The sequence below is a fragment of the Stomoxys calcitrans genome, chromosome 5 (genome assembly GCF_963082655.1).
Source record: "Stomoxys calcitrans chromosome 5, idStoCalc2.1, whole genome shotgun sequence".
In the NCBI taxonomy this organism is placed as follows: domain Eukaryota; kingdom Metazoa; phylum Arthropoda; class Insecta; order Diptera; family Muscidae; genus Stomoxys; species Stomoxys calcitrans.
Genome location: NC_081556.1, coordinates 158,197,691 through 158,269,779, shown reverse-complemented (window position 1 = coordinate 158,269,779; position 72,089 = coordinate 158,197,691). Strand labels below are relative to the sequence as shown.

The 72,089-nt window shown below is 37.9% G+C and overlaps 1 protein-coding gene across 1 annotated transcript; it reads left to right on the top strand.

Annotated features, from left to right (window-relative positions):
• The first annotated feature begins 35,345 nt into the window (after nt 1-35,345).
• Nucleotides 35,346-60,497, top strand: LOC106095940 (serine proteinase stubble). Its single transcript, XM_013263394.2, has 8 exons — nt 35,346-35,466; nt 49,285-49,442; nt 49,608-50,973; nt 51,023-51,595; nt 51,669-51,846; nt 53,777-53,929; nt 54,002-54,273; nt 59,439-60,497. The coding sequence occupies exons 1-8, from the start codon at nt 35,370-35,372 to the stop codon at nt 59,600-59,602; spliced, it is 2,961 nt and encodes a 986-aa protein (XP_013118848.1). The 5' UTR covers nt 35,346-35,369; the 3' UTR covers nt 59,603-60,497.
• Nucleotides 60,498-72,089: the final 11,592 nt, after the last annotated feature.

Sequence of the window (72,089 nt, the reverse complement as noted above, 5' to 3'; positions counted from 1 at the left end):
AAATAAAATAGCAGCCCCTCCTAGTACCCCACTAGCTACGCCAATGATTTTTAAATTGTTTTTACAGTTGAAAAGAAAAGAAAATATACAAACAAATTTCAATGTTTTAAAATTAAATTCTTGGTGACAGATCAAACCGTGACGCACGCTATAGGAAATAATTTGCTACAACCTCTTTTCTGTGTATTGTAAAATTTCTTTTTTTTATACCCACCACCGAAGGATGGGGTATATTAATTTTGTCATTCCGTTTGCAACACATCGAAATATCCATTTCCGACCCCATAAAGTATATATATATTCTTTATTCAGATCGGTCTTAATTTAGATATGGCTACCAAAAAGACCAATATTTTGTTTTACAAAATTGAACTATTTCTGAACCTATCCTTTTCGCGTCACAATATGAAAGCAATTTTATTTCTCAAATTTTTTTTTTTGAGGCTTCACATTTTCAACATCAATCGAATGTCCCATACCCCTGCAGTAGGGTGTAGCGTCTGGTTCACAACTCTTTTTAAATGCTTAACACGTTCGATTAATCTTATCAACACTACTGGTGGCAGAGCCTACTATGCTGACAGCGAAGTTTAGGACAAGTCAGTGCATGTTATGTCTGTTGTACGAGTGGAATACAACATGAATCAGAAGGGATATGCAACCAAATCATAAGGCGACTAGTCACAATATGTTTGTTCGGTAGTTGCTGAAGCAATCTTTCCTCTACACTCTATGCAAGAGAAAGGTAAATGTGTTTGGTGACACATGAGTTTTCATTTCCCTCTATTTTCTCAAAAAGGAAGAGACGTAGAACATGGGGCTAGACCAAAATAACGAAATGACGACTCCAAAGAGGTAGGTGGTTACCTTCTTCATATGATTTGCTGTAATTGACCAACGAACTTGTTGATATAACTTGTTTTCTCTTCCACACATTTGGCTCAGTCGAAAAGAAACGTCTTCAGTGTCAAGGTCTCAAGTTCATCACCGGCAGCGGGATGAAGTGAATGAAAAACAAACGAAAAAAAAAAAGAAAACAAAAGACGACGGGAAATATAAACACCAAGAACATCAACGTATCCATCCCTCCAAGCCAATATACCACCACCATCCATGTGAATGGTTAGTAAGTAAGTGAGTGAGTGTATGGTTAATACCAAGTTAGTATCCACAACTAAGAATCAAAAAAAAAAAAAAAAATAGTGAGACTCAAGAAGACTGCGAAGAAGAAGTTTTGTCTTTGGCCGCTGATGGCGGCCATGTGCAAAACATCCATTCTGCCAATCGTTCGTCTGCCTGCCCGAGTAGGCTTTGCGAGTATTGTCTAAAAATAGATTATGAATTTCATTACACGATAACTACCGATCATTAAAATAACTACAACCATTTAAATACCTCCAAGAAAGCAAACAAAAAATTCTGACTAAACGCTCATCGAACGGCAGCAAGTCTGCGAAACGCTTGCGCAAATAAGAGGCATGATTGAAGTGAAGTCAATAATTTCGGAGGTATTTTAATCTTCCGGGAGTGATTGGAAGTTTGTCCACATCGTCGCTGATGAGTGAAGCTCATGTCCAGCCGAATACAGATGCAAATGACTTTGTTTCTTGCACTCGGGGGCCTCCTTGGTCAAAGCCAGAACACACATTCGTGCAGTGGGACATAAAAAAGCTATTCGCAATTATAAGCAAACACGTTTTTTATGGCTTAATTGTTGGTGGCAATGTTTTGTGTACAACTCTCAGCGACACCAAGGGAGCAGAGGAGAGGCAAACACCAACAACATTGTCCAGAGAAAGTAGCAAAATGCACACTCTTTCATTCATGCTCTCACCTTTAATGCTGCTCACAAGCATTAGTAGCAGCTACGGCGATGGCAACGCAGGCTTGAGCGCAGATCGCGGCATGCGCATGCGCAAGTGCCAACATTTGGCGACTGCGGTTAATCAGCTGACCGTCCAGAAACGGGGCTTTACTTTTCATGAGAAAACGATTTGAATAAGTTCACTCACAGCTCACTGCTGTTTGGCGTTTGGCTTCTTTGTGGCTCCCTCTATGGGATGTGCTGGTGCACATACACAAATTCCCTCCCCTTAACACCTCCCACTGGAACACTAACACCTTGAATGAATGTTTGCAGGTTAGTTTGCGTGCGTCTGTGTGTGTGTGTGTGTGTGCAGTGAAGTGGAGAGTGTGTTGGCCTTAATGAGAACCGTTATGCGCGTAAGTCGTTGGCCATAAAACCGAATAAAAGTCTGTGTGAACAGCAGCGAAATAGCAACAACAACAACATGTGGCCAAAAGAAAAAGAAAACAGTGGAAAGAGATACCACAACACAACACACAACGACGGCAACGACAGACAATAAAGAAAGCAAACAGAAGAAGAACTCCAAATGGTAGGCTCCCCATTCACATGGGCAATGGGATAGGGGAACAGAATGAACGATGATCTTCACACAAATAAACAAAAACAAACGAAACCGTCAACGCGCCTCGTCGCACATGCGTTCTCTTCTTTGTGAAATTTCTTAAAAACGTTTTTGTACGACAGGCCACACAGTGGAACCACGCGTGAATAAATAGAGCTATCGAATAAATCATTCCGGTTATTAAAAAATATATAAATCGGTGTCAACTTCCTACTACTTCGGGTTGTATCATTTAATACAACCCGAAGTTTTCATAAAAGATACACTAGTACAAAGTTCTCGGAATTCTTTCACATTCTCGTTGCCATCAATTTTTTAAAGTGCGTTTTGGCAGTTGATCGAACGAAATGCCCAAACTGCTAAAAATACAATTGAAATGGTAAAAAACCAACCTTTGAAAAACTTCAACACTGTTGTGTGACTGTTTAATGTTATCAGTAATAAACGCATTAAATTCGGCTGGACCAAACATTGGATACTCAGCATGGATATATATAACATGGACTGCATTTATAATTGTCAGCTTTATCGAATAGTAGCCCGATTTGAACTAAATTGGTGGACGCTTCTAGGATTTTGATATGCTTCACTTTCTTGCGCCTTTTATGACCCAAGAAGTCTTTGCATTATATTGGTCTATTGTGGCTTAGACCATATTTTGCAAAAGTGTCAAGAAAGCAACGACAACTCTTTATACCTGCAAATGCAAATTTTGACCATAAACATTCCACTAAGGAACAGGGGCAAACTTCTCACATATCAACGAGTGCAGTCCGATTCAAGTTATTTAAGCTCAATAATAAGCGGCCTCCTTTTTATATCCGAGTCCGAACGGCGTGCCGCAGTGCGACACCTCTTTGGAGAGAAGTTTTACATGGCATAGTACCTCACAAATGTTACCAACATTAGGAGGGGAAACCAACGCTGACAATTTTTTCTGATGGGCTCGCCAGGATTCGAACCCAGGCGTTCAGCGTCATAGGCGGATATGCTGACCTCTGGGCTACGGTAGCCTCTTAATCTTTGTTAAATATTGTTAAAAATACGAAGACAAATTCGAAGATCGGCGTAGATGGCAACCGGTTCGATTTGAATCGTACTCTTATGTCTGTCGAGGGATCTCTTACAACTCGCATTTATACGATTTCAACGAATTATTAACAAAACACATTTTGTGGTCAGAAAAACTTCAATCAAAAGATCCGTCTTTGCGGCAGCCATAGACGTAGCTAGACATTTTTCCTAGGGGATGCTACAGCCAAACAAAAAAAAAACAACAACAACAAATTAAAAGAAGTAAAAGGGCATTAAGTTCGGCCGGGCCGAACTTCGGATACTTACCACCTCGGATAAACAACATTTCGCTCAAATCCGGTTTAAAAATTTAGTGCATGTTATACTCATTATGACAAGCCGAGTTATCGGCACCTTTAAATGACCAATGGCCATAATGTTCCCGAGGTGGCGAACAGTCCTATGGACTGGAACCGGCTCTTGATGGTAAAATTCAATTTATTCAATTCTGGTAAATGCACCATTATGAACCTACATCAGCTATATCAACATTTGTTCCGTACTGGACCAAACTCGTCACAAATCACTCTTCAAAATTTCAACAAAATCGTGTCATATTGGATTGGATTCAAGAAAGTTAATCGGGACATCCATGTATATGGCAGTTATTTCCAAATTTCAACCGATCAGCATTATCTTCAGAGAGGATTGATATAAAGGGTGAATTGTACTTAATTTTAGCAAAATCGGGTAATAAGTTCGCTATTTATGGGTGAAAGGCCTTCAATTGGGATATCGATCTTTATGGAGGCTATACCAAAAATGGTTCGTGAAATCGGGTAATAAATGCGGCTTTTATGGACTTGAGAACTTAAATCAGGAGATCGATGTATATGAGGGTTATTTAAGACAAATACCGATTTGCACCATATTCGGCACGGATATCGGGGATCTTAATTTCAGCCTAATCAGGTAATAAATTCAGATTTTATGCACTTAAGACCTTAAATCAGAAAAACGGTCTATATGGGTGCTATATCAAGTTATGGTTCCGATCATCGGCCAGAAGCCAGTCTGCAATTCGACTACGCCGGTGTGAGCATGAAATTAACCCTCCACTCGGTATTTACACTGCTCTCACACTTTGACTCGCAGAGCATGGGCAGACTAAATATAGAGTGGGAGCATTGCTACAATTGGGTCACGAAAACTTCAAATTCGTGTTCCATGAGTTTAACAAATGTGAACCATGTTGCATCAAAATAGAGGGTGCACCATGAACAGCGAGCTCTTCGCAAAAACTTTTAATATTACATTTGCACCTTTTGCAGAAAAACTCACTGTTTCAAATTTCAGCGAAATCGGCTAATAAATAAAGCTTTTATGGGCTTCAGTCCCCTTATCGGCAGATCGCTCTATATGACAGCTATATCTAAATATAGACCGATCAGAACCATATTTAGGTCGGATGTTGGGAGGTCCTAACCTACTCATTGTTTCAAATTTCAGCGAAATCGGGTGATAATTAAAGCTTTTATGGCCTTCAGACCCTTTATCGGGAGATCGGTCTATATGGCAGCTATATCTAAATATAGACCGATCTGAACCATATTTGGGTCAGTTATCGAGAAGCCTTAAACTACGTACTGTTTCAAATTTCAGCAAAATCGGATGAAAAATAAAGTTTTTTGGGCATTAGGCCCTTTTTAGGAAAATCGGACATCGTTTAATCGTCTTAGAATTTTACGACGATCCGAAATATATATACTTTGTAGGGTCGGAAATTGATATTTCGATGTGTTGCAAACGGAATGACTAAATGAATATACCCCTATCCTATATCACTTTTATAGCTCAGTTTCAAATTATTTGAGCTGAAGTTTCCAGTGTAAATTTGACTTAAATTCTCAAAAGTGGGCATCGACTTCAAACCAGATGCGTCCATAAATAGATAAAGGCCCATACACACCGATAACTTGATTTAATTTTTTAGCCGCAAACATTAATCTTCGATGCAATGAGCATAGCAACAAGCTTTAAAGTAATTCATTCCGTGTCCTTTCCGTTCGGTTTACCAAAGTTCCACTGTTTTTGTTCATTTGTATGAGTGTTAAGAGTTTTCCTTTATACTATGGTTCGTTATTTTTTTAGACAAAGTTTTGCTTTGGGTTTCTTTGGATACCGTCATCATCAGCAACAGTCTATGCTATCTTTTCGACGTTTACTTCAGAAATGTACGAATGTGTTCGTGTGTATGGGTGTGTGCAAGTTTGCCTCTTTGTCTTCGTTGGCTTAAAATAGAGCTTTAAATGTTCAAGGAAGACACACAAGCATTGACAGGTATTAAGCAACACAACATTTTCAGCCCACATTCACCCTACATGAAATACATTCTATATTGTCAAAGACTTGTAAGAAATTTCTAAATTTTCTATTAAGTTTTCAAGGTTTAAAATGTTTCTGATTAACTTTGGAATATGATAAAACTTTTCTCCAATGACGAATTATCCTAATTGATTAAGTTTTAGTTGTTAAAATTAATTTTTACAATTTTTGTTTGTTTCTCTTTCGAGACGAGCTCAATGATCGGAGATGCAAATGGAAAATGAAAGCCAAAGATAGCAACACACACCAACCACTATGGGACGCGTTTCGTCTTTGGCTAGAAGATTTTTCAACCATATTAGGTGTGATGGCTTCAAGTTCCGTGCGTTGGTATGTTGTATTTGAATCGTATTAATAGCGAAAACGCATCTATGATACAATTACCACATTAACTAAGCTCGACAACCCTGCTTATGAGCTGTACTTTTCCCAATGCATGTATTTTTGTGTAATGACAGACATTCTTTCTGTGACAAATTACACTTCTTCCGTACTACACATGATTTTGTTCATCTGATGGAAGTTGTATTGATGGCTTCGAACGCTAAGACAACGGCAATGGCTCTCGCTATAGCTCCGTGTGCCCAGGTTCGAATCCTGGCGGGGCTCTGCCGAATTTTTCATTTTTCAAGTTTTTTTGCCTAAAGTAAACCTAATATGGTTGGAAAGTCTTCTAACCAAAGACAAAACGCGTCCCATAGTGGTTGGTGTGCGTTGCTATCTTTTGCTTCCCTTTTCCATTCGCATCTCCGATTATTGAGCTCGTTTCGAAAGAGAAACAAACAAAAATTATAAAAATAAATTTTTCTTATTTAGATATTTTTTCTTGGGTTGGTGGTTGACTAATCTAGTCATTCCGTTTGTTAAAACTTGAAATATTGATATGTGAAAGTATAAAGTATTCATACTGTCTGTCTGTCCATGGTAATTTATGCAGATCGCAATTTACATCCCATCATTTCCAAATTCTGTACATACAACATTTTTTGGTCAAAAGCCGGAGGAAATCGATTCAGAATAAGATATAGCTTTCACATATACATTCCGCCGATCCAAACTAATATTGCAATAATGTGATCAATTTGCAACAGATCTTCACATAATTCGAAACAAAGGATTAGTTTTAGAATCTGGAGAATAATGATGAATTTCATAGAAACCGGTTCAAATTTGGATGAAGCCCCTATTTATATGTATCGCCCGATTTTCTGCTCTAGAGCCTTTGTATGTGCATCTTGTTTTGCATAATGTCTTCTCGTCTTTCTGCTATGTGTACAGATTTCGATAGAAATCGGTTCCGATTTAGTCTGATTTTAAGTAACATTGTCATAAATGTGGATATTTTTTAACTGATTCTCAAATTTGTCTTAAATAGGATTCATAGGATTCTATTACCACTCTTACATTACAACTGAATTTTCAGATTTTGATATCTCACAAGTATGAAATAACCGATTTTCATGTAGAGAACCGTACACACATAAAAAATAGTCTGATGAAAATAACAAACACTGTCTGCTGACTGTTAGTAGTTACTTTTGCTGCTATTACCCCAGTAGATCTGCTCTTACAGCAGTAGTTCTGCTATTACCCAGTAGTTCTGCTATTACCCAGTAGTTCTGCTATTACCCCAGTGGTTCTGCTCTTACAGCAATAGTTCTGCAATTCCAGAACAGCTGGCTTACTGCTGAAAAGTCTGTTTTTTGCTGAAATTACTGCTGCTTAATAATGAAGGGGATGTTAGAAGAAACAAATAAGAGCGTGCTAAGTTCGGCCGGACCGAATCTTATATACCCTCCACCATGGATCGCATTGGTCGAGTGCCTTGCGTGATATCTCTTTTTAGGCAAATAAAGAATAATGAATAAGAACTGTTATGCTAATGGAGCTATATGAAGTTATAGTCCGATTCGGACCATAAATGAATGCTGAACATTGTAGAAGTCATTGTGTAATATTTCAGTCAATTCGGATGAGAATTGGGCCCTGTGGGCTCCAGAAGCAAACTAGGGAGATCGGTTTCTTTGGGAGCTGTGTCAAGCTATAGATCGATTCAGACACGTATGTTGAAGGTCTTGGATGAGAATTGCGCCCTCTAGAGGCTCAAAAAGTCAAGATCCAAAATCGGTTTATATGGCAGCTATATCTGGTTATAAACGGATTTAAACCATACTTAGCACAGTTGTTGAAAACTATAATAAAACACCACGTGCAAAAATCAGCCAAATCGGATAAGAATTTCGCCCTCTAAAAGCTGAAGAAGTCAAGACCGAAAATCGGTTTGTATGCCAGCTGTATAAGATAATAGACCGATTTGAATCATACTTAACGCAATTGTTGGAAGTGATACCAAAATACTACGGGCAAAAATCAGGCAAATCGGATATGAATAGGGATCTCTAGAGGATCAAGAAGTCAAGACCCAAGATCAGTTTGTATGGCAGCTTTATACGATTATTGACCGATTTGAACCCTTCTTATCACAGTTCAGCTATATTGAAACATGGACCGATTTGGCCCATTTACAATCCCAACCGACCTACACTAATAAAAAGTATTTGTGCAAAATTTCAAGCGGCTAGCTTTACTCCTTCGAAAGTTAGGGTGCTATCGCCAGACAGATGGACGGACGGACATGGCTAGATCGACTTAAAATGTCATGACGATCAAGAATATATATACTTTATGGGGTCTTAGACGCATATTTCGATGTGTTACAAACAGAATGACGAAATTGGTACTCCCCCATCCTGTGGTGGAGGGTATAAAAATAAAACACATATGAAAATGTCAGTGGATGTTTATAATCACCACTAAATGTATACTTCCATAATTTCTTTTCTTTAAATTTAGCAATAAAAGGCCATGCCAGTCATGTACACATTAGTAGAGCAATAATAAAAAATGCGAGCCAGCTCAGCCCCAATTCGAAATGTATACCAATGGATGAGATGTCACGTGTGCAAGGAATCTGTTGATCAGGTAGCTTCTTTAAACTAATATTCCACAAAAAAAAATCATTTCTTACACAAATTTTTAAAAAAAAAGTTCTAAAATAATGCCTAAAGCGACTATAAAAATTAGCATACACGTTTTTTTTTTCAGAAAACTTGTGTATTCAGCAGATTTTGTTTGTTGACCGAAATGTTTGCTAATACAGCAGCCCTAGGTTTGCTGAAACAGCAGTAATGTCTACTTTCCCATTTTCAGTAGACAAAAACTGTTGTTTTAGCAAAAAATAGAGACCTACTTGTACCTACAAATGTTGTATACAATAACTTACGAGTATATGGGTGTGAGAATTCCTTACAATTCTACCATCTAAAAGCCAAAGAAGTATACGCCTTAGGCAAAATATATTCAATTTTATAGTTCAACGACAGCTCGGCATCAAAAATAAATCTAAGATCTTTTCTTTTTTGCCTGATAGGGCGAAGATTATTTTATTTCACAATTTTTCGTTCGTTTCTCTTTCAAGACGAGGTAATGATCGGAGATTTATTGCCATGGACATGGAAAGTCCGAGATCACAATATACCAACCATTATGGGTTAGAAGACTTTTCAACCTTAATAGGTGTGGAGGCTTCGAGGGTCATTCATAGTGGTAGGTTGTACTTATATTGAATATAATATGGAAACGTGTCTACTATGTAAGCTCAACAATAGCGCAAGCCTCCACACCTAACATAGTCGAAAAGTCTTCTAATCCAAGACGAAACGCGTGCCATAGTGGTTGGTGTGTTGTGATCTCTGCCCTTTCCATTGCAAAAAATCTCCGATCATTAGCATTTACCATTACATTGCAAAAGTAGTAATGAGTGTTTAACATGATAGTTACCCTTCCAAATTGAAAATGAACACGTTTAGAAATATTAAAAGTAAATTTATTTAAATGGCACCAATAAAGTAATCGATTAATATTAGCTTGCAACAACTCCGAATCACGAAAGCTAGAAATTTTTGAGAATAATTTGTTATCATCTGAACTTTGCAGTATAAGATATAGCGCCCATAGGATGACATACACAATGACACTGGCAAGGTTGGCTTAACTTTTGCCTTACTTTGCTTTTGCCTCTATCGCAAGAGGCGGAGAGACGTGCTGAATTTACCAATATTTACCAATATCACCAGAATGAAGGATTGTTTTTTATAGATGACCGAAAAAAATTTGTAGACAACAAATGAATTGTCATCGACAATTTCAGGCTTGTCGAGGATTAATCATCAGTACAAGTGTGTTCTTATCTGACCTGAGGTCTGTCGCGCCTACAATTTATAGCTCGTATATTAAGATGTGGCTACCGTATAGACTAATCTTGCAAACGCCTATTAAGCTCAAAGTTTTTATTATACATAAAGTTTTAAAATTCATGAATCGTCAAAATAGAGCACTTTAGGGCCGACCAGAACCGTCTATAGGAGAGTTCATTATCTTGCGATGTTTTTATTTTCGCTTTTTCTTTGTGTTTGTTGTGTAAGAACCAGCCACGAGCATACAAACACTTCTTTTGGAGGGGACTCATATGGTCTGCCACGGCATGACGTTGGGTTCTTTGCTAATCAGTGACGAGAGAGATTTTATTTGGTAAACAACACAGAAGCAAACAAGATCCCAGCTCTCAGATCCATGATGTGTATTTAAAGAAGACATTATCAAATGTTTCCGCTTGGGCCAATTAGAGATGGAAACATGTGTGTAGTTCTGGTGTATCCAACGGACAACAGCAACCACCTAGATTCTGGGGAGACTTTCGATGAATTCGTACCACTGTCTGGCACTGTTGTTGATGAGAGAGAAAGATGCCGTTGATGAGTATTCTTTGTAGTTGCTGACGAAAAGACAAACTCTACGACGACAACGATGGTTATGATGGTGATGGCAAACCAATAGTGAAGCTAACCACACTCAAAGTCACGGCGGGCTGCTACGCGACAGAGTGGCAGTAAACACCCCACAAGTAATGGTTAGCACGCGGACAGCGCAGTCGGCTTGCGTTGTGGCCTTCTCCAGACTTTGGCTAATCCTCTGCCCAGGCCCCACATAGTTTACATTCGTCAAGCCAACCTACCAGCCGTCGTCCAAAGCAAAGCGCAAATGTGTCTTAATGTTGGAGCTTATTACCTTCGAATCTTCAGTTGCTGTTTTACATTTGCCTTTGTCGGACAGGCTTTCTGGAATACGGCCGCAACCAATTCACCGTTAAATGTGAAAATGAAGTAACAGTGAAAATCAAAGGAAAACAAAGCACAAACAAACAAACCAAAAATCACAAATAAAATAAAAATAAATACACATATGCCGATTATAATTTAAACACGCTCGATTTAGTGAAAAAGTATAGTTTAATGTGTGGCTCTACAAATTTTGACCAAATAAATTTATAACGGTTACTAACCGCAAGGTTCACAAGATTCAGTTCGAAGTAAACAAAAATATAGTGTCTTCCCATATGCCACCAATCGATCATTCAATCTTTGAAATATCAAAGCGAGAGAGAGAGAGAGCGAAAAAAGTGTGAAAGAAAGCCAGTGAAGAAAATCACTTAAGAAGGCATAAAAAAAAAACAAAAAATAATCCATAAATATTCAGTGGTTTGCAAATTCAAAATAGAAACCAAGCAAAAAAAACGCAAGACTAAAAACTCACAATTGAAGGAAAACAACTACATTTTACCGTCATCATCATTATCATGATCGGCACCGTCATCCATCAACATTTTCAACTTCTGTGATCAATGCCGAGGCACTTGGTCCAATTCCCGTTGACTTTTGGCAGCGGCTATGCCAATTTGAATATGATTGTCGGTCGGATGACTATGCCCTCTACCCATTAACAAGAGCAGACTTTCTAAAGTTGTCAAGATTTATTACCACATCACTTACTCGCAGGCTCCTTTCTTCGCATTGAAAATAGTGATTCAGCTTCAATTCTATCCCAAGACCACATACACCACCACAAAGATACCATAGCTGTTCTTGTGTTGCAACTTTAGCAGGCTTATACGCACCAGCACACCTGAAACCAAACGGACGAGCTAAATCATTGTCTTCTTTGGCAAAAGGCTTTTGACATCAAATCAAGCCACCACCACCACCACCACCACCAACATCACTATTCACTCTGCCATACACGCAGATCTCCGTACGGCCGTTTGTCTGACAGTTCTGTTGGGTTGGTTCGTCGTGAGGCTAAACTTTTTGGTCCAAAAACCACAACATCTTCAGCCTTTGGCTTTGGCATTGGCTTCGGTATCATCATCGGCCGCATCATTATCTTGCGTTTTGTTGCCACGGCTGCAACGACAACAGGTTCTCATCTGCAATACCATCGGTAGATCGGTGAACAAAGAGGCGAATACCACCAGCGTATAACAGCATTCCTGCCACAAGAATCGGCGATACAAGAGCCATTGCATGTAGTAGGTACGTGTTTGCATTAGTCCCAGCCCCAGCAGCTTCTTCCTTCTTTGAGCCGCAGCTGCAGCTAAACATCGGAATCAGATTCCCCAAGAGCCAGGCGGCTGCAGCACTGCAAAGAGTAGCAGTGCTAGTAGTGGCACTTAACCACACTCACTTGCAGGAGAAGCAAATCGTCATCAGCCACAACATCAACATCCACGTCCAGCCCGAATCATTTGGCATTAACATATATCGCAGCATCCAGATCTACGCTGCTTTAACATAGGCCTACCCACTTTGCAAGAAGGAGTAAAGGTGGCTTCCACACCAAACCAGAGTCCAACAACGACTGGACCAACAGAAGGGCGAAGAGGAGTAGGAGGAAGAGGAATAGAACTTTTTGCTCTTTCAAAAGTCTTCAGCCATTATTAGCAATCAACATTGGTATTCCTTTTCTTCTTCGTTTTATGGTAAGTTCATTTTATTTCCTTCTCCAAAGCCAACTGACAACGAACACTTTTTTGAGATGGATCCTTTCGTTTCTCTTCTGGTTGTCACTCTCGACGTTCCTTATTCTGCATCGATTCATGTTAAAATTAAACTAAACGAGGCAATTAAAATCCAATTCATTTCCATCTGCCACTAAGCCTGCAATGTTCTTCGAGATTGTGACTAGGAAAAAACACATTTGAGCCATATCTATGATATGGCTTTGATGGTTTCGAACAATCGGTAGAGATTAATTCGTTTTTTCTTCTATGGGAGTGACAATTAAAATGTGATGCCCGCATGCTTAGGAAAATTATAGGTTCAGAACTGAGAGGAGTTGCCCAAAGTTAAGCATAATTTGTATAAATTTTACTAATTGTAGCAAAGATAAGCTTATTCACGCAATCTAACGTGCATGTGTCTTAAGTCTTTTGTTCTTTAATACTATAACACAACACTTGGTTTAAAATATTCCATTTGTTAGCTATACATATGTAGTAGAAACAGAAGATACAAATCGACTATATTACACTATGTAACAGAACTGCAACAAAAATATTTATTTCATATATACCCAAACACATACATGCTAGTTTTGTCATTGCGATCAAAGCACATTGAAATAATCATCTCTGAGATTACCCTGCAAATTTTTTTTTATAATTTTGGAGGATCGTTCGTCCCCATGATAATTAAAACAAACTTCGGGAAAATTTGCACGCAATTTATCTTCGATAGAAGTGGCGAAACACTCTTATAGGATATCATGTGGCAATACATTGCGTTATAATCATCGGAATAATCATCATCCGCGTTACACTCTTCTTGGATATCATTAGACAATCAATTGCGTGTGCTTCCTCAACTATTCGCGACGATTACGTTATATTCTTTATTTACGCTATAACCCTCCAGAAGATTTGATTTTTCACTTTTGCTTTTTTTTAAAATCTGGCACGTATAGGATTATGTTGTATTGAATTATGTTTTTTGATGTTTTGTTTTGAGTGAACAACTTTAACAACACAGAATTCTCACTTGGTTAATATGACAAAGTATCAATCGTATGAATATGACGAGGTCGAAGAATATGATGAGTAATACGAACTTTTTTTAGTTTTTACGTAGTTTTTACGTTTTCGCAGAACTAACTAATCTTGACATACATTTTTATAACTTCCAATTGCAAAACACTTATTTGTTACTCGTCCAGGCAAGCAATGCGCATCTCTTATAAATAAGCATCTTCAAAAAACATATAGTTCCTCGTCCATGCGATTCTTGGCCAGTTCTCAGATCTTCCAAGACTTTTCTGACTTACTCGTTAGAAACATATATAAAATAATTGCGGAACACTCTTCCAGAAAACTTATTTGAAGACACAACTTCTCAAGACAGGAATATCGTGTACGACTCTTGGATGAGCTCATCCGGGATTATAATCTTCATTTGGAAAATTCGCGTAAGATTATTTGGCAATCCAAAATGTTTGCATGGTATATGCATGTATCCGATTCTGCATGAATGTATGCCTGTCCGTCTGTTGTAATAACGATAAAAAGTATTACTAACAAACTTTGCACTGATACGAACGCTATGCATGCCCGCTTAGAGTAGTTTTTGGGGTAAATTTAGGAAATAGGGCGAACCTTCTTGTCTCTTTTCTCCTAGTTTTTGTATCAAAATCGTACGCTACTTCCAAATATCTTAAATTTAAACCCCATATGGATTGCTATATATATACCCTCAACTAAATTTAAATATTAGATTTGTATTTTTGGCTTATTATAAGGCTATAAATAAAAATCGGTGATATATCTCAAATACATCGCAAAATGTAACCGTCGAAGTTGTATTAAAAGAGCCCTAAAATAAAAGTTTGATCTGAGAAACCAAAATCCATTTAGTGATTTGTTCTACTTTCCTTGTGCTTTCATCTTAATTTGGTAACCAACGAACTTTATCCAGATCGAACTATATTAAGTCATAGCTGCCATACAGACCGATCTGCCGATTAAAAGTCTTAAACCCATAAAAGCCCCATTTGTTACCCAATTTCGCTGAAATTTGGAACAGTGCGTTACACTAGGTCTCTCGTTGTCCGACCTGAACATACTTCAGATCGGACAATATTTAGATGTAGCTGTCTTATAAAACGATCTGCCGCATTAGGGTTTTAAGCCCATAAAAGCCTCATTTGATACTCAATTTTGCTGAAATTTGGAACAGTGAGCTATACACCTCTCATTGTTCGAAATTTATATAGACTGACCTATTTTCCTATTTCGCTGAAATTTAGAGCAGTTAATTGGACAAAAAATCCGTTGTCTGGATCAAATTTGGTCCAGATTTGACCATACTTTGCTATAAATTTGGAACATGGAGTCGTACCTAGCCACCAGATATAAACTTCTAAGTACCTGAATAAAATATGATCCAAATTGGCCCATGTTTAGACTTTTATTAGACATAGTAGGTGATTAAATTGGGGGAGACGTCCAGCACGTATGGGGCCGTTCCAATGCGATGAGAGTTGTGGATGGTTTGGATGTTATCCAAGTTGTTCCATCAACTGGTTGTGGACTGTATTTGTGGGATCACAGACTCACAGTTCTCACTAGGAGACTAAGGTAAAAGAGTTTGCTCGTAGAGTGGAGTACAAAAAAGGAGGAAAAGTAAAAAACAAAGAGTTGGGGTGATTTTACCAATTTATTGCTGACTCGATTGCTGCTGCTGACGAAGTGGCCGAGCTTAGCGATTTAAGCCCGCCAAGAAGCCTTCGAGTATCGGCATTTGTATCTTTTTTTTAGTACATTTTCATGACATTTGTATTTTGTTACGTTAAATTCAGTGCCTTTCCAACCGTTACAATTCATGTGTGTTTTTTTTTTTGACTACGAATTCATGATTTTAAAACTAGTATTTCATAAGAATATAAAAAAATAAGTATAAACTTTGAGTTTATACATGGCGCCCGGCCTAGATGTTGGCATTGTTATGGTCAGGGTTATGGACAGCGCAGAGAACAGAAGCCAAAGATCGAATCGCATCTGACAATATGTGTTGGTTAATAGATGGTGATGCAGTGTTGTTGAATGATGGCCTTTGACCTCGCACATCGTCTGAAGATGGAGTTGCTTGATTAGCTTTTCCTTTCTTTTTCTGCCGTCTTGGGTTGGTGCACGACTGGACTCTTTTATCCGAATTTTGTTGTTGGACAACTTTTCTATTTTTGGCATGCGAGTATACAACGTTGTTTTGTGGGTGTAGCAAGGTATGGTGACAGTTACGGCACTTCCGACATTTGTTTTTGGACGTGCAGTCTGATACCATATGGCTTTTAGCCAAGCAGTTGATACAGTACTTGTGCTGCCTTACCGTGCGGCTTCTATCTAGTGGCGTCATTTTTATGAACCTGCGACATAACCGAATGCTATGGTAGCCTTTGCATAACACACACCGATACACATTTGAACCAGGTTTGTTGCTAACAGGTCTGTAAATATATAAATTCAGAGATTGGTTAATTTGGAATTGATTTCCACATATATGGAAAACGTTCAATTCGAAGATGACAAAATTGAGATTAAGATTTTAGTTTTGCTGATCAGTGGATTGTCCGCTCAGGTAAGGTAAGTGGCATAATTTTACTATAGGCCGTGTAATCAAGCCAGTCGCAGTGCGAACATCCACTATACGAATTTGGCCATCGTGGCCTGGGTGAGTTTCCTCGATACGTCCTAATCGCCATTCGTTCGGTGGAAGTAGGTCGTCTATTACTACCACTAAGTCGCCTACCTTTACCCCCGGACTTGGTTCCTTCCACTTATACCGCTTTTGTAGTGACTTCAGATAGTCCTCTTTCCATTGAACAGAGAACTGATGATGCAAAGCCTTAAGTTTGACCCATCTATTCAGGACTGGCATGTCTTGTGAAAGAGGTTCCGGCAGTGCCAGCATGGGGGCACCCCTCAGAAAGTGGCCAGGAGTTAGTGCAGTGAGATCAGAGGGATCCTCTGATATTGCACAAATGGGTCGGGAGTTAAGGACTCCCTCTATTCGAGCCAATACCGTGGCGAATTGCTCATATGTAAATTTGTGCGACCCAGCGACCCTCTTAAAATGATGTTTAAAACTTTTAACGGCGGCCTCCCAGAGACCGCCCATATGAGGTGCATGAGGAGGAATGAAGCTCCATTCAAAGCCGTGAGTAATGTATTTATCCGCTATGTCCCTTGAAGTGCCTTTAATAAATTTAGAGAATTCTCTTAATAGAATCCTACTAGCCCCTACAAAATTCCGTCCATTATCAGATACTACCCTCTTGGGTAGTCCTCGCCTACCAACAAATCTAGCGAAAGTAGCCTCAAATGCTGCGGATGACAAATCCGAACATGGCTCCAAGTGAAGTGCCTTCGTAGAGAAGCACACAAACACCGATACGTACCCCTTCACTAGTGGTGCCTTTCGCAAATGGGAAGTTTTCAGCTCAAAAGGACCCGCGAAATCGGCTGGACGGTTCGTCATCTCTCTGTTCAAATGGTTGGCAGCATTCCATTAATTGCGGCAAAATATACTTTAAATATTACATATTACTAAAGAATATTTCTTCCACACCACGCCGTTGTGCGACCCGAACACAAGACAACCAAAGTCAGAATCGTTTTTAATGCATCCAGAAAATCGAAATCAGGATTTTCTTTAAACGATGTCCTTCTGACCGGGCCCACCCTTCAAACCGATTTGATATCAACGGTCTTGAATTGGAGAAGATACAAATATGTCTTTAGTGGAGACATTCAAAAAATGTACAGACAAATTCTTGTACATCCCAAAGATCGCCCATTCCAAAGAGTTCTGTATCAGAGAACGCCAAATGATCCCGTGAAGGACTATCAACTCAACACCGTTACGTTTGGCATAAACTGTGCCCCTTTTCTTGCGATTCGCACATTAATACAATTGGCGTCAGACTCAGAATCTCATTCCCCAAAAGTGGCATCTATCTTAAGAAGGGAGACCTACGTAGATGACATCCTCTCCGGTGGATATTCAATAGATGAAACCAGAGACGTCCAAATCCAACTTATGAACACCCTTTCATCTGCAGGCTTCCCACTTAAGAAAATGACGGCCAATGACTCCCAACTTTTGGATTATTTATCTCCCGACGATCTTTACGATTTAGACTTTTTACGACTCGATGAGACGAGCTCAACGAAAACCCTAGGCATTAAGTGGAATGCATTGTCTGATTCCTTTTCATATGCTTTTAACCCGGTACAGACGTGCATAAACCCTACAAAGAGAAAAGTACTATCGACTGTAGCGCAACTCTTTGACCCAGCTGGATGGATAACACCCATTATTGTAAAGGCGAAGATTTTAATGCAACATCTCTGGCTTGAGGGTTCTGGTTGGGACGACACAATAAGTGATGACTCCCGCCATTCGTGGGAGCAATTGCTCTTGGACTTTTCCGACATTAATTCCATTCGAGTTCCTCGTTGGATTAGATGCATGCCGTCCGATCACATTCAAATTCATGGGTTTTCAGACGCATCAAAGGCGGCGTATTGCGCTTGTGTATATGTCAAGGTGCGGTCTTCTGACAATGCCTCACATTCCAGCCTATTGGTGGCCAAAAGTAAGGTGGCCCCGCTACAGACAATAAGTTTGCCAAGACTAGAACTCAATGGTGCGAAATTGCTCGCAAGACTTGTTAACTACGTAATGTCTTTGTTTGATTTCAAGACCACGGACATAATTTTGTGGACAGATTCGTCAATTGTTCTCGGATGGCTTTCTAGACCCCCATGGTGTTGGGAGACCTACGTCGCTAATCGTACATCTGAGATACACGCATTGGTTCCCCAAGGGCAATGGCGACACGTGCCCTCTCCGGAAAATCCGGCTGACTTGGGTACCAGGGGTTGTAGATCACAAGACCTTCGACATAACGTCATGTGGTGGAACGGACCACCGTGGCTTACAAAGGAGACCTCTGCATGGCCAAAGATGATTCCTGTGTCACCACCGGAACCCGTCAAGAGACTCCATTCTCTTCATTCCGCTTTGGCACAATGGGATGTGTTGGACAGGTTCTCGTCATACCCCAGGGCTTTAAGGGTATTATCGTATGTCTTCCGGTTTTTTCATAGCATTCATCGCACGTCTACTGAGGCTGTGAGGTATTCATCTGTTTATATTTCCTATCGCGAAATTCTTTTCGTAAAAACCCGCTTGATTTACTTATGTCAAAGGCATTTCTTTAAGGAAGAGTACGATTCGCTTTTGAATGGGAATCCTGTATCTAGGGACAGCTCCCTGAAAACCGTCAACCCCTTTATAGATCAAGAGGGAATTATAAGAGTTAATGGCCGATTGGCTCACTCGTCACTTCCGTATAATGAAAGCCACCCCATTGTTCTCCCCGGTAACTCTCGCCTTTCTGCTTTATACCTATCTCACCTTCATACGTTTTTGGCCCATGCGGATTGTATTCTGATGTGTAGGATGGTGCAGACCGAGTTTTATATATCCCGCCTTAAACCAAGAGTGAAGGCCATCATTCGTAAATGTAAAGTTTGCACAGTTTTTAAGGGGAGATCATGTTCCCAGATCATGGCACCACTGCCAGAAGACAGGTGTACAATTACACCACCATTTCATGTAACTGGACTCGATTTCTGCTGCTGACGAAGTGGCCGAGCTTAGCGATTTAAGCCCGCCAAGAAGCCTTCGAGTATCGGCATTTGTATCTTTTTTTTAGTACATTTTCATGACATTTGTATTTTGTTACGTTAAATTCAGTGCCTTTCCAACCGTTACAATTCATGTGTGTTTTTTTTTTGACTACGAATTCATGATTTTAAAACTAGTATTTCATAAGAATATAAAAAAATAAGTATAAACTTTGAGTTTATACAGTAGGTTTATAATAATATTTGTAAATTTTGCCCATGAACATTCCACTAAGGAGCCGAGTCCGAATGGCGTGACACCCCTTTGGAGAGAAGTTTTACATGGCATAGTTCCTCACAAATGTTGCCAGCATTAGGAGGGGCAAACCACCGCTGAACATTTTTTCTGATGGTCTCGCCAGGATTCGAACCCAGGCGTTCAGCGTCATAGGCGGACATGCTAACCCTTGCTCTACGGTGGTCTCCAATATAATAATATAGATTAATAAATATATCCTTAGTGGTGGGTATGATGATTCAGACCATATTTGGCATGGATTTTGGAGGTTATGGGAGAAATCACAATGCAACATTTCAGTCAAATCAAATAATAATTGCGCCCTTAAGAAATAAAATCGGGATGTCGGAGTATAAGGCAGTTGTAGGTCGTAGGGGAAATTTTGCAAAATTTCACCCAAATCGGATTACATTTACGCTCCCTAGGGGATCAAGAAATATTTAGAATTTATTTATTGACCGATTGAGTTCAGTTGAGCTAAAAAAATTGCAAAGCGTAGCGAGGAGTGGGTTGGAAAACTTCTTGACGGAATGGGAGCGGAGCGGAAAAAAGGAACTCGCTCCGGATCCCTGGTTTAAACGCTATCGTGATTATGATAGATTAAGACACACATGACTTAATTGATTTAAATGTCAAAACAATAAAAATAAACATACTTTATCTTGAATTATATACTAGCTGGACAGGGCCCGCTCCGCTGCGCCTTCTTTAACTCTCTAATATCTATGTAGGGTGGGGACACTTCGCCCTGAATGTGAATATCGTGCTACTGTAGCCTATTCCCACCTATGACGCTGAACGCCTGCGTTCGAATCCAAAATTTTAAGCGGTGGTTTTCCCCTCTTAATGCTGGTGACATTTGCGAGGCACCGTACCATGCATGGTCATGTAATAAATTCTCCCCAAAGAGGTGTCGCACTGCGGCACACCGTACGGACTTGGCTATAAAAAAGGCCCCTTATCGTTGATAAACTCACTTTGAATCAGAAAACACTCATTGATGTATGAAAAGTTTGCCCCTGCTAGGTTCCTGGGCAAATTTTTACTCTACTCCCAATTGCCTTTCTTTTGAGCCCCATATTGCTGTATTGGTAAATTTTTCGGGCTTAAGGGGTATTTCGGGGATGGTAACTTGGCCATCAAAGTAAATATAAGGTTTGTACTCTACTTTCAGAAACATTTCGTGGCATAATCGATAAATAAGTTGTGTTTGAAGGTGGAGTGGACCCCAGGGTCTTTGTCCCGAAAATGAATATAAATTTCGCGAAAATCAATAAATTTCCACCCCAAATAGCTTTTATATAATAAGGAGGTGTTTTGGGGTGGGGGGGACTTCCCAAACACATGGCTCTATATTGTCGTGATTGGTCTATATATCCATTTGGCGGGTTTTTAGAAACCATGTTTTTTTGTGATTGTTCGAGTGCAAAAAATTTCGAACTAATCGCATTACCAATCTCCAATATCTGGTATTTTTAAAATTGGGGTAATGAGAACTGCTTTTTAGGGGAGACATTTGGACTCAATTATGGATATCAAATTCATGTCCACTCCCAAATCCCTTTACTGTGAACCCCATTTTGTCATGGTGGGTAAGTATGAACCGTTTATAGGGTGTTTCAGGGCTGGGAAGGCCACCGGCACCTGAAAATACATATCAAATTCGTTCTTTACTCCCAAATACCGTTGATTTAAGCTCCATATTGCTATAATCGGAAATGAAGTTCAGTTTAAGGGGTGATTTAAGCGTACCCCCAAATATCTTTCATTTGAATCCTATATAGCCATGGTCGGCTGATATGCCCATTTGGGGGTATTTGGGGGTGCGGCGACCTCCCATTACTTGGACCTAATTTTTATGCCATATTTGTAATCTACTGCCGAATACCTTTCATTTGAGTCCCATATTGATAGAAACGTCGAATATTTCTGTTTAGAGGAGTTTTTGGGTTGGGTACTTGCACTCAAAATTTAATATGACATTCATTTTCTAGTCTCCAATACCTTTCATTTGATAACCATATTGTGCCCATCAGTTCTCTTTTGGTTTTGGGTGGAATTTTTGGTCTAAGGGGGAGGGTCAGCCACCATCCGATATCTAAAAATTATATAACCTATGTTTCCTCCTTGGATTCTACGGAACAAACAAACAAACCGAGTCTCACATAGTCATGATGGGACATATGCCCATTTGGGGAGTTTTTAGGGGGGCGGGGTGATCCCCTACACTTCGATCTGATTTTGTATGCCAGATTCGTAATCTTCTCCCAAATACCTTTCATTTAAGCCCCCTATTGATATAGATGACCAATTTTTCTGTTTTTAGACATTTTGGGGTTAGGGCGACTTCCCGGGTACTTGGCCCCAATTTTTAATGCCAAATTCGTATTCTACTCTTCAGTACCTTTTATTTGATATCCATATTGTCTTTATCGGTCCACTTGTGATTTTGGGTGGTATTTTTGGGGTAACGAGGAGGGTCCGCCCCCTTCCAATGTCAATAAATTATAAAGCCTATTACTTCTTCCTGACTATATTCGTAATCTATACCTTACATGTGAGTTCCATATTGTCATGCTCGTCCAATGAACCTATTTTTGGGTGTTAAGAGGTTCGGGCGGCCCCTCAATTACTTGAACCCAATTTTTATTATAAAATTCGAACTCGACACTTGAATACCTTTCATTTGAATCCCATATTGTCCGGATCGGTCCACTTTTATTTTTTTGTAGTACTTTTAGTGTAAGGGGGAGGGTCCGCCTCCCTCCCGATATCAAAAAATTATATAGCCTATGTTTCCTTCCAGACCAACCTACACAATCTGTGAAAGTTTAAAGATAATCGGTTTAGCCGTTTTTGAGTCTATAAGGAAAAAACAAACACAAATTCATTTTTATATATAAGAAGAAGATATGCCAATAGTTCCATGCACAGCTCTCTACATCAGTCTTACAGTTTATTCTCTTTTCTTGCGGTACATTTATGATGCGAAGCATTTCTAAAGTCTAACACTTGTTACACTTGCCTTCTCCTTGCAATATCTCTGCATTATCAAAGTTAGGTGTGTGTTTTCTTTCCACACAGTGGTTTGGTGTTTCACCAATACTGTTTTCTGAGTTGAATTTTTATTTCGCCTGGGATAACTCAAACTCATTTTTATACCCTCCACCATAAGATGGGGGGTATACTAATTTCGTCATTCTGTTTGTAACTACTCGAAATATTCGTCTGAGACCCCATAAAGTATATATATTCTTGATCGTCGTGACATTTTATGTCGATCTAGCCATGTCCGTCCGTCTGTCCGTCCGTCCGTCCGTCCGTCCGTCCGTCCGTCCGTCCGTCCGTCCGTCTGTCTGTCGAAAGCACGCTAACTTCCGAAGGAGTAAAGCTAGCCGCTTGAAATTTTGCACAAATACTTCTTATTAGTGTAGGTCGGTTGGTATTGTAAATGGGCCATATCGGTTCATGTTTTGATATAGCTGCCATATAAACCGATCTTGGGTCTTGACTTCTTGAGCCTGTAGAGTGCGCAATTCTTATCCGATTGGAACGAAATTTTGCATGACGTGTTTTGCTATGATATCCAACAACTGTGCCAAGTATGGTTCAAATCGGTCCATAACCTGATATAGCTGCCATATAAACCGATCTTGGGTCTTGACTTCTTGAGCCTCTAGCGTGCGCAATTCTTATCCGATCAGAATGAAATTTTGCACAACGTGTTTTGTTATGATATCCAACAACTGTGCCAAGTATGGTTCAAATCGGTCCATAACCTGATATAGCTGCCATATAAACCGGTCTTGGGTCTTGACTTCTTGAGCCTCTAGCGTGCGCAATTCTTATCCGATTGGAACGAAATTTGGCATGACGTGTTTTGCTATGATATCCAACAACTGTGCCATGTATGGTTCAAATCGGTCCATAACCTGATATAGCTACCATATAAACCGATCTTGGGTCTTGACTTCTTGACCCTCTAGAGGGCACAATTCTTATCCGATTTGAATGAATTTTTGCACGAAGTATTTCGTTATGATATCCAACAACTGTGCCAAGTATTGTTCAAATCGGTTCATAAACTGATATAGCTGTCATATAAACAGATCTGGGGATTTGATTTCTTGAGCTTCTAGAGGCCGCAATTCCTATCCGATTTGGCTGAAATTTTGCATGACGTATTTTATTTTTACTTTCAACAACTGGGTCAAATAAGGTTCAAATCGGTTCATAACCTGATATAGCTGCCATATAAACCGATCTGGGATCTTGACTTCTTGACCCCTAGAGGTCGCAATTATTATCCGATATGCCTGAAATTTTGTACGATGGATCATCTCATGACCATCAACAAACGTGTTTATTATGGTCTGAATCGGTCTATAGCCCGATACAGATCCCATATAAATCGTTCTCTCTATTTTACTTCGTGAGCCCCAATGGGCGCAATTCTTAAACGAATTGGCTGAAATTTTACATAGGCCTCCAACATATAATTTAATTGTGGTCCGAACCGGACCATATCTTGATATCGTTTTAATAGCAGAGTAACTCTTTTCTTATATCCTTTTTTGCCTAAGAAGAGATGCCGGGAAAAGAGCTTGACAAATGCGATCCATGGTGGAGGGTATATAAGATTCGGCCCGGCCGAACTTAGCACGCTTTTACTTGTTACTTCTTGTTGTTTCTGAGTATTCGTGCAAAATAAGACAATGGATGTTGAGGGGCCCAATACCGTTAGAACGGGTCTCACTGTTTCAAATTTCAGAGAAGAAGTTGGCAAGTTCTTATATTGACTAGAACTGATCCGAGTACGGCAGCTACATACAAATATGGTCACACTAGCTTCATATTCAGATGTCGAGGGGTTCATGCAATTTACTTTTACGGTGAAAATGGATAGTAATTGAGCATTTATGAGCTCATTTAGTCTATCCGAATTTGGCACGGTAGTTCCTTGAAATCGGGGCAAAATATGATTTTTATTAACTTAAAATTTTGGGAGAACGGTATTAAGAGAGTTATGTCAGTTATGTCCAGATATGCATAGGTCATCTTTGAACTATAGATTGTAGAGTGACTTTCACAGACAGACATACATTAGATATTCGACAATATAGTATGTAAATATTTTCTGTAGGATTGAAAATGGAGAATTTATTATGTTGCAAATGGAATGACAAAGTGGTCAACGCTACGGAAGTGGGTATAAAAACATGCACCCCTTTTTTATAGGTTTTGGTCGGGTTTTTAGGATCTTGCTTAAATTTTGGTAGGAAATAATTTTCTTGAGTGGCAACACTGGTTCTTGCATAGCTTTGGTGGCAGCTATCCGTTTTATTTCCCGTGCTGTTAATTTTGTAGATACGTAAAATTTTTTTAATTTTGTCAATTTTAATTTTTGTATTTGGGAATAAAAACTTAAAGGTACAAAAATGGAAAACAAACAACATTGACTGCGAACTTCTGTATTCATCACAAAGTTTTCTCACTATGCGATGTAGGTACAAGTTGAATTCCTACAGAAATGGTGATCAAAAATTTCCTGGTGCATAGTGTATATCTTAAAATTGGCCTTGGAATAGATTTGAATTTTCCTTGGGTTGAAGTCACACATGTCATTTTACCATTAAGCAATATTAAATAATATAATTACCTTAGCTTAAATGTAATTGTGCAATGTTTGGCTTGTCAAGAGCCGTATTTTAGACACCGCAGCTCGTGTCGATGATATTTCCCATCTCTTATTGAGGGCTAATTGTTTTCCACTTTATGAAGCCATTTTGATAACTTTGACAATCGATTTCAACTCTTTGTTGGAAAAAGTGAAATTCTCAAAAGTTAGGTAATCGTCTCACACATCAACATGAATTGTCAAAAAAAACAAAATCATCAACCCATTTGGTCATCGTTGACATAATAAATTATGAAATCTATTAAAAAGAAAATATTACACTCATATCTAATGTACTCGGGGTATTATTTCGTTGTTAACAAAACCAAGCACAATCACACATATGTAGGTGCCGGGCCACACCAACCATTTCTTCTTTCACCATTCATCGCATTTCTATCACTTTGTTGCCATTCTTCGGCTTCACAAAATGTGAGCTACCTATGTTGTAATGCCTGACCAAAAACACCTTCTTCACCTGTGTGCATTTGTGAGTGAGTGTGTGTGTGAGCTCAAGTAAAAGTTGTTAAAACCAAAATTATGTCGTTGTGATTTTGGTGAAGAAGCTACAGCGAAAAACCACAAAAAAAGAAACTTTTTTGAGACCATTCTTCTGTTTTGTAAATTTGTTTCAATAATGGCGCTATAAACATGCCAAAATAAAACATAACAGCGATCAAAGAAATTTGAACGAAAAACACACACACACACTCAAACAAAGGAAGCAACAAACAAACAAATTGTTATGTATCACTCATTTTTGGACATTATCATAATGCGTGGATGCGGCGTGTAGATGTGTCGCATCTTCCCGCAGCAGATTCTTTTTGCTTACCTCGCGGTGATGTCGCGAACGCCACTAATGTTGCTTTTCACTTTTATTTGTCAAAAAAAAAAAAAAAACACAAAATATGACAGACCAAAAAGGCCAAAGTGTGGGTAAAAGCAGCCATTTATGGTTGGCCCTCTGAAGTCTGAATAAAAAACTTTCGCTTTTTTAACATTCTCGTTGATCAAATAAAAAATAAAACGAAATTTAAAAAAACGACAAATGCTCAACACAAGGCAAGCCTTTAAGCCGTTCAAGAGCAACAAAACCCGTATATTTTTTACATTATCACACACAGGCACAGCACCACACTCAGCCACGAACTTCCCTAAAAGCAACAAGATACATATACAACTACATGCGCATGCGCACACCTATTCCACAGAAATTTTAACAAAATTAATTTCACTTTTAGTAGTGCGTTTTTGCTCCATGACTAATAGCCACCACTAAACAGCCTCAATCCGACGACTATTTGTCGTCTCTGGGCTGAGGGGGGTGGGGGAGGGCCAAACTAAATTGCAAACATAGCACTTAAATTTTATTGGCAAGCCAAAACCAATAAAAGAAAAGAAAGAAAAATCCAAATAAATCTCTTCCCAAATCTCACTTCATTGTTGACGTCTTTCTTGATGTTTTACTACACTGCTGCCCTGCCTCTATGGCACACTGACTTCCATTCGGACCAGTGTGTTGTGATTATTTTTTGCAAATCGAACAAACAGAACGTGACCTAAATTCCATGCTAAGCGAATAGGTGTGATTTTACGTATGGAAATTAGGCCAAAATCTCGTGTTTGAGAACCTGTTAATGGCTTAAACAGATTAAGCTCAACACACAGATACAACAAACCCTCACACACGTACACATACACATACAGTATATGGATAATGTTATTCTCAGTGGACAAACGATGGTGTTACACAAAAAACCTGCCTCACCAGACTGCCAACCGAAACAACAGAACGCTGACAACCCTGCAATTTTTGTTTCTACAACCAAATCTTCCTACTTTTACATCTCTTTGGAAAGGATCCAATGTTCTACTTGGTGAGGCCAGAGAAAGTCAACCAACTACTTATCAAGTACAACAAAGCTGACGGAGCTAATTTTAGTATGCAAATTGAAATTCCGACATTGAATCACTTGGCAAAAGCCATCTAAAGAAATTACCTCTGAGCTAATGGTAAGCTGAGAAATTGGCCATACAAAAACTGACAGTCTCCACAGTCCCCCATGACAGAAGCCAATAACTTTAAGGCACTTAGTTTTGCAACTTAACAGCTCGCCGTGTTTATTGGCATTTATTTGATTTATTTCCTCAACCCAGTTACAAGCCACCAGCACTTGAGTCACCCACTATGAATCGTTTATGCAAAATGGCTCTTCGTTGTCAACTCATTCAATGCGAAAATTCGGGGAATAAGCGCTATAAAGGAGGCATGATTTTAAAGTTTTGAAACAAGTAAAGAAAAAACAGATTGACAACTTCGACATTTTAATACTCTTCATCAAAGACTAGGTGAGTCTTTTGTCCAATATTTTGAAAAGTTAGCTTGATAAATGCTCTACAAATAAAAATCGACATTTCATTGTACACGCACTCATAGAAAAAGTCTACTGATAATAGTAAACACTGTCTGATAACTGTTAGTATATAGTGAATTTTCTGCTTTTACAGCAGTAGTTTTGCTCCTATAGCAAAATCATTGCATTTTCAGACCAGCAGACTGCTGAGAACTTCTTGGTTTGCTATAAATATCTACTGCTCAAATTATTATACTTGAATCGGACTGCATTCATTGATATGTGAGAAGTTTACCTCTCTTAGTGGAATGTTCATGTGCAAAATTTGCAATAGAAGGGCATAAAAATTAAATAAAATAAAATAACTTAAAATAAAATAAATTAAAATAAAATAAAATGAAATAAAATAAAATAAAATAAAATAAAATAAAATAAAATAAAATAAAATAAAATAAAATAAAATAAAATAAAATAAAATAAAATAATATAAAATAAAATAAAATAAAATAAAATAAAATAAAATAAAAAAAAATGAAATAAAATAAAATAAAATAAAACAAAATAAAATAAAATAAAATAAAATAAAATAAAATAAAATAAAATAAAATAAAATAAAATAAAATAAAATAAAATAAAATAAAATAAATAAAAATAAAATAAAACAAAATAAAATAAAATAAAATAAAATAATATAAAATAAAATAATATAAAATAAAAAAAAAAAAAAAAACAAAATAAACAATTAAAAGCGTGCTAAATTCGGGCGGGCCGAATCTTATATACCCTCCACCATGGATTGTATTTGTCTAGCTCTTGCCACGGTATCTCTTTTTAGGCAAACAGAGGATAAAAGAAAAGAATTGTAGTTATTGGAACAATATCAACTTATGGTTCATTTCGGACCATAATTGTAAAATTTCAGCCAATTCTAAGAAGAATTGCGCATTGAAGAAGTAAAATAGGGAGATCGGTTTATAGGTGAGCTTTAGGCTATGAACCGATTCATGCCATATTCGACACGTATGTTAAAGGTCATGAGAGAAGCCATTGTACAAAATTTCAGCCAAATCGGATAATACTTGCGCCCTATAGAGGCTCAAGAAGTCAAGATCCCATATCGGTTTATATGGCAGCTATATCAGGTTTGGGTCCGATTTAACCTATTCTTAGCACAATTGTTGAAAGATATAATAAAACACCTCATGCAAAATTTCAGCTAAATAGGATACTAATTGCGCCCTCTAGTGGCTCAAGAAGTCAAAACCCCAGATTGGTTTATATGGCAGCTATATCAGAATATGGATCGATTTGGACCATTCTTAATACAGTTGTAGGAAATCATAACAAAACACGTCATGCAATATTTCAGCCAAATCGAATAGGAATTGCACCAGGTAGAGGCACAAGAAGTCAAGACCCCAGATCGGTTTATATGGCAGCTATATCAGGTTATGGACCGATTAGAACTATTCTTAGCACAGTCGTTGAAAGTCATAACAAAACACCTCATGCAAAATCTCAGCCAAATCGGATAGTAATTGCTTCCTCTAGACGCTCAAGAATTCAAGACCCCAGATCGGTTTATATATCACGGACAGACAGACGGCCAGATATATACTTTATGGGGTCTCAGACGCATAATTCGAGGAGTTACAAACAGAATGAGGAAATTAGTATACCCCCATGATAATGAGATGTCAAGAGTGATAAATCCGTGATAAATCCCATGTATTTTTTTATTTATTTAAAAAATTGTCTCCTTTAATAACTCAAGGCATCGAATCGAGATAGAGGTTTATATGCGAGCTATATCAGGTTATGGATCGAATCTGACCTTACTTTGAATATTGCGAAAGTCACGATAGATGTCAAACCTAAAGCTCTTATATGAATTGTTCTTCCATTGGACTTCATAAACGCCTGAAGCGTGAAAGTCTCATTCAATTTTGCTGAAATTTGGAATGTGTCGTTCAGCTGCCTATTCCAACATTCCAAGTAAAGTCCTATTAGTCACAAAACCTGTTATGGCTTCATAACACCCCGTGTTCCTGAGTATCTCCAGAGAATACTTTGATTCGTATTATATGAAATTTTCCTAGAATACTTCTGACTTCAGCATCCATGCCCATTGTGAAATTCTATAAACATTCCACTTAATGATAGTATACTTCTTTATTCATATGACTGTAGCGGCTGGCTTCGTAATAATCTGCTCTTTTGATTCAATATTTGAACACATTTTTTTATAGCTAAAATCATGTTCCCAATAAATTGACAAATCGAAAGTATCATTAGAGTTTTCTGAGTATAAATGAGCCGCAACTCAAAAAGTAACTGCTACATACTCAATTTTCTTTTTTTTTTTTGCTACACAACCAAATGTTCATACTGACTATCTACCTGTTTAAGTCAAATTTACATGCCAGGCCATTATAATCAGTGCAAATAGACATTTGCCCATGAACATTTCATTAAGGAACAAGGGTAAACATTTTATATATCACAGAGAGCTGTCCGATTCAAGTCTAACCTTGTTAATAAGGGGCCACCTTTTTGTAGCCGATTCCGAATGGAGTACTGCAGAGCGACACCTCTTTGGAGCAAAGTTTTTACGTAGCAAAATACCTCACAAATGTCGCCAGCAATATGAAGGGATAACCACCACTTCAAAAAAATTGTTTAATGTTCTCGCCAGGATGTTATAATCACGATAGGTTTGAAGGTAGACTGTAGACTGTATTTTGATACAACTCCTAAACCCAGAGAAAAATTGACACCAAACGTACTTATTTCTCTACCATACGGTATTGATAGTAAAGCAACACCGTATGGTAACAAAGCAATACTGCGTGGAATGAATAAAACGTTTGGTAACATCCTTATTAGCGAACTGGAATGGGTAGAATACCAAATTGATATAGTTTTAGTACCACACCGTTATTGGTTTAAGTGTCAAACCTTTATTGTTCAAATACCAAACAATTTAAATTTTATTTTAATTTGATAATATTTGTTAATAACTACCATTAAATAATAAAAAAAAATAATATTACACTCTGACCCCCTACAATTCTCCAGTTGATTCCATATCCATTGATTCCCATAAATGCTATTTAATCTAAATGGTTTATTATTTATTGTATTTAATAAATCGATAAAATTGATTTTTATTTTAAAAAAAAGATGTAAATTAGCACAACAAGAAATACAAGTTCTTACAAATGACTGTGCTAATTATGTAAGGCTTTAAACAATGCAAAGTTATTTTAGAAGTTCCTTATCAATGATATTGAAACTTATGTTCTACAACTTAGAAACTAATACAAGTTAGATACTTCTATTAAAAAATGTTGTACAAATGAGCTACATTTTTGATTGATTGAATTGCGTTGTTTATTATTTGAATGTTATTCGGCAGTTCGTTCCAAAGACGAATTGAATGGACAAACAACTGTTTCTCAGATCTAAAGCATTTGTATCGAATTTGTAAAAGTGTATTCCCTCGTAAGGATAAAGGTATTGTGGTTCTTTAGACTAAATAACTTTATGCAGCAATACTAGGCATTTTAATTTAGAATATTCCTTTAAACTCATATTGAAGATCTGTTCTGAGTATGTAGATATATTCTCTTGTCTTTCTTGTTAAAGACATATCTTGAAATACTGTTAAATGCAACGTTAAGTTTCTGAAAGCTACGATATGCAAATATTTCACTGCCATATAAATAAACAAACATAGTACAGTTTACCACCCAAAAGACTTTATCATGTTTTTGATAATTAATAACATCCTTAGAGTTTTGTAGTATTTCCATTTCTAACGCTTTCGAGTGTTTAAACACGTTTTAATGCACACAAATCGTATTAAAACATTATTTTAATAATTTTTGTTTATTTCTCATTCGAGACGAGCTCAATGATCGGAGATGCAATTGGAAATCCGAATCCTGGCCGGGCTCTGCCGGGTTTTTCATTTTTCAGGTTTGTTTTTTTTTTCTTTGCCTAACAAAAAACTTTATTTTAATATTTCAAGTACAAAGCTAAACAACACTTTCGACGTGATGCCAAAAACACAAATGTGACGCCATCAATTCTTAAAAGATTCCATAGACTGGCAATAAATTGATACCAAATGGTTTTTAATACCATAATTTACAAATAACGTGTATAAAATAATACCAGTCGGTATTGGCATAGTACCCTCATTAGCGTACATAAACTGATCTCTCGATTTTAATTCAGGAGAGCACTTTTAACCTACGGTTAGAATTTGGAATGGCTAATTGAATTAGCCCGTTTAACGTCTGTTTAAGGTTAGATACTTTTTACTACTTTTTACTGTAACCGCAATATAGACCGAGTTCCAAATGTTATTCCTAGAAGGCACAGAAAAGGTATTTTCTTTATAGCTCTCGTACACATACACATAATAACTGCTTTTCATTCGATTTTGACCACATTTTTAATTAGTAATATGGTTCACATAGATCAGTGATGGGCACACTAAAACTGTTGAAAAGAACAAATTCTATTTGTGTGAGTATCATCAAACATCGACTTAATGAAATAGCCGAATAAAGCCACACGAAGTTGTTTACACTGTCCTGATGCTTCTATTGGTGTTTGCTATGCCTGCGGATATATGAATTAAAGTGCGGATGCGCATGCTGCCCACCTACAACATAGATTCACTTTTTGATACAACTTAGGTGAAACTTGCGAAAAACTTATTTGAGAGGTACATTAGCACAACCAAAGGCCATGTCAAATAGGTCTCTCAAAGTCTTAGCGTTCGGTATCGATGTCATATAAACCAAACCTCCTAATTTAAGTGAACATAACGTTTGCCGAAAATCTATGGTAAACAAAAGTTTGGTAACTTCTTATTTTTTTATGAGAACTTTTTATACCCACCACCGAAGGATGGGGGTATATTCATTTTGTCGTTCCGTTTGCAACACATCGAAATATCCATTTCCGACCCTATAAAGTAGATATATTCTTGATCAGCGTAAAAATCTAAGACGATCTGGCCAGTCTTTAAAAATCAAGATATTGAGCTGAAATTTTGCACGGATTCTTTTTTTGTCCATAAGCAGGTTAAGTTTGAAGATGGGCTATATCGGAATATATCTTGATATAGCCCCCATATAGACCGATCCGCCGATCTAGGGTTTAGGCCCATAAAAGCCACATTTATTATCCGATTTTGCTGAAATTTGGGAAAGTGAGTAGTGTTAGGCCCGTCGACATACTTTTGCAATCGGTCCAGATTTGGAAAAAGCTGCCATATAGATCGGAGGCCACCGTAGCGCAGAGGTTAGCATGTCCGCCTATGACGCTGAACGCCTGGGTTCGAATCCCGGCGAGACCCCCAAAAAAAATTTTTGTGTGGCACTATGCCATGTAAAACTTCTCTCCAAAAAGGTGTCGCACTGGCTATAAAAAAGAGGCCCCTTATCATTGAACTTAAACTTGAATCGGACTGCACTCATTGATATGTGAGAGGTTTGCCCCTGTTCCTTAGTCGAATGTTCATGGGCAAAATTTAGAAGTTTGCCATATAGACCGATCTCTGGATTTAAGGTCTTGGTCCCAAAAAAGGCGCATTTATGGTCCGATATCGCCAAAATTTGGGACAGTGTGTTAAGTTAAGCCGCTCGTTATACTTCTGCAACATGGCACAAATCGGTGTAGATTTGGATATAGCTGCCATATAGACTAATCTCTCGATTTAAGGTTTTGCGCCAATAAAAGGCACATTTATTGTCCGATGTCGCCGAAAATTGGGACAGTGAGTTGTATTAGGCCCTTCGACATACCTCTGCAATATGGCACAGATCGGTGTATATTTGGATACAGCAGCCATATAGACCGATCACTCGATTTAAGGTTTGTGGCCATAAAAGGCGCATTTATAGTCAGATTTCGCTGAAATTTGGGACAGTGAGTTGTGTTAGGCTCTTCGACATTTTTCTGAGACTTGGCCCAAATTGGTCCAGATTTGGATATAGCTGCCGTATAGACCGTTATCTCGAGTTATAGTCTTGGCCCCATAAAAGGCGAATTTATAATCCGATTTCACTGAAATTTGACACTGTGACTTATGTTAGGCTCTTCGACATCCGTGTCGTATATGATTCAGATCGGTTTATTTTTAGATATAGCTACTTAAAAGACCAATATTTTATTATACACAATTGAACAATGACTTGTACTTATAAGTATTTGGTCCAAATATATTCGATATAGCTGCTATGGGGCATAGGGTATGAATTTTTCACCGGATTTTGACAAAACGTGGTTTACATATGTACCCGAGGTGGTGGGTATACAAAGTTTGGCCCGGCCGAACTTGACGCCTTTTTACTTGTTATTTTATCTAATGTTTCATTAGTAGTTTCCACATTGATTGACAACATTTTACAAATTTGGTTTTTTATAGTAAAAAGTGTTATTATATAGACTCAAAAAGGTTCGCAACATATATTGTAAAAATACATTCTGAAACTTGTTCTTACATTTATAAGTACTTCACTCGTCACTCGTCTTGTATCAAAAGACAGTGATTGTCATATGAGATGTTTGAGTCAATGACCTGTTACGCAATACTCATCGCGTAAAAATAAGACATAATTCTTATCTTAAACAGAAAGCAGATGAAGAGAAAAAAAAACAACTGGAGACGACAATGCCAATGCCGGTGGCAATGACAGCGACAGTGTTAGTGACGAAGAATAAAAAAAAAATGTTCCAACTAAACAAAAAGACACATCGCACCTCCATATGGCAGTGGTTGCTTGGTTGCTGCTGTATTGGCATACGCCAGGCTTTTGTTCTACTTTTGTCAAGAAATCCAGTTTGCAGACTCAGCGAATGAGACGAGCAAAATAAGTTAAAATGATAATGTTAATATGAAAGGCGTTAGAATAAATCTAAACAAACAGCAGAGACAGCAACGCATATGACAGCTGTGGTGTTTTCTTTTTGACATACCTATGCACAGTGTTGCGAAATGGACGAATCAAAAAACAGTCACAGATTTTACCATGACATTCGGTTTCACAAACTTATTTATGTCACAAGAAAGGTTTCTTTGTGCGGTGTGTGTCATAGTAGAATGCAGATTTTGGGCTTATTCATCGTGTAAATTTCTCGATAAACTTCCAAAAAAACATTGTCTCCACTCACTTTGGTCCATGAACAATTTGACTCCATTTGAAATGACTCACAGTTACATAAACCATCGCTCATGCATTGTTTTGTTTATAGGAAATACCATCCATATTTGCATATGACTAACATATTTTTGTTTCCATCTTTTTTCTCATTTTCGGTGATTTTTTGTTTGCAGATGGGACCCGACAAAATAACAAATGCGAATAGTTCGCCCCCCATATATTGTGATTATGTGAACTCAAACACCGGAAACAATACCCACCAAGCCAAAGAAGCAACATCTTCTGCCACAACTGCATCAATGTTCTGCACAAAACTGAGGAAGCATTTCACACAAATCAAAAACCAAGCCAACTATCACACACATCGTCATCAGTATCAAAAGCTCAACAGTGCTCCGCATCCTTCAGCGAAAACGTCATCGACCAGCAGAAGCAGACTCAGTAGTCTAATGAACCTGATCACTATCGCCACATTGATTCTAACGACGTTGATAACAACGGCAAACACAAATCCAGTATTTGTAGATAATCCCAGCTTAGCACAGTGTAAGTAGAAGAAAATCCCCCAATAAGAAGATAACAAACTTTACAAAGGTAAAAAAATTTAATTGGCTTCCCATGGGAAGATGCTTTTTCAGGGCAATAAACTTATTAAGGGAAATATATGGGTTATTCCTAAAAAGTGACTGAGTTACAAAATTCAGTTTCTCATTGACTACGCAAGTTAAGGAAAAGTTTCACTTAGGCTCAGCCAAAAAAAGATTTAAGAAAAGGTAGATATAGACTGGAGAAATAGAAAAGGGCAGCAGCACAGTTATATACAATTGAATAATAGACTTAAGACGCATGCAGGGTTTAGTAGCCATTCTTGCTGAGCATGTGTCTTAAGTCTTTTGTTCATATGCATTGCATTCATCACTGACTGATATCTGTAGAAATATGACAAAACCCAATAACTCGCTATTACAAATTTTAAAAGCGGTCGAAAATACGCACAAAATATCCAACAAAACTTTTGATTTATAAATTTGGACAAATATTAATATGAGGTAACATTGCTATCTATATTTTCTGTAATCAATAGAACTTTTCATTCCAGTCATATTCCTTCTCATGGTCAAACAGTCCGTATTTCTCCCTTTTTGGAAGGTTTGATGAAAAATGGATGAACTCAGTGACCAGCCATTACCAGCAAACATAAAAAATATTTTAAGTGTTTTTATGGCAATATAAAAAAACTCCATAGCTCGAGTTGTGGAGTTTTGTCATATTTCTACAGATTTTAAATTTAAAGATATTTTAAAAAATTTGCATCGATCTTGCCTCACTTTAAGTAAGAGATATATTTCAAGAGTAATTGTTCAACTAGATCGCCCTGGAGACATAGTTGCTAGCGAACTCGGACAAACAGTATGGAAATAATGGTTAAATTACTCTTATCAAATTCGGCCTCAAGTGAAAGATAGTTACATTTAAAGGGCCGGTGTTGCTTTTGAATAACTTTAACGCTTTGCTCGATTGTGTATCTTTCCATGGTTCAAGTTGAGTAATGTCAAATGAAATGCAGGAAAAACTTTACGTTTAGATGTGGTTCACATTCAACATTGGCCCTTTAAATATAAACACGCTTTATTACTCGAGAGTGCCTGATCAGAGAAGAGTTGCTTTTGACTCTTCAGATTGGTGGTTAATTATATTTAAATGTGCTCAGATTTAGATAAAGCTCCCGTATATATGTCTCGCATATTTTGACTTGAGGAACCTTTGCAAGCACATTTATAAACGTTCTCCTCATCTATGTACGGTATTTGCTTAAATCGATTCAGATTAATGTATAGCTCTCATATATTGGTTGCCCAAAAAGTAATTGCGTACTTTTCATATAGTCGGCGTTGACAAATTTTTTCACAGCTTGTGACTCTGTAATTGCATTCTTTCTTCTGTCAGTTATCAGCTGCTACTTTTAGCTTGCTTTAGAAAAAAAGTGTAAAAAAGTATATTTGATTAAAGTTCATTCTAAGTTTTATTAAAAATGTATTTACTTTCTTTTAAAAAATCCGCTATTACTTTTTGGGCAACCCAATATATTTGTCCCATTTCGAGTAATATTACAATAATGTGGTTGATTGTGAAACAATCTTCACGAAATTTGGCACGAAGGATTGTTTTATGACTTTAACGATTATTGGTGGATTTTTTAGAAATCGTTTCAGATTTAGATGCTCAAAATTTTACACATTGTCTTCTTCTATGAATTCGACTACGTTTATTTATTAACCGATCTTTGGTCAAAGTCAGTTAGATATTGCTCTCATACATGTTCGTCTGATTTTAAGTATTATTGCAATAATGTGTTAATTTTTTAATAGATTCTAATGAAATTTGGCACTTTTAGGCCGGGTTTCTCTTTATCCGGTTACAATTTATAGTGCGATATTCTTCTGATTAAAGGAATTTGGTTTTCTGAATATATGCTTATTGTTTATCGTAGCGATAAACCTTAACCGGAAGATGGACGCTGGTTAGTGACTCATTGCCTCAAAACATACATCTGTTTTTTGTTTACCGATTGCTTCGTAATATAACGGTGTGTTCACGTACTTATTCTGTAACAATTTGTCATTGAAAATTCTGTTTGGGGAAAAAAACTTCCAGCAGAAATTTTCAACCTCTCATTTACAAAATTCTCCAAATGTTTTTCTTTCTCACACTCTCTTTTACTGGAAAACGAACGACTTTCAGTAAAAGTTTGTGCAAATTTTTGAGTTCGCCAACACTCTAATTGCTGAGTAATGTTGCCATATCTTCTAAATTACCTTAAAAGTGGACGAGAAAACCAAATTTGTTAGCAGGAGGTTTATCCTTTATTATTTAATGTTCCGGTTTATCATTAATTAATGTTCCGGTTTATCATTAATTAATGATCCGGTTAACTAACACGAGTTTTTTTATTAGCACACAAATTTCTATTTCAGTAGACTTGTGTATTCAAGACATCAGATATTGTTAGTTGAAATCGCAGTAAGAAATGTTTGCTAATACAGCAGCCCTATGTTTTCATTATTGCAAATTTTGACGACATCGTGAAAAATACTTAATTTATGAGCTCAAGGAGTTCAATTGGTAGATCGGATTATAGGGGTTAATATACGCCATTCATGAGAATATATCGGAATATCGGTCCATAGAGCAGCTAAATCTAAAAACGTTTTTTTTCAGATCATAATTTCAAAAAAGAAAACAAAAGCTCTGGCTATTAAGATTTTAATATTCGTTGCCTTTTAAGAGAATTAAGCAACCCAAAAAGTAATTCTGCTTCTTTGGCTTTATTTCAAACGAAATATTCACAAACTTTTGTTTAAAGATGTACACAATTTGTTTCTATTATGAAGCGGTAAGCGAATTGTTATTCTGCCTCCAGTAATGTTTTAAACATGTTTTTGTACTTTTGCTTATGAGTTCTACCATAAACAAGTGAAATCTTCTAAACTTCAACCAAAGTCCTATTGGCCTCATTAAGAAAACACTCAAAGCAATGTTCAATATTCAATTTTCGTCCATTTATCATTATGCTATACTCACTCATTATTATCTCGCTGAAGTCATAAAATTAAATTGCAATTAACTTTCTTTAACCTCCGAGTAAAATAGTAAAATAGCAAAATTGGCAAACATATCGTCTATCATCCATCAATCAACAAATTGAAGGCCCATTTGCATATCCACATAGAAATATTCTAGCCAATGGTGCCAATAAATCTTGTTGGCTTTTTGAACGGGGTATGTATCTTAAGTCTTTTGTTTGCTTGTTTGGCATTGAAAAGTATGTGAAGTTGTCTGTCTATCGTTGTCCAAAAGTAAACAAAAAGATTTTTTTTAATGAAATGAAATTCTGTTGCGGGTCAATCACTGAGCAAATCAATTCATGTCACACACCTTCTATTCCGCCACGACTAACCTCTCCGCAGCCCGCTTTTCATCAACTTTATATGGCTATTTGTCTTCAGTTTGCCACAAAATTCTTTCAATAAGACTAGATTTCATTTGTTTGTTTTACTAATGAAGCAGTAGGCGCACTTGTTCCGACCTGTTTGTTGGCTACATTCACCGACACAAGGTATCAAGTTTCTAACAGAAAATGGCTTAGCATTCCATGGAATAAAATTTCCTGCAGGCAAAAAGAGAAGCACACCTGGTTTCTACAAAAGAGCAATAGGCCACAAAAAAGCAAAAAAAAAATGCCTATTATGGTTGTCTAACAGCGAAGATGCACTCTGTGGCATTTGTCGTATCCCCTAACACACCACACACCCACTGACTTTCAAGCACCATCATGGCCATAGTTAGCTATGGCGGCAGCAGCAGCAGCTACAACCTGTATCATATTAATGTTCCACTTTTGAAATTTTCGATATTATACATCTCCATCTCTGTAGCTTGACGCAGTGGTTGCTGTTTCTCTTGTAGTGGTTTTTGTTTGTTTTATTTTTATTTCTGTTAAATCAGTGACAGCGTTTTTTTTTAACTTTCTCTCACGTAATTATCTGATGGATTTCTTATCTTTAGGAACAAATACGTCGAAATACCAAAAAAGGTACAAAATAAGCGCGAGACACACTCTCATCAGAGCTAGTGCTACACTCGAGCAAAAATCATGTCGATGATATTTAGTTGTTGAAGCTATGCATTGTGGTAGTCCCATTGCAAAATGAAGTGTGTATCCCCCATCAGTCATAGATCGCCATGGTTCATGGCACTTTGCTGTATTTTCCCCCTAAATTTCTTTGACGTGCTCATAATTCTTATTCTCAGCTCTCCATTCTGATGGAGTAACCAACCAGCTAGGTTACCAAATAAATGCAGCACAAATTGCGAAACCAGTGCAGCATTTAGCACCAAATCAATTCCATTCCATTCTAACGGGACATCGACACACATTTGCATAGAGATCAACATCTTTGGCAGCAACATACCCATCCAAATCGCCAGTATCAGGAACTGCACACACAGCAACTCCATCTGATCGCACTTTAGCGCACACTCGGACTAATGACTTTTACTGATAGCCAACCATACAGTTTGGACTAACGAACGATGACCGAGTGCTGGCCACAAATATTTGTTGTACACACACATGCCACAATTCCTGCAGAGTAGTTTGTGGTTTTAGGATTCTAGAGGTTATGTTGCGATTGCCTCCAGCCAAATGCCACGATGCTTCGATATCCTCTATATGTTCGTACACTCGCATGAAATTAGTATCCATTTTTGTAAGAAAGACCAAATGAGCGCTTCAGTGGATAGAAGAAACCTCAGCCACCTTACAAACTGAAACGAGTTTTGCTCCTCTTGCTTTTTCCTGTGCAGCACTTTGCACACACACACGCTACGAATATCATGACTTATGCATGTGTGTGTCGCTCACTTACTGTACGTTTGTTAGTTTGGCTGTTCGTCGTTTTACGCTACAAATTGCTTACTTCCACTATTTATTGACTCATTCACAATTTCTAGATAACAGAAAACGAAATGGTCAACCTCACATACCGCAACCAAAGCTAAACCAAAACCAAAGCCAAAGTCATGGCTGTCACGTTTCTTTCAAGATCTTGTTCGAATTTGCTGTCATTGCCTTGTTTTTAACCCTTGGCGTGATGATGTGATGGCATTTTTAAAATGGACTACTTACCACATCGTACTTATGTGGAGCATTACTGCAAAAAACCACTAACATTTTGTCAATTAATACGTTTGCCAATTCTTTGAAATCAGCTGTTTTTCCTTTACATAATCATATAATTTAGGTGAATTGGTAAACAAATCAAGTGATAAAAAGTTACTGGCTATGCGAGTAAAAGTTATAGAGTGTAGATTCCCTACACAACGCTCATAATCTTAAAACTAATGATATGGCCAGAATTCGTTAATTGTGTATCTTATGGTACAATATAGACCATATTCCACACGGTCATCGATGGGTCTTCTAATACAATTTTTTGTTTCAATTTGCAATTAAATCCGCTTTTTATAAAACCAAGGCATTAAATCGGGGATAGATGTATGTGGCATGGTCCAATGACGATCATATTTAGCATGGGTGTCTAAGGGTCTTATATTACTCATTGCTCCAAATTTCATTCCAAATGATTAAAAACTGAGCCTTAAATGAATGGAATATCTTATATGATTCATCCATCCATATTTAGCGTGGGTATCTAAGGGTCTCATAGTACTCACTGTTCCAAATTTCATTTCAATCGCTGAAAACATGAACCTTAAATGAATACAGACCGAGTAAAATCTAATATTCGGCAAGGATATCTAGTACGGGTCTAATGCACTACATTGCTTCAAACCTAAGCTATAGCGGACACAAAATTCACCTATTCGTAGTTCAAATAACGAATTTTGCATTTTTTAAAAAATATTATTTATATCGCCCCCATCAAAGTAATCACCTCATGATAAAATCCAGCCATGTCAACATTTTGCAATCCTCAAAGTAAAAGTCAAGTTTAGTGATTTTGTTCAATCTCCTCCCCCTACTTCGATGCAGTTTTTATCGACTCTATCGTAGCGCCGTACTTTCATGGGACTCTTAAGTTTTGGGAGCAAAAACTCAAAAATTCCCTCACAAGCAACGATGCAATGTTGGTTCCGCTCCTTTCTGACGCCCCTGCAGTTAAAGAGAACTTTGGGCAAAACCTTCACATTACACCGAAATTGGCGCACTATCTTCGGACTTGGTCTGCGTCATAAGAATTTACACACGATTGGTCACCAGTTGTGAGTCGTCGCGTTATGGCTTCTACATCTCCTGAACAATTTCAACAGGACTCTACAACACTTTTTAGTATTTAGAGCGCACAATAAACCGAGTACTGGCTTAGGTGTATGTCTATAGTGGCCATGGGACGGATTAATATCCGCACACTCTTTTCAACCTAACCTAAGCAAAATGGTAAAAACGTGTAAAAGCGTGCTAAGCGGGCCGGACCCAATCTTATATAGCGTCCACCGTGGATCGCATTTGTCAAGTTCTTTGCCCGGTATCTCTTTATAGGCAAATAAAGGATAATGGATAAGAATTGCTATGCTATTGCAGCTATGTAAGGTAATAAACCGAATCAGGCCATATTTGACTTGGATGTTTTTGACAATAGTAGATCTCATTGAGCAAAATTTCAAGAAGTCGGATAAGAATTGCGCACAACTGCTTTGATCAATATTTCCCATCCTTTGGTTGAGGGTAAAAAAATTAGATAAACATTCAAAATGGCCGACCATATGCCGACATGAGAACCAACTTTACACATGGCAAGTAAAAGCACGCCATGGCAGCCGATTGTACGTAGCGGATTTACCCGATGGAGTCTTTCATCGGCAAGGGCTTCCGCCTTAGTTCACAACATACTGCTACAACAACAACAAAAGCGTGCTAAGCTCGGCCAGGCCGAAAATTGGGAACCCATTACCATGAATTCTGCTAAAAGTTTACAAAACTTAGTTGAAAGGCGTATTTGAACTTTGTTATAGACCGGAATACCAGGCTATAGACCGATTTGGACTATACATGGCACGGTTGTTGGAAGTCGAAACAGAACACTACGTACAAAATGTCAGCCTAATCGTATATCAATGGAGTCTTCTTACGGCTCAAGATGTCAAATCGGGAGATCGGTTTATATGATAGCTGCAATATATCAGATTATGCATCATATTCGTCACGACTATTGAAATTCATAACAGAACACTACATGCTCAAGTTCAGACCTATTGAATAACAATTGCGGCTTCTAGGGGCTAGAACTGGCAAAATATCGATGACACTATCGATATTTTATTTTTTGTCTAAATATCGATTGATATTTTTCCTATCGATACTATCAGCATAGTTAAATTTTTTGCATAATTGAACAAAAATAAGCTATCCGACACTGAATGAATCTCATACGATACATTACGCCTATAGAGGGTGCAGTTTTCATTCGATTTGGCTAAAATGTTGTACAATGATTTCTCTCATGATCTCCAACTGACTTTATTTGATTAGGTTTTATTCGGTCTGTGCATTGATATTGCTTCTATATAAATCAATCTCCAGATTTTTACTAATCACTTTTGTTTGAAATATTGGGTTGCCCAAAAAGTAATTGCGGATTTTTTAAAAGAAAGTAAATGCATTTTTAATAAGACTTAGAATGAACTTTAATCAAATATACTTTTTTACACTTTTTTCTAAAGCAAGCAAAATGTAACAGCTGATAACTGACAGAAGAAAGAATGCAATTACAGAGTCACAAGCTGTGAAAAAATTTGTCAACGCCGACTATATGAAAAATCCGCAATTACTTTTTGGGCAACCCAATATATGTCGGTGATGGGAAATTGACGATAGTATCGATACTATCGATATTTATTTAAAGGAGTATCGAAAATATCGAATTTTGCGATTATCAGTACTTTGCCAGTTCTCCTAGGTGCTCAAGATCTCAAATCAGGAGACCGGTCTGAATGGGAGCTATATTAGGTTACATACCGAAATTGAATACGGTGGAAGTCGTAATGGAATACTATGTGTAAAATCTCAGCCCCGGCACAAAATAATGTACTAAGGCTTCACATAGAACTCATAAGACCAATCATTTCTCGATTTAAAAGACCAATTTTTTCTGATATTGATTTAAGCTGGACCATGAGTTTAGTAAGCCGTCAAAATAAACAGCGACGACCATACCATTAACTGAAAAGTCGGCAGACCCCTGGAACATTTTATGTGACTGAGGGCCTTACAAATAACGACCGCTAAGACATTTTTTTCTAATATCCCCGTCCAAATTCATACCCACCCATTCAGGGTCACCTTATGTGCCACGGTTGGGCCGCATTGGTTCACGTTTAAGAAAGAACAAAACATCCAAAAAATTCCAAAGTCAGTGCTGTCCCACCAATTATGTATAAGCAATATGTGATTCAGTTCACGAATGGGTTAAGTGAAGGTGTTGATCTCCACTTTAGGCTGTCGATGGTGCATGCGATATTGGTACTTCCAAACGAAGGTGTCTATTGCATTTTCCTCATTCTCTGCAAAATGTTTTGAAAGTCAAATCAATGCGCTGCCACAGTATCGATTGTTGTTGTTGTTGTTGTTTTGCTTGGTAGCACATACATGTATTGAGTATTTTTAAATATTATTTTCTTTTTTGGGTCAGCCGCCAATTCGTCAGCCCACCATGCAGCCAGCCATCGAGTTAGTCATTGAGACGGCTAGAACGACAGACAATAGTCGCCGTACTTGCCAATGCCAGCAACAATAGATGGCTCGTTGAAACGGCAATAACCGCACCACAAAAACAACAACTTGGGAATTTGGCGTTGAAGTAGCGACAACAGCATTACCAGCAGCATTGTCAGCGCTCTAGCGCTGGTCATTGGAGCACTGAATAGGTGAAACGCTGCCCGAAAAACTCTTTCCAGATGTATGGCCCCCACAACTGCTTGTGCGCATGCGCAGCGCCTTTTTTGCTGCTTTCAGCGCAGTCGAAGTTTCGTTCGTGTTTTTTTGTTTTTTGCTGCTATTATCATTGGTGTTGATGTTAGCGAGAATGCTTTCTCAGTGTGGGTATCTTTCTTTTTGGAGAATTTGAATATATGGGAATATGGGTTCCTCCTCACAGGCCACCATAGACAATGGCTCGATTGTTGTTTGTGGGTGACTGACAGACTGGCTGGCTGGCTGGCTGACTACCGACCAATATGCCGTCTAGTTGATGTTGGTGCCTATGTGTTTGTGGTGTTGTTGTTAAGTGAATGTTTTGCTGTTGTTGTCTTGTTGCCGCTGCTGTTATTGCTGGTGGCTGTCACAAGGAAAGTAGGTCGCGTGCTGTTTCACCGTCTCACATATTCCGAATATCTTTCTGGGCTTCCTTATAATTCCGCTGCCATCGGTTTTTTTTTTTTCAATGTTTTGTTTATACAACCGCTCGCCCGTCCGCCCACCCTTCACACTAATGTTTAGAAATGTACATTGAATTTGCCTTTTTACGATGATGGTTTACCTCAACATTAGCTGCGGCCCAAATGAAAAAGAAAACAAATATCGATTGCTCGAATGCATCTTTTGGTACTCAAGCCCCTATTCCCTCCCTCATCGAGTTAGGCATCGCCTTCGCTGTCGTTGTCATCACCGTCTTTTTGACTTTGCCTTTTCGCGTAGATGCTGTCAGTTTTCTTTGCCGACGAGATGAGCGTTTTATTAAATACTTTGGGGGCTTTTGTTTTCTTTCTGCATTTGATTGTTAAATCCAAACAATGGCCCAAGGTACACCGAACTTCATTCTCTTTCCCTTTCACTTATTCGACTTCTTTTGTTTTTATTTGGATGTTAATTTGCTTTCCTTAGCATTGTTGTTTGTGAACTTTCTGAAAGATTTTTTGATGTTGTTTCCCATACGCCCCATAAAAACCTAATAGAGGAAGGCGGCTAAAAGTGACCTTAATTGGTGGTAATTAAAATTAAATTAAATGGCGGCAGTTTCTTCAAATGAAAGCATTTAAATAAGAATACAAATATCGGTTGTTTTAACCGTCTAAATGCAGGGAATGCTGTAAACCGGAATCTGTTACCAATGACATGCTATTCCAATAAGGTTAAATAGTTATGATCTCTTAGATTGAAGTGGTAAGACCACTCTGGCCTGCCTATAAGTGATTGAACGCCTGGTTCAATTCCTGGAGCGAGATTTTTTAACAGTTACTTATCACCTACTAAGACTGGCGATATTTTGGGCTTAGCTATGAAAAGGAGTTTGCTCATCATTAGCTAAAATAAGTATTAGCAGCCCTGTCTTCATACCCACCACCATAGGCAACACATCGAAATATTTATTTCCGACCCTACAAAGAATATATATTTCTGATCGTCATAAAATTCCAAGACGATTTTACGATGTCCATGTGTCTGTCCGTTCGTTCGTCTATCCGTCCGTGTGTCCGTAACCGCGCTACAGTCTTTAAAAATTGAGATATTGCATTGAAATTTTCCACAGACTCGTATTTTTTCTATACGAGGGTTAAGTTCTTGAATGGGCCAAATCGGACTATATTTCTATATAGCTGCCACATAGATCGGTCAGGCGATTTTGCCTCTTAAGCCCGTACAAATCATATTTTTTGTCCGATTTCGCTGAAATTTTAAACAGAAAGTTGTACTAGAAGCCCCAGTATTCAAACCGAGCATCCATATTTAAATATAGCAGCCATATATACCGATATGCCGGTTTAGGATCTTAAGTCGGAAACAGACGCTTTATTATCCCATATCTCTGAAGTCAAATATGGTTCAGATCGGTCTATATTCTGATATAACTGCCATATAGATCCATCGGCCGATCAAGGGTTGTGAGACCATTAAATCTGCACATATAACACGATTTCGCTGAAACATGAAACTGTGTTCGTCGTCACACCTAAATATGGTCCAGATCGGAAAATATTTAGTTATAGCTCCTATATACACCGGTCTGCCGATTGAGGGTCTTAAGCCCATAAAAGCAGGAATTATTATCCGATTTCGCTAAAATTTGAGGCAGTACGTTGCTTTAAGCCTCCCGACATTCGACTCAAATATGGTTCAGATTGGACTATATTTAGATATAGCTGTCATATAGACCGATCTTTTAATTTAGGATCTTATTCCCATAAAAGCGGATTTGTTGCTTGATTTCGCCGAAACTGTGGCTTGTATAGGAGTTCTTGAGACCTGAATCAAATATGATCCAAACCAGCAACCCAATTGCATATTACTTTGGATGTGATAGTGAAGTTGTTACAAAAGACGAAGCTTATTTTGGACCATGGTGGTGGGTATCCAAAGTTCGGCATGCCCGAACCTAACACGTTTTCACTTGTTTATATTAACCTTGCCAATCCAAAGATTATTATGGATGTCGTGGTCAAAAACCCAACCGGGTGGGTCAACTGTATACTTTAGGGGAAACTGACATATACATATATCCCAAAACTTTAAACTTGTGGAAAGAAAAATTGAAGAAGACTGCAAAATAACCAACCACTTCCCTCTCCAGTGGATTTTCACTAAGTCAACCAACCTCTTCATTAAAACAGTTGGGCAAAGACACGTGCCTAGCCATATGGAAATACAAGTACAAGATATTTGTATATACCATTGGATTTATTACTTAATAAATCGTAACACAAGTTATGTTCACTTTTTTTCCAATAAAATACTATTTCTCTCAGTGGGAAATTAACTTCTCACAATATCAATTAAGTGCTGCCCGATTCAAATTTAAGCTCAATGATATGGGGACCTCCTGTTTTATGCCGAATCCGAACGGTGTATCACTGAAAAGTGACCTAACACATTTTGTACTTGGCTGAAATATTACCACCGCTGTAAAATGTTTGAAGGTGTTCACGCCGGCGGGATTTGATCCCGGGCGTTTGTGTACCATAGGCGGGTATGCTAACCTATGAACCACGGTTACTCGCTGCTTGAAGGCCACCTTAGCGTTTATGGCGCAGAACGCCTGGTCTCGAATCTAGAAGCGGGAAGATCAGAAAAAAATGTCTGCGGGGGATTCCCCCCCTAATGCTGCCTAATACTTCTCCCCAAAAAGGTATCGTCGTACCAACTCGGAGGCACGTCGTACCAACTCGGCTATAAAAAGGTAGCCCCATATCATTGACAACATTCGGTGAAGAGCACTATGTGAGAAGTTTGGCCCTGTTCCTTAATGTTCATGGGCAATTTTGCGTTGGTTTTCCCCTCCTAATGCTGGCAACATTTGTGAGGTACAATACCATGTAAAATTTCTCTCCAAAGAGGTGTCGCACTGCGGCACGCCGTTCGGACTCGGCTATAAAAAGGAGGCCCCTTATCATTGAGCTTAAACTTGAATCGGACTGAACTCATTGATATGTGAGAAGTTTGCCCCTGTTCCTTAGTGGAATGTTCATGGGCAAAATTTGCATTTACTTTGTACACAACGGACGGACAGAGCTAAATCGAATCAGTCAGTGATTTTAAGTCGATTCGTGTACTTATCAATGGATCTATGCCTCTCCCTTCTTGATTTTACAAACAACTTTGTAATAATACCTTGTACTATAAAAGGGGTGTAGGCCAAAAATCTACTTCCAAAACTTTCTCAGAGGTTATTGAAAAAATTTAAGTTTAAGTATACCCCCTCCTATGTAGGAGAGTCTACAGAGATGACAAAAATTAAACCCTTAGAATCTTTAGCCATGCTAAAAGTACAGCTGATTGAGCTAGTTCTTACAGAAATATGTATATATATATAATTTCACAATCCCAATCTAGCATTTATATTCAAATCACAAAATTTTCGCTCCATTATCCATTAAATTATCACTAATCGGTTTATATAATGAAGTGCCGCCTTTCTCAAGGGTTTTAAAGAAAGGCACGGTACATAGATGCACACACACACACACACACACATACATACATATTTTAAGAAAGTTTGAATTTAATGTTCAGTACACTCACACTAACGACTTGAACCATGGAACTCCCTCCCAGTTATGTTATAAAAATCGTAAATTGTGAAAACTTTGAAAGCCAGATAGTTAGTATAAATACGTTTAATGGAGATGGTCAAGTCATTAGCGTTTGTTCTCTCTGGCGGTGGATAATTCTGCAAAGCACCGGCGGATAAGACCAACACAATGACAAAAACAAATGATTTGTGGCGTTGGGTAGTTAGTATCGCATTAACACGCGAGCCACCAGTCTTATGCCGTTGAGTGACCGCATTTCATAGACCTGCCAGCCAGTTATCCAGTCGACCAACAAAGCCAGGCTGCTGAGCTGACCATTCAACTGACCGTCCGACCGACCGATCGACCAACGCGATAGCTTTTCACATCGCCACTGTTGTTCTTCCACGATAGCGTAGGAAGTCATTTAGAATTTATTACGTTAATTATATGAAATTACTGCCACACCATGGATGGAGCAGAAGAAGTAGAAGCAACTAAAGACATCACTGTGATCAAGATAGCCCAATCCAACCCAAATATTAACAACAACCACGACAACAATAAAAATAAACAAAGAAGTTATCTGCTATGGTAAACACCCAGCAACAAACATGACAACCATTTTTTTTTTCAAAAATTTCCACTCCAGAAGAAAGATCGCAAGGGAGGCTACGTCGACCTAGATTGGTGAAGAAACGGTTTTTTAAATTATCAAAAGAGAAAAAAAAACTCTGGAAAACTTTCTTTGTCATGCTATTTCCCACAGAGTCATCTACAAGCATTTAGTTCTGAAATTTTCTTACTAACTTTCGCATATATTTTTGCAATTCATTGCAGTTCAATCTGGAAGAAATATACGGCATTTACCTTGTATAGTGAGGAAGTCTGGAAGATCGGGTGTCTGCATGTTTGCCATCGATTGCATCAAACAGAATGGAACTCATTTGGGTACTTGTATAGATCGATTTTACTTCGGTTCATGTTGTGACATTAAGGTAAGCGTGCAATATAACGCTAGGAGAGAAAAACTCAAAGAACATATCCTACATTAGCTATCATTTTGGATATGGCTAGTGTTATATATCTTCCGATTGAGCACTCCTCCCATTAGCAATAATTTCTGACAAAATTTCCAAACACTAATGTGAATTTCCTTGCAGGATGAAGGCTCTCTTTTCGCTCCTGAAATTGGAGACAACAGCATAGACCAAAACACCATTTCGCATCATTTTACTCCAGAAGCAACCACAGTGCCTACGAGTGCTCTCTTCAAACTGACCACCTTGGGGCCGCATCCAATCAGCAATACAACGACGCAGCAACAGACGGACATGGTGGCACATACGACGAATAGTGTCATCCAGGGTTTAATACCATCCACCAACAAACACAACACTCGACGTCCCATTATTCAGCAGACAGAGGCTGCCACCACCCTTGCTCCAAGACCGGAATCAACCACAAAGTCGACAACAGCGAAGCCACCTCCATCAACAACTCGCAAGCAATCACATTTCGTGATTAGAACAACAGCAAAACCCACAAAGGGACCAACGGGCTCGAAACCATCGCACAATACAACTACAAAGAAAAAGAAGATAACTACAACAACAACTACTTCTACCACCACCACGACTACCACAACTGCACGTCCTATACTCACCACTACCGCCAGCAACAAAATTGTCCCCGATGAATTGATTTTTGAAATGACCACACCACCTACTAAGCTCTTCACATTCCAAACTGTGGAAACAACGGTAGCAACACCAGCAGAACCAACAAAGATAATGGACTTTATTACCACTGAACGCATACAGCAGAAAACTACGAAATCGCCGCTGCCTACTGTCGCCAGTCCTACTGCGGCCAATGCAACGAATCCCATAACCAGTCACAGGCCGCCAACAAAACCAAAGCCCCAAGCCAGTCGCAAACCGATCACCACCAAGAAACCTGGCCAAACGAAACGGACAACCATCAAACCCACCATTATTCAAAACGATCAAGAGAAGCCTGCTACTCATAACACCACATCCACCGCCAACCCCACTACATTACCAACAACAGCAACCTCAACTTCACCTGTTGGAAATGCAACGATAACAAAATATCCCGGAAGCTATAGGCCTAAGCCAAAGCCCACTGCAACGGTGACCAAGGTACCCAAGCCAACAATGAGCTCCGTCAAGCCAAGACCAAAACCAACAATGGCAACTCCCGAGGAGATAACCACAACAGAAGCGAGCAAACGCAATCCACCAACGCCCTCGCCAACAACTACCACTACAAGCACCACCACCACAACATCGCACGGCACAAGAAGACCACCGACAACAACGACATCCAAAACAACCACCGTGAAAACGGAAAGCATAACAGAAGCTCCAGTAGTTGCATCAACCACTTTGAAACCCGGATTAGTGACCTGGACCAACATTGATGCCGAACCTGCGGGACCAAACAAAGCTTCCGACTGGATTCCAGTAACAACAGCACACCCTACAATCGCAAATAAAACAGAAGGTAAGTAAAAAGCTGCTGCCAGGACGTTAATTAATTTTTTTATTTTTAGGTCCTACTAGTGAACCGGCAGAATATGAAGAAATAGGTGTTTCCGTATCCACCAGCATAAGTGCTGTGGTGAATAACAATACCATCTTTGTTTCACCGCCCCAACGGCCAATTGTTTTCCAAACAATGACCACCTCAACACAAAAGCCCCATACAACGACAACGAAAACCACCACAACAGCAAGGCCTACAACCACGACAACTGAAACAACATTTACAACGAGCACAACACCCAAACCAACTACCACCACGACATCAACGACCTTTAAGCCCACAACAATTCCAACTACGTTTATGACGTCTTCAACAACAACGCCCCCACCAGAGCCACAAACAACACCCACAACATATCACCCAACAAAAATGACCACCACCACCACAACCACATCTACTTTCCATTCTACCACACTAACCACTGCTGGCCCCATCACTGAAGAGCATTCGCATTCATCTTCAACGGCACCGGAAGTTTCAAGCTCCGAAGGGGGAGTTGAAGAGATGTTTACAACTGAGGGCCCGAGTGTGAATAACACCACTCCCGCCAATAGCTTGGAAGGTGTGGACTATAGACAAGGTATTTTTTTTTTCTTCCATCCATCCCTCCGACATTGAGTCTCAAACCATTTATGTTTGAATTTCGTTTTCAGTGTGTGGTCGCAGAATGTTCCCTGAACCCCGCATTGTTGGTGGTTCAAATGCCGCCTTTGGTCGGTGGCCCTGGCAAATCTCTCTAAGGCAGTGGCGAACCTCGACTTATTTGCATAAATGTGGAGCAGCATTGCTTAACGAAAATTGGGCCATTACAGCAGCACATTGTGTGGATAAGTAAGTAGAGGATGCTTGTTGTAGTTTGATAACTAAGGAAATATTTCGGATGTTTCTGAAGGTGTGAATATGGAATCATTCACTATACTCCTTCGCCTGATTGTCCATTCTTTAGTTCTGGTAAGACTTGGATATAAGAGAAATGAATAGCATAAAACATAAAAAGTTTGTAGACATTGCACAACATTTTGAGAGAGTGAGTTAAAAAGAGCGCTGACAAGGGTTCTAAAAGTTTAAATTGGGTAAGACATATGTATGGGGAAGTCATAAGACAATCCTTTGTGTAAATTTTGGAGGGAATCGGTTAACAAATTATCAGTGATCATTGATCATATTATTGAACTGATTTCATCCAATTTTAATAGGCTCTGTCTCCAGAAAAAAGTCTTTACCACATTTTAAGATAAAGTGATGAAAATTGTGACCAGTACTTTGTACACAAATTAACATGGACAGACAGTCAGACTGACCGACCGACAGATAGACGGACATGGTAAAATCGTATCAGAAAGTGATTTTAAGTCGATCCCTATACTTATCACTGGGTCTACCTCTCTTCTATCTGGATGTTACAAACAAATGCTTAATTTTCTGTAGTAAGCCATAACAGAACATATGTTCCTCTAGCCGAACGTAGAATAGATTTCCAAGCACCTCGCTCTTCTGCGCTCCTTCTCCAATCTCTGACACTCAGTAACGAGACATTTTTCTCCACTTGGTCACTCCATCAGGGTTTTGGTCTTCCCCTTTTGCGCCCTTAGACGTGTATTAAGTTGATGACTCTCTCGAAGTTGTAGTTCCAACTTGCTCCATTTTCTGCATCTTCTCGAGATTACAGGGCTTTGTGAGAGTTGATACCATCCACTTTGTCTTTTCTGCATTTACTGCCAAACCCATTTTCTCTGATTCTCTTTTGTTCCTTTCAAAAGCTACAGTTACTACTCCCTGTGACCGATCTTTAATATCGATGTCATCGACATAGGCGAGTAGCTTATGTACTCTCGTGAGTAGTGTGACGTGCCTTTTCACACCTGCATCTCGTATAATCGTCTCCATGAGGTTATTAAAAAGATCACACGATAGGCTGTCTCCCTCGTATAGTACTGAACGGTTCGTAGAGGTTCTTTCCTATTTTAACTCAGGCGTGTGTATCAGCAAGCTTCATCCTACAAACAAATACACTGCAGTTAATATACCCTATACCACAGTAGTGGAATAGAGTACAAAAATGGTACAGCAGCCATGTAAAAACCTCTACCTAAAGAGGTGTCGAGGAAACTTCTCATTGATATGTGAGAAGTTTGCTCGCTCTTCCTTAATGGACTTAATGGAATACTCGTGGGCGTATTTACATTTGAACATATAAACCAATCATGCCAAAATGGAACTCCGCAGAATGATATTTGCGTGTAAAGTAAGAACTTTCATTAAAAATAGGAAACAAATAAAAGGAATTTGGAATACGAATCTGTCATCCAAATATGAGACGAAGAAATTACCCCTCATGCTATAATGATTCAAAAATATTGATTTAATATTCTAATATTATAAAATTTCGTGATATATCAAAAAATAGTTTTTATTAATTCGAAGTGGAAACTCAAAAGCCAGCTCAGAGTTGCTCAATCTCATTAAATGTTTTGTATTGCATATTTTTAGGGTTTTAAAAAATTAAAGAGAAGAGAAAACAAAATATTTAACAAACAATTTTAAATTGGACTCATAACGAAAGAGAAGTGTTGCAGTGATTAAAAAAAGATTGCTTCCTTGAATTTTTAATAGTTGCGTATAACTTTAATGAATGCTGGTTTATACTTATTTGTTGTTAATACTAAACTGCATTACTATTAAAAACAATAGCCACAACTTATATTTAGATATAGCATTAGAAACCATTGGAAACCATTAACTGACTTTTTTAACTTTCCAGTGTTCCGCCATCGGATCTCTTATTGCGATTGGGAGAATATGATCTGGCCGAGGAAGAGGAACCCTATGGTTACCAGGAAAGGCGTGTGCAAATTGTTGCCTCTCATCCACAGTTCGATCCTAGAACTTTTGAATATGATTTGGCCCTATTGAGGTTAGTTTTGTCATCTAAAATTCTGGTTTATTTCACTTGTGTTAAACCATGGTATTTTTTCTATGCTTGAAGATTCTATGAACCGGTAGCGTTCCAACCCAATATTATACCTGTTTGTGTTCCCGAAAACGATGAGGACTTTATTGGACAAACAGCCTTTGTAACGGGTTGGGGTCGTCTCTATGAGGATGGCCCCTTGCCCAGTGTTTTACAAGAAGTTGCAGTACCTGTGATCAACAACACCATATGCGAATCCATGTACAGATCTGCTGGATATATTGAGCATATACCACACATATTTATCTGTGCAGGCTGGAAAAAGGGAGGCTATGATTCATGTGAAGGTAAGCTGGACTATTTTAATTTATTATCATTTAGGGTTGGTACTCTGTTGGCCTTTTAATTATGTTTAAAAAAGAATGATATTTTGTTGACGTTTTTTACAACTATACCAAAAGCTGAACATAATACCATGTTTTTAAGTGTTGAAATGGTAGACTGCTCTTTGCTCACAACTAGTTTCGAACTCTGCGTTTTGTTGGTAATTCCATTAACCGAAATACGAAATATTAAGGCGAAGGGTTAATACGTCCCACTATTTACAAAATTGGTAAAATTGATTTTGCTATGTAGCTCGAGCATAAAGTACATAAGGGGTGATTTTTTAAGAACTATAGGCAAGTTTTTCAAAAAAAAAAAAAAACAATTAGTACGGTCCATATAATTTAATGTTTGAGGATTATGTCGTGCTAATGTTAATTAGTCATACTCTTTCCAACATTTCTGCCGGTATCTCACGAATGAATGCTTTAAATTTGTCTTTTAATGCGTCAATTGAAGCAGGCTTGTCTGTATATAAATGAGCTTTAGTATAGCCCCACAAAAAATAGTCTAAAGGCGTTAAATCGCGCACGATCTAGGCGGCCAATTAACCGGTCTCGAAAGTCAAATAAAATGTTCACCGAACTCGCGGGTCAATAAGTCCATTGTTACGTGTGCTGTGTGGCATGTGGCACCGTCTAGTTGAAACCACATGTCATGCAAGTCAAGCTATTGCATTTGAGGAAACGTGCGTGATCTATTTAAACCAGTGTTGACAAAAAGATAATAGCTTAAAAAATCACCCTTTATTTATATGGTACTTATCATTAAAACGTGAAGTATACCCCTCATCTCTACTTTGCAACATACTCGTAGACATAAATCTATTTTCTGATTGGACGTAGCCATATCTCTCGGTCCGTGAGTCAGCCTGTTTGTTTTTATGTAGTCGAATCACTTCTTAAGGAAGAACGAAACTTTTTTACGGATCTACACGACATTTCAAACGCACAGAATCTGATAGCCTTTGCCAAATTATCATCAAAACTATCAAAATCGGTTCAGAATCATTGTTTACAGCCACGGAGGTTCGGTTTATAGGCAGCTACATATATCCAAATATGATGCGATCTGCACCATGTTTCGACCTAAACCGTGCACGATATCAGCGAAATCGGGTAATACATGCACCTTTTATAGGTCCAATACCTCAAATCAGGAGATAAGTATATATGAAACCTATATATAAATAAAATTCGATCTAGACCATACAAAGTACAGATATTGAGGTACATTACATACCACACTATGTTAAATTTCATCGATATCGCGTAATAAAAGCACCCAAGACCTAAAATTGGGAGTTCTATCCAAATACAGCCTGATCTAAGCCAGATCGATATATATGACAGTTATATCCAAATATATCCCGATCGGCTATATCGGTCGATCGGTGGTATCTTTATAATCGCGTCATGAACCAATCCATGCCGATAAATTTTAAAAATAGGCTTTATAGAGCTATAAGACTGTTCAACAGAATGAAAAACTTGGCTGTTTCTTCTGAGTTTTTAAGTGTTTCTATCTCAAAATGGAGCGTTATTTCCAAACTGAGAACAGATTTTCTTTTTTCAGATATAGCTTAGGGCCATAATTAAGATTTTTACCAAGATTTTCGCCTTTATATGAATTTGTAAAGAAGATGTTTTGTGTTTGCTCCAAACAATTTTTGTTTTATTTGTGGTAAATCTATATTTGCAAATTTGCCCACTAACATTCCACTAAGGAACAGGGGCAAACTTCTCACATATCTTTGAAAGCTGTCCGATTCAAGTTTAAGCCCGATGATAAGGGCCCTCCTGTTTTATAGAGGAGTAGGACTCGCGTGCCGCAGTGCGACACCTCTTTGGGGAGAAGTTTTTACATGGCAAAGTACCTCACAAATGTCGCTATCATTAGAAATGGATTGCCACCACTGGAAATTTTTTTTGATGTTGTCCCCAAAAATCGAACCCAGACGTTCATCGTCATAGGCGGCTAACCTCTGCGCTGCGATGGCCTCCATCTATTTTTTTATTTATGCATTTTATTAACTACACAGATCGCAAAGCCTCAGCCCATTATATATGATAGAAATATCTATCACTTACATATCTACGGATATCTTCCAGTGGACAAATAGATGCCATAAAGTCCCTACAACCCATAATTTGGCAAATAATTTGTTCCCAAGTTATTTTATATGGTAAATGGGTGGACAAGGTGGCGTATGGCCTACGGCATATGGATTGAAAAGTAAACATACGCATCCATGTCCAATAAAATTACCAAAGATGCCCTACATATCATGTCGTCTACGAACTTTAAGACATCTTCTTCTACCTGAACAAAAGCATAGACATACTACGCATTACTGACATACCATTTGAGGAAACCAAGGCTTGTCCTAACCACGTAATTCTATTCTAAAGTCCTTCTAATACGCGATTTTGTCGAAGCCCGATATAGGTCATACCATTTGCAGTTCGATTTCCAAAATTTTTCTAGATAGTGCCCAAAAATCCCAATAAAAAATTCCGCTTGAGGTCTACAATATCTCTCTGGTTTCGGCCAGTATCCACTTTTAATTTTTATCTTATAATTTTGATGGATTGGTGATTAAATTAAAAATGGCTTTACTGGAAAAGTGCGTCTGTCCTCCTTCTGAACCTCTTATGTTATGCATTGATACCAGCAACTTCTAAAATGTTTGCCCTGAAACCTTTGCCCTTGAGGATGCCCAAATGTGGATATAAGATTTGTGTTTGGGTTACAATGTTGGTTAACTTGCAAATGCAAATTTAGCCATGAACATTCCATTAAGGAACAGTGGCAAACTTCTCACATATTAATGAGTGTTATCTGATACAAGTTTTGCTTCAATGACTAGTTCCTCACAATTGTTGCCAGCATTAGGAGAGGATGACCAATGAAAATTTTTCTGATGTTCTCGCCAGGATTCGAACCCAGACGTTCAGCGTCATAGGCAGACATGGTAACCTCTTTGCTACGGTGGCCTCCATATTGATTTACATATCGCTGGGATATGGTGTTTTGAAAAATTGAGGTTAGGTGGAAGGTCCGCCCTCCCTTCACATAAAGAATATGGCGGACTCTGCCTTCACCCAATTTTTTCGAAAGTCCGATATTTCAGAGGTGGGCGAAATTTGGATTGAACCGTTGCAGTACCCCAAAACAAAAACCAAATATTTACACCAATCATGACAACTTCATACTTAGAGTACGCATACGAAATTTTAATACAACTCTTATAGAAAAAAGTTAGCTGAAAATGGCAAATAGTTCTGCAATTTTGGAGTAACAGACTGATTGCTGCTTAATTATGAAAGGGATGTCAGACGAAACAAGTATGTAATCGGCTGGGCCAAATCTTATATACCCTCCATCATGGATCGTATTTGTCAAGTTCATAGAAAAACACCACTTCCTCCAGAGGCTCAAAAAGTCAAACTGGGAGATCGGATTATATGGCAGCTATATCAGGTTATATACCGATTCAGACCATACTTGGAATACTTGTTGGAAGTCATACTAGAACGACATATGCAAAATTTCAACCATATTGGATAAGAATTGTGGCCCAAGAAGTCTAATCGGGAGATTGGCTATATCATTATATGGACTGATTTAGACCATACTCGACACAGTTGTTGGAAGTCAAATTAACACATTTCATGCAAAATTTCGGCCAAATCGGATAAGAATTGCGCCCTCTAGAAGCTCTAGAAGTCAAGACCCAAGGTCGGTTTATATGGCAGCTATATCAGGTTATCAACTGATTTAGTCCATACCTGGCACAGTTGTCGAAAATGATACCAAAACATCGCGTGCGAAATTTCAGTCAAATCTGATAAGAATTGCGCTCTCTAGAAGCTCAAGTAGTTAAGACCTAATATCGGTTTATATGGCAGCTATATCAAAACATGAACCTATTTGGCCCATTTACAATCCCAACCAACCAACACTAATAAGAAGTATTTGTGCAAAATTTCAAGCGCCTAGCTTCACTTCTTCAAAAGTTAGCGTGCTTTCGACAAACGGACGGACGGACAGACGGACATGGCTAGATCGCCTTAAAATGACATGATGATCAAGAATATATACTTTATGGGGTCTTAGACGCAAACTTCAAGGTTTTCCAAACAGAATGACGAAATTAGTATACGTCCCATCCTATGGTAGAGGTGTAAATGTGTGTTTCAGAGGATGTTTATAATCACCACTGAATGTATACTTCCCCTAATCTTCTTTCCCTAGATTTAGATAGAAAAGGCCATGCCAGTCATGTACACATTGCAAATGAAAATTTTACCCATGAACATTCCACTAAGGAACAGGGGCAAACTTCTCACATATCAATGAGTGCAGTCCGATTCAAGTTTAAGCTCAATGATAATCCTTTTTATAGCCGTGTCCGAACGGCGTGCCGATTTACATGGCATAGTACCTCACAAATGTTGCTAGCATTAGGAGGGGAAAACCACCGCTGAAAATTTGTTCTGATGGTTACACCAGTATTCGCACCTAGGCGTTCAGCGCCATAGTCAGACATGCTTACCCCTGCGCTACGGTGGCCTCCGTCATGTACACATTAGTCGACCTATAACAAAAAATGCGAGCGAGTATAGCCACATTTCGATATGTATACCAATGGGTGGATCAGTTAACTTCTTTACAGCAATATTTCACAAATAAAAATCATCTCTCCCAACAAAATTTCTAAAAAAAAATGCCTAAAGTAACAGGCAAACCTAAAACATAGAATACATTTTTTTCAGCAGATTTTTGTATTTAAAACAGCAGATTTTGTTTGCTGATTTTGCTGCCCGAAATGTTGGCTAGTACACCAGCCCTATGTTTGCTGAAACGGCAGTAATATCTGCTTTTCAATTTTTAGCAAAAAAAAAAAGTTGTTTTAGCAAACATTTTTGCTGTTTTGAATAACAAATTTGGTTGAGTGAAGTATCCGGCGGATCACACAAATATACTTATATTCAACAAAATTTTATTTCGAGTGTTGTAAACATTTTCAAAAAAAAATGACAATAACATCTCACATCTAGACTTGTGTTACTTTTTATTTTTGTTCTTTATTCATAATTTAAAAAAACTTTATTTTTATTTCCAGGTGATTCGGGTGGTCCCATGGTTCTGCAGCGTGAATCCGATAAACGTTTCCAACTGGGCGGTGTTATATCGTGGGGCATTGGCTGTGCCGAAGCCAACCAGCCTGGAGTTTACACTCGAATCTCCGAGTTCAGAGACTGGATAAATCAAATTTTACAATTTTAGGCTTAGCACGAAAAAACCAAGCGTCCACCCAAGACGTATGTCTGTAGCAAATAATTATTTGTATTTATACATATATATTTATGTGTAGTTAGTCGATATATTTGTAACTGTATGTAAATCAACGATTATTTTTAAACGAAAAAAATTAGCATTTAGTTAGCATTTACTATTATTTAATGTTTTAATTATCGTTATAACTTATCCATGATTCATTACTGTAATTTTTCTAATTCTTTTTTAATATTTATTGTTGTACTCTGCCCCTCAATTGATCAGGGCTTTAACATAGCTTCGTTTTAAACTAGAAGTGATTACTTTGATGTGATTTTATATTCAATTGCATAGTGGCGATGCGAAAATGGAAATGATGATGATGATGTTGATGGCAATACAATGGCGAGTTCCGGTTGAAGTCATCTTGTTCATTGGTTATATTCTCCAAAACGGACAGTATTCAGAGGAAGACTTAAAGTCTGAAATTGCAGGCAATCAACGAATGTAACCCTTGGAACGACTGATTTCGTCGATATTTTATTGTTAGTCTAAATCAAGATTTTTGTTATGCTTTCGTAAGATTTTATTCCAAAAATGTACAAAACTCTTAGACAACGATTTTTTGCATTGTGGATGATGAGAAAAAAGAAATTCAAGTTGCTAGATTGGGCCACTCAAGGCATTCCCAATTCCAACTTCGGAACAAATGATCAGGCCTTAGTTAAGAGGAGACTCGTCAAAGTCCACAAAGAAATGTAAGAAAATTTTAATCAGACCAGATGATTGGCATCATCGAAATAAAAAATAAAAATTGTAAATAGAAATAGACAGCTTAGAAACAAAAGAACAAAATATGACTTCTCTTCTCAACCCATGACACAAAGGTGAGAGGAGAGGGCATTTGTACGAGTTAGGTTCAATTTATTTAATATCATTGAAATAAACAATTATTCATAAAAAAAATCATGTAAGCAACACTCACGCACACACACACACATGCATAAGCATTTGTTTAACATACATTAACCTCCCTCCCATCGACCCAACCAACTCTCACACAAACATAAATTCATACTTACCTACATATATATGGAGAAACAAACAAACAAACAGACAAACAATTAGTTTTACTTAAGATAACAATAGTTTTTTATCTTCATAGTGATAAATATTAGATAATTATGGTTATATAAATTATTATTATATTATTTATAAAATTATTTTATTTTTATCATTACCACCACTAAAGCTACCGAAAAATATTTTATTGATTTGCGACCACGACAATTGGCAATAATAAATTACAACCACTTATATAATACCCACAATAAAAAAAAAAACACTTTTTATTTATTTGGAGCGAACAAAAGATTTTCACTCATTCAATAGTTTAACTTTCAAAGCCTCTTTTTTTAATGGACTTTCACTTTTACTTTAGCATTGCCGATGGATATTGGAAACTTTTCAATTAAAGCTAACCACCGTTTTAGTAACAAAAAAATAATAATAAATTGGGTTGGCCGCAAGGAAATGGGCTACAATGCTTAAGGGGTCTAGATTATCACTGGTCGGTTTTACTTGCACCGTAAACAGTTTGTAGTTGAATCGACATGGGGAAAAAATCTCAACGCGAAACTGGGTATTCTGTTATGTCTCGCTGATCCTGATTTGAAATTGACTGTTGATTAGGATTAGAAGAATACTAATAGCATGTTCCCGTTATGTAAAATGTATGGTTGAAACATCAACTGTACTCTGTGTCACTGCTGTGGCTGTGATAAAATTTATTCTTTGACTCACAACTTCTTCCTGATTCGGCATAACCATGTCCGTCTATCCACCTTTCCTTCCTGTACCCTTTGTCCGTTGTCGCTTTTTCACATTGGAAATTCCAATTAATACCCAATCATCATAAAATTTTCTACATGACCCTTTTTAGCCCAAAGAGAAGCGCGATGAATTTTGGCAACAATCAGTTCAGATATAGATATATGTTGCTGTCATAAACAGATAGAAGCCGAAGTTCAATTATTGTCCTGTAGTGGCAGCTATATCCAAATCTGAACCGATTTTAATGAAGTTTAGCCGAGCCATTCAGACGACTTTTAAATTATTTTATTCCAAATTTCATGCAAATTGGTTGAAAATTGTAGTCGCTACCACATTATAAGCGTAAATCGTATGAATTATATATATGACAGCTTTATCTAAATCTGAAGCTGTTATCGCCAAAAGTCATAGCGCTTGCCTTTAGGCTAAAAATGGGATGTGTAGAAAATTTTGTGATGATTGGATAACAAATGCGATCACCGCCTTGATTACAAAAAAGCGATAGACGAACAAACGGTACAGAACGGGTACGTGGACAGACAGACATGGCTAAGCCGAATCAAAAAGAAGTTCTGAGTAAAACTTCTACCATAGCCATAGTAATGGCATAGGGTTAATTTCATATAAATATGTATTTTGCTAACATTTTCCAATTCAGCACCTAAACTCCTCAATTGGATTCCTTAAAAATTAATAATCCAACTTTGGAGGTCGTACAGTGCGAAATTCATAAAAATCCAATAAAAGCGTGCTAAGTTCGGCCGAGCCGAATCTTTTATACCCTCCACCATGGATCGCATTTGTCGAGTTCTTTTTCCGGCATCTCTTCTTAGGCAATACAGGATATAAGAAAAGATTTGCTCTGCTATTAGAGCGATGTCAAGATATGGACCGGTTTGGACCACAATTAAATTATATGTTGAAGACTTGTGTAAAATGCCAGCTAATTCGAATAAGAATTGCGCCCTTTGGGGGCTCAAAAAGTAAAATAGAGAGATCGATTTATATGGAAGCTATATCAGGCTATAGACTGATTCAGATCATAATAAACACGTATGTTGATGGTCATGAGAGGATCCGTTGTACAAAATTTCAGGCAAATCGAATAATAATTGCGACCCCTAGAGGCTCAAGAAGTCGAGATCCCAGATCGGTTTATATGGCAGCTATATCAGGTTATGAACCGATTTGAACCTTATTTGACACAGTTGTTGAAAGTAAGAATAAAATACGTCATGCAAAATTTCAGCCAAATCGGATAGGAATTGCGCCCTCTAGAAGCTCAAGAAGTCAAGTCCCCAGATCTGTTTACATGACAGCTATATCAGGTTATTAGCCGATTTGAACCATACTTGGCATAATTGTTGGGTATCAAAACTAAATACTACGTGCAAAAATTCATTAAAATCGGATAAGAATTGCGCCTTCTAGAGGTTCAAGAAGTCAAGATCGAAGATCGGTTTATATGGCAGCTATATCAGGTTATGGACCTCTTTGAACCATACTTGGCACACTTGTAGGATATCATAACATAACGTCGTGCAAAATTTCATTCCAATCGGATAAGAATTGCGCACTCTAGAGGCTCAAGAAGTCAAGACCCAAGATCGGTTTATATGGCAGCTATATCAGATTATGGACCGATTTGAACCATACTTGGCACAATTGTGGGATATCATTACAAAACACGTCGTGCAAAATATGAATTGCGCCTTCTAGAGGCTCAAGAAGTCAAGATCCAAGATCGGTTTATATGGCAGCTATATCAGGTTATGGACCGATTTGAACCATACTTGGCACAGTTGTTGGATATCATAACATAACGACGTGCAAAATTTCATTCCAATCGGATAGGAATTGCGCCCTCCAGAAGCTCAAGAAGTCAAGTCCCCAGATCTGTTTACATGACAGCTATATCAGGTTATTAGCCGATTTGAACCATACTTGGCACAATTGTTATGATACCCATAACAAAATACTACGTGCAAAAATTCATTAAAATCGGATAAGAATAGCGCGTTCTAGAGGCTCAAGAAGTCAAGATCCAATATCGGTTTATATGGCAGTTATATCAGGTTATAGACCGATTTGAACAATACTTGGCACAATTGTGGGATATCATTACAAAACACGTCGTGCAAAATTTCATTCCAATCGGATAGGAATTGCGCCCTCCAGAAGCTCAAGAAGTCAAGTCCCCAGATCTGTTTACATGACAGCTATATCAGGTTATTAGCCGATTTGAACCATACTTGGCACAATTGTTATGATACCCATAACAAAATACTACGTGCAAAAATTCATTCCAATCGGATAAGAATTGCGCACTCTAGAGGCTCAAGAAGTCAAGACCCAAGATCGGTTTATATGGCAGCTATATCAGATTATGGACCGATTTGAACCATACTTGGCACAATTGTGGGATATCATTACAAAACACGTCGTGCAAAATTTCATTCCAATCGGATAGGAATTGCGCCCTCCAGAAGCTCAAGAAGTCAAGTCCCCAGATCTGTTTACATGACAGCTATATCAGGTTATTAGCCGATTTGAACCATACTTGGCACAATTGTTGGGTATCATAACAAAATACTACGTGCAAAAATTCATTAAAATCGGATAAGAATAGCGCCTTCTAGAGGTTCAAGAAGTCAAGATCGAAGATCGGTTTATATGGCAGCTATATCAGGTTATGGACCTCTTTGAACCATACTTGGCACAGTTGTTGGATATCATAACATAACGTCGTGCAAAATTTCATTCCAATCGGATAAGAATTGCGCACTCTAGAGGCTCAAGAAGTCAAGACCCAAGATCGGTTTATATGGCAGCTATATCAGATTATGGACCGATTTGAACCATACTTGGCACAATTGTGGGATATCATTACAAAACACGTCGTGCAAAATTTCATTCCAATCGGATAGGAATTGCGCCCTCCAGAAGCTCAAGAAGTCAAGTCCCCAGATCTGTTTACATGACAGCTATATCAGGTTATTAGCCGATTTGAACCATACTTGGCACAATTGTTGGGTATCATAACAAAATACTACGTGCAAAAATTCATTAAAATCGGATAAGAATAGCGCCTTCTAGAGGTTCAAGAAGTCAAGATCGAAGATCGGTTTATATGGCAGCTATATCAGGTTATGGACCTCTTTGAACCATACTTGGCACAGTTGTTGGATATCATAACATAACGTCGTGCAAAATTTCATTCCAATCGGATAAGAATTGCGCACTCTAGAGGCTCAAGAAGTCAAAACCCAAGATCGGTTTATATGGCAGCTATATCAGATTATGGACCGATTTGAACCATACTTGGCACAATTGTGGGATATCATTACAAAACACGTCGTGCAAAATTTCATTCCAATCGGATAGGAATTGCGCCCTCCAGAAGCTCAAGAAGTCAAGTCCCCAGATCTGTTTACATGACAGCTATATCAGGTTATTAGCCGATTTGAACCATACTTGGCACAATTGTTATGATACCCATAACAAAATACTACGTGCAAAAATTCATTAAAATCGGATAAGAATTGCGCGTTCTAGAGGCTCAAGAAGTCAAGATCCAAGATCGGTTTATATGGCAGTTATATCAGGTTATAGACCGATTTGAACCATACTTGGCACAGTTGTTGGATATCATAACAAAACACGTTGTGCAAAATTTCATTCCAATCGGATAAGAATTGCGCACTCTAGAGGCTCAAGAAGTCAAGACCCAAGATCGGTTTATAAGGCAGCTATATCAAACCACAGGGTCCATTTAAAATACCAACTGACCTACACTAATAAGAAGTATTTGTGCAAAATTTCAAACGGCTAGCTTTATTCCTTCGGAAGTTAGCGTGCTTTTGACAGACGGACGGACATGGCTAGATCGACATAAAATGTCGCGACGATCAAGAATATATATACTTTATGGGGTCTCAGGCGAATATTTCGAATAGTTACAAACAGAATGACGAAATTAGTATACCCCCCATCATATGGTGGAGGGTATATAAAAGGGGGGTATTGCTTTCCCAATGTGCGAAAAAAATAGTTTTTAAAATTGGACGGTCTAATCTACATATGTATATTCTTGATTGTCATGCCATTCTTAGGTTTCTTTTAATCTGCAGAGATCGATGGATCGTAGAAATACGAGGGTTGCCTTTTATATTTCGGGATTATAGATCACAAAAACAAATATAAATCATCGAAAATCGATAATTTTCGCGTTTCAACCCATTGTGGAAGCATTTTTGCCACTTTGATTGAGGTATATCCAATATATGCATTCTAAACGCATCAAAAGCTTCTCCAGGTGTCGAAAAACGTTGACCTCCCATTTTAGTTTTTAGGTATATTATTTATTTTTTAATGTTTGATTTTCACACCGGATTTTAACACTGGCTTTCGGCGTCATAGGCGGACATGTCAACCTCTGCGGCACGGTGACATGGTATTGTATTCAATGACTTAAATGAAAAATGCCTCGCCGTTATTAATGTCTGAATTTGTTGAATGACGCAACACCTATTTATACTGTAAATGGACGCATCTTATTTTACGTTGGCTATATACCTGTGTTAGCACGTGTATGTTGCAAATTTTTCTAAACTTCCAAACTAATGATCCCTCATAAATAAGTTTTTGTAACAAAATCATCCCCAACAGATAGCCAATGGAAAAACACACATCAATAAAAAAATCACTTTGCTTTTCCTCCCTCAATTAAAGGTAAACGGAGTGGCTTTAATATAAAAACCCAAAGAGCAATTCAGCAATAATTTATGAGAGTTTATTAGTTTCCTACAGCAATCATAAAAATTGCATAACCTTTTGTTTCTTTAGTAGTGTAAGTATTCTGATCGACCTAGAACCACTTTCTGATTCAATTTCACTATGTCCGTCTGTTTGTTCATGTTTATTTGTATACAATTTCTGCAATTTTCATACATTGATCTTCAAATTTGACACAGACATTTAAATTTTTTTTGCCTTAAATATAGCCATACAATGTCCTATTCTGTGACTTCTACTATCTGAACGGATTTTGGTCGAAATCAAGTTAGATTTAAAAATGGTCCCATATTTAGTTGTGTTGAAAATAAAAGAAGTGTGCTCCCTTAAAAACAATATTTAATTTTTTAAATAATCACATATGTATCCCTCGATGTCGCAAACCGCTTGCTTCAAGAACCGACGATTGCCTCCAGCCGCCCTTAACCTGGGTACAGACTCTGATCTTGACCATTGGTTATTTGAAGGCACCAATAACTCGCCTTGTCATTTCGAGTATCATTGTCACTCAATATTTGGGTAGACTTTGTGCCACTGAGACTCTCCTTTTCAACAACTGTGTTAAGTATGGTTGAAATCAATCCATAATCTGATATAGCTATCATATAAACCGATCTGAGGTCTTGATTTCTTCAGCCTCTAGAGGGCTCAAATCCTATTCGATTTCGCTAATATTTTGAACAACGTTTTTCGTTATGACTTTCAACAACTGTGCAAAGTATGGTTGAAATCGATCTGGGGTCTTGACTTCTTCAGCCTCTAGAGGGAACAAATCCTTTGCGATTTCGCTAATATTTTGAACAACATTTTTCGTTACGACTTTCAACAACTGTGCAAAGTATGGCTCAAATCGGTCCATAACCTGATATAGCTGCCATATAAACCGATCTGGGATCTTCACTTCTTGAGCCTCTGTAGGGCGCAATTATAATCTGATTTGGATGAAATTTTGTACAACGGCATCTCCCATGACCTTAAACATACGTGTCAAATATAGTCTGCATCGGTCTTTAACCTAATACAGCTTCGCTATAAAATGATCTCCTATTTTACATTTTGAGCTCCTAAAGGGCGAAATCCTTTTTCGATTTGGCTGAAATTTTACCCAAAGACTTCTACTATGGTCTCGAACTTGACATAGCGCCAATAGCATAGCAAATCTTTTCTTTTATACTTTCCTTTCCTTCGTTTGCCTAAAAAGAGACGCCGGGAAAAATACTCGAGAAATGCAATTCATGGTGGAGGGTACATAAGATTCGGCACGGCCGAACTTAGCACGCTTTTACTTGTTTAACATAGAATCTTCACTTTAAAAAAATTATAAATTTTAATATGCTTCCATTTGTAAAACTATTCTGTGTATTGGTACACCGTTGTTCATGTCTCAAAGTCAATTTCCCAAAATTCAATCGTATTCTTACCAAAGTATTAAGCTACTACATATTTAGGATAAAATTTGTTTAATAAATGTTTCCTGAAAGTGTAGGAAAATCAACCACCTTTAAATTAAGTTCCTTCTATTTGACTCAAATCTTTAAAGTCGAAACAAATTTCTTTTAGTGTAGCTAATAAACTCCTTAAAATAAAAATAATTCAATAATATTTTCCATTATCTTTATCTAATCTCATACATAAAAGTAATAATCCAAAGCAGACTTAGTCATCACGTTAAATTGAGAAGCGATTTGAAATTCAATTTCTTTTTAAGTTTAAATTCAAAATATTCCCATGGTTCAGTTTATTCTGTCGATTATAGCCCAAATTGCTAATTAACACCCAAACTCATAAAAACCTCCACAAATAACCATGCGATTTATTTAAAAGCATAAATTTAAATAATTAATAATTTAAGTGTGATTTGTATGGGGTGTTGTCTCTGTTGACGATGTTAGCATTAATCGAAAACTTTCATTTTCCACGCATTTGGACTCCTCAATTTTAGACGGGAGGTAAAAATAAATGCTCATATTTGCATAAGTTGCGTAATAAGACTCAAATAAATATTTACATTTCTAGGCGGAGTTGCGTTTATGCAGTATTTTCCCCTGGGTAATAATCGCAATTAATAGCAAACGTTTAATTATTCCCTGGTCTTGGTATTGTCTTAAACGTCTTCACAAATTCAGACATTCGGCGGCAGCATCATTATCTTGCTGACCGTAAACAAGAGTTAAGCCGCTGCGCTGTCAATCAAATTCCACCAATAAATCATTCATTGTTGATACAGGGCGTGTCACTACGAGTATGCGAGCAAAGGGTGTGATAAATTAGAATGAAAGTAAACTTAGATAACTAGGAAAAATGTGGAGTAAAATTGTTCTCAAAACAAGCGAGTCTAAAGTTGAAATCGATTTTCCGGTTTTTAACAACAAAATTTAATATTTATCTATATATACAGAAGTATATAAATGTATACCTTACGGATTAGCAAACTTAACCGAAAAAGGTTGAATAGGCCTCAACAAAATACAAAAAAAAAATATTATAATATAACTTTTGATATATCATATTTTCGCTTTTTTCCTGCCTATGATCATAAAAGCATCTGTACCACGTTTAAGCTCGACACCTTTAGTTTTGATGACCGAAGAGTGGCCTAATCTTCACAGAATTTTACCATGATGAAAAATATAGATACACACATTATTGGCGGGTTAAGAATAACTGAAAGTGTAATAGGTTAGGTTGAAAAGATGGTGCGAATATTAATCGGTCCCATGCCGCTATGGACATACACCAAAGCCAGTAATCGGCTTGTTGTGCGCTCTAAGTACTAAAAATAACCTCGAAAAAGAAAATCTAACAGAGAAATTCCGTGCTACTTGCAAAATCCCTAATTGTTTTCCGAATCACGCCCCTAAGTTGGTTCATGTCTGATATTGAGTCACCACCACCCACCTAAGTACCGATGTTTGTTAGCCGCAAATGCCGCACAATGACATAGGAAATGCTCCAATGTCTCATCATCTTCCCCACATGCGCCACACATGCTATCACTTGCCGCACCAATTTTGCATAAGTGAGCTCAAAGTCCCGTGTAATAAATGGAATAATAAAATTAATATGCTTGTGATCTTTCGTGGTGGTTATGGAAAGTGGTCGGTATCTTGTTACACCTTCCCCCTTAGGATATGTACTCCAATCATATTATTTATTTATACCCTCATCCCCTAGTAAGAGAGTACACTAACACCGTCATTCTTTCCTCACTTATTTCCAAGTTTCCAACTTTTTAAGGAAATATTTTCTCTGACTAAATATTTTTTACTTGATATTAAGGAGTTTTTTCTTACATAAAACATAACTGATCAAACATTTTTTTGTAATGGAAGAGGAAAGCCTGAGGATACTACATTCCATTCATGATGTGATGCGTTTCGCCTTTGGTTGGTGCACTGTGTGGTGGCTTTCTAAACTATGTGTTGATCGTTAGTATGTAAATCGAAGCTTTCGCGTAAATATGCCTTCGAAATAAATACGGCGGACCAAATTTGACTATTTGTCGCTCTAACTGCCCTTTTCAATGAACACGTTTCGTATTAGTGATGCCTGTTTTGTCCATACAACTACAATTGCCTCTAGAGTATACAGTGAATATTCTACATAGAACATGTGTATACTACACACAAGTTCTTTGTAGAATGTTCGGACAATCAGTGCGAGAGTCGTTGATTAGTATCCACCACATGTTCTGACCTGTCGCTGCTATGGCATCACAGTGGACTTAAAAAGTGGACTAAAAAGTACTGCCACTCTTACCTTACCTAACCTAAGATCATTTGTTCATGATTTGACAGGACACGGAATTTATCTTTCGAGGAGAGTTTAATATTCGAAGATACCCAGAGCATAATGCAGAAAATCCCAAAACACAGGATCGTCTTTAAATGTTAATATTTTCAAAGTAAAGATGCTAAGTTTAAGTGTAAGATTAAAACAAAAAAAAAATAAAACTTGTTAAGTTCTGCCGGGCCGAATCTGGTATATCCTCCGCCACGACTCGCATTTGATACGTTCTCTTTATAACATGTTCAAATATATGAAAGATACATGAAGTGATGGAGTACGGAGGCCACCGTAGCGCAGAGGCTATCATGTGCGCCTATCACGCTGAATGACTGGATTCGAATACTGGCGAGAAACACATTAAGAAAAAATTTTTAGAAGTGGTTATCCCCTCCTAATGCTGGCGACATTTGTGAGGTACTAAGCCATGTTAAAACTTGTCACTACGGCACGCCGTTCGGACTCGGCTATAATAAGAAGGAGCCTTAACATTGAGCTTAAAATTTAAATCGGACAGCCCTCAGCGATATGTGAGAAGTTTGCCCCAGTTCCTAAGTGGAATGTCCATGGGCAAATTTGCATTACATGAAGTTATGGACCGATATGAACCATACTTGTCGTGACTATAAGAAGTCCTAGCAGGCAAAATCGTGCTCAGTTCGAACGGGTCGAACCTTATCTTTGTCAAGTTCTTTGCCCGATATCTCACTATAGGCAAACAAATGATAATGGTTGTGAATTGCTATGCTATTGGAGCTAAGGCAGATTATGAACCATAGTTGCACTCAACCAAGTTTGTTATTCAAAACAGCAAAAATGTTCTGATGCTGATCCATCCATTGGTATATATTTCGAAATGTGGCTGAGTTAGCTCTCATATTTTGCTATTTCCCTACGAATGTGTACATGATTAGCATAGCCTTTTGTATCTACAATAAATATAAAGAAAATAGATTATGGAAAATATGCATTCAGTGGTTATTGTAAACATCCACTGAGACACACATTTATATATGTCTTCTATTTTTTCTTCCTACATCCCCTTCATAATTAAGCAGCAGTCATTTTCAGCAAGCAACCATGGCGAAACAATTAAAGGTAGTCTCATTTGTACAACAACAACAATTCATATGGTGCAATTCGCTACGCTGTCAACAAGCTGATCGACGTTTTACCAACACACACAAAGAAATTTGTGTGAGTGTTTGTATACGTGTGCGTACATGAGCAGAGAATATGCGAGAAAGAAGATAACAACAAAGAGAATGTAAACAAAAATTTGTCATCTTAATACCGTCAAACTTGGCCGGCTGTTTAAATCCGCCTTGGCAAGCAACAAACTCTTCAGCAGTAAGTCTGCTACTTTGAAATTGCAGTACTACTGCTGTTATAGCAAAACTACTGCTACAATAGCAGCAAAATAAACTATAAATATTGGGTTGCCCAAAAAGTAATTGCGAATTTTTTAAAAGAAATTAAATGCATTTTTAATAAAACTCAGAATAAACTTTTATCAAATATACTTTTTTACACTTTTTTTCTAAAGCAAGCTAAAAGTAACAGCTGATAACTGACAGAAGAAAGAATGCAATTACAGAGCCACAAGCTGTGAAAAAATTTGTCAACGCCGACTATATGAAAAATCCGCAATTACTTTTTGGGCAACCCAATATTTAGCAGACAGTGTTTGATATTTTCAGCAATCTTTTTTCTACGAGTGCGGTTCGGATGTTGGAATTACGCCCATGGCTTCCGGTTTGTATGGAAGCCAATCAGGTTATGAATCGATTCAGACCATATTTGGCACGTACCTTGAAGGCCATAGAAAATGTTCAGCAAAATCCCATAAGAACTGCACCCCCTAGAGGCTCAAGAAGTTAAGATCCAAGGTCGGTTTATATGCCAGTTATATCAAAACATGGACCTACACTAATAGTAAGTATGTGAGTAAAATTGCAAGCACCCAGTTATATTCCTTCGAAAGTAAGCGTCATTTCGACAGACAGACAGACGGACTGACATGGCTTAATAAGCTTAGAATGTCAAGACGATCAAGAATATATATCAGCTCAATATTTCGATG

What these genes read in the sequence shown, in the direction of transcription:
- LOC106095940 (XM_013263394.2), top strand. Translation starts at nt 35,370, where the DNA reads ATGAACCTGATCACTATCGCCACATTGATTCTAACGACGTTGATAACA. An exon ending in GTTCATGTTGTGACATTAAG is followed by an intron (nt 49,443 to 49,607) that starts GTAAGCGTGCAA and finishes ATTTCCTTGCAG; the next exon opens with GATGAAGGCTCTCTTTTCGC. An exon ending in AGGTGTGGACTATAGACAAG is followed by an intron (nt 51,596 to 51,668) that starts GTATTTTTTTTT and finishes TTTCGTTTTCAG; the next exon opens with TGTGTGGTCGCAGAATGTTC.